The following is a 72,089-nucleotide window of genomic DNA, read 5'->3' on the forward strand; positions in this document are numbered from 1 at the left end:
TGAGTTCAAAACCATATGGCTGCCGGAACTTTTGATTTGTGATATCTATGTTTCTGTATGAGAAATCATGTGTTTAGGTGCTGCATTCAGGACTCATTAGGTGTACTAACTCGTTCGTGTCTCTGCATTAATTTCATTAGTAACTATGTGAAAAAGTGTAAATTACACGAGAGTAAGGAGACTTTGCCTGGATTTTCTTTTGAATCGCTGTCATTCTTGGTCCTGCACTAATGTGTGGGCTATGTATTGCATAAGTGTGTCCTCTTATTTTCCTAGGTGGAAGCAGAAAAATAATTAAGGGTTATAATATAGGGGTAAAATGACTTAATCACACAGAATCAAATTCTTGAGTAAAAAACTGTGACTTAGTAAGGATTTTTTTTTAGTATCTTCTCTTTGGTATTCCTTAATCAGCAACCATGCTGTCATGTGGTACATGTTTGGTGTTTGAAAACTAATGGATTAATTGCTTTCAGTGTGCAAACATCTGCTGCCACTGAAGTGTTGCTTGAAGTAAGTGTCTTGGCTCACATTTTGAACATGGTTGCCCTATGGACAGCTGGTACAAAGGTAAATACTGGTTAACAGTCTTTCATTTCTGCTAAATTATTAGCACTGATTTTCCATACAGCTGATTACTTTCCTCCAAATAATAAGAAAATGCATATGCATTTTGGACAGGGACTTGTATAGCAGAGCATTTTGAAAACCTTTGTGTTCCTCCCGGTGTCGCTGTTGGCCAGGCTAAGCCTGCCCAAGGGCAGCCTTTGCATTTGCTAGCCAGCTGTGCAGAACACAGACCTCTTTGTCTGAATGCTTGTTATGTTCCAGTACACCTGGGACTGCTGCCTCTGAGCTAGTAATTAAATACACTCTATTCTGCAAAAGCCTCAGTTGATTAGTGCAATTGTTATATAAAACATTAACTCCAAAAGCCAAAGGTTAAAAATAATAGTGTTTCAGCCAGGAAGAACAAATGGTTTAATGCCTCCTTTACTCAGTATGCTGGTGTTCTCTGGCATCACAGCTCTTTTCCTGCAGCCTGATTTCAAGATGGACTTACAAGAAACAATCAGCTCAAGTTAGATCTCTGAATTTCGGACAAAGGCACATCCTTTCATTACATTTGGGTCTGAAAAGCTGTCAGTGTGTGGCAATTGTGTTTCACGCTTCCCTGACACCCTCCTTACAGGTGTCCCAAACCTCCTTAGCTGTGACAGCGAAGCCAACTAACATCACCTGCCCGCTTGCTGAGCAGCCTCACAGAGGGAATGAAATGGCAGCGGGCGAGTTTAAAAATGGGAGATTCAGAAGGAACAGGATAAATATAAGCTCTCTTGCTTCTAAGGATTTTTGGTTAATCCACAAACTGTTACTAAGTGGTATTGCCTCCTGTCTTCTGTGGATTTGTAAGGCTACTCAGTCACTGGCCTGATTAAACTGACCTATAATAAAACAGCTCAGTCCAATGTGGCAGCTGGACAAGAAACAAGTCTAAAAAGTGTAGCACATGCCTCTCCTTGAGTTGTAGTTTGTCTAACTAAATTTTTTACCACAACTGCTGATATTTTGTTTAACACATGTACCACAAGAAGTGTTCAGGATTGCTGTAGAATCTGAGAATATAAACCTCTTCCTAGCTCCTATTTGTCTGTATTCATGTACAACTGTATGTGCTTGTGATAATGTGTGGGAGAGATGGGGGCTATCTGTTTGCCACATTCCTCTTCTCAGTTTGACCTAGACAACAGTTGATTTATGGTGTTGCTTTAAAGCAGAGCAAATAGCAGAATAAAGTTATGGTGATGTTCCATGAAACAGTGTAAGTCGAACTGTGCTCTGAAGATTTGCTGTTGTAGTGAGTCCTCGTAGGTTAAAAATCCAGCATGAGGACTTTAGTTTGGCTTAACCAACACTGGCTGCTGTGACTCTGTTTTGACGGCTTGTTTTCTTCCCATATGTTTTAGTTAGCTGTGTTACTGATTTATTTCTTTTTCCCTGCCTGATATGCTGAAATGACTCCCTGCAAAGTCAGAAAAGCACCTTAATTTTGCTGGAGAATATGTTGGAAGACACCAACTCATTGTCAGCTGCAGAAAATGAAAGGGCCTTTAAAGTGAGGATTAGGAATTCAAAATCACTAGAAAAGATTATGAGATGCTGGTAATGGGGAAGCCAATGAGAAAGGCACAAGCAGGATTCTAGGCTGGATTTGAACTGCTGGATAATGCATTTGGAATGCTGGGAAATATCAGACTATTTCAAGTGGGAGGTGGGGCAGAGTGCCCAAAATAGGATAAATTGGAAGAGTGTGGTTTTGAATATATGAAAGGATAAGAGGATTACTGTGTGAGGAAAATGCAGGGAAAGGAGCCAGATGTAGTTTAAGCTACCGCATATGGCAGATGAGACATAGATAGACACATTCACTGAGGTACAGTATCACCCCAAACCTCCAAATCTGTTCAGAATTCATTGACTGAAGCATGAATCTAACAGGCTATCAAAACTATCTCTTGCAATTAAGGAAAAAAACCCACCAAGAAGACAAAGAAAGCCATCTCAGAACAGAAGAAACATTATTTTGATGGTTGTATTCCTCTTAATATGTTCTTTGCTGTAAAAATTGTCCCATTGTCATGAAGCATGCTTTGTGGGGAAAAAACCCAAGCCAAAAAAACACATCAGTCTCTTTGTTCCTTGTTTTCAAAAGTCATTTCTGATGTTGCAAACCCTGCATTTCAAATCTCTGAGAGATTTATGACATCCATTGTTTGTCTAAGTACTCTGGCTTGCGTGCTGATCATATCATTTTCTCTTCCGGCTGTTCACTGCCTTCTTCTTCATGAACAAATACTGAAAGTTCACAGAAAGGGTAACTCTTCCTTGTACTTAGCCTGTGTTATTCCATGCTGTGTTATTCCTATGGGAAACAGTAAATTTGAAGAATACTTTGCACAATTCTTTTTTGAGTTCTTCACACCCCAAATTTCCTAATTAAGTGAGAAGATTGTAATTCCTCAGAGTCTTAGCTTGTTTCTTTGGGATTATTTTGAAACTGGGATAAGACATTGGTATTTTGGGGCCTGCTGAATATGCAAAAGATGAATGATTTTCTTGGTTTTCAATAACTTTCAGCTACTCAGAAGACATATTTTGTATTTAAGCTGCTAAGAAAGCTTCTGCAATGTGGGTTAAAACGTGGAAGCCATGGTCTTTCACCATTTGCCTGCTGTAAATGGCACCAAGTTCTGTTGCAGAAATATAACAGATATTATCCAAGTCAAAACAGTTAATTTTCCCTCTTAATACCTGTAGACTGACATAATAGTCTCTATAGCATCTCCACGAACTTGCTATTAAAAAAAAATGTATCTGTTTCATCATTCAGTAGCTTCTCATTCCTTGGTACTGAGGGATTAGTTAACTTTTGTTATGGTTTAGTAAATCATGAGAGCAGAGCCAAAATATTTGTGCTCTTTCTTCTTCTGAATTTGTACTGTTTCTGTTTGCATAATTCTGTCTAATTACTCTAGATTTGTATTTTCTGGGGATAGAGAATCTGGATCTACCAGGCCACTTAACTGAAACTCAACATATAAATTTTTTGTCTCTTCCACCCGGGCGAGATGAGTGCAAGCCAACACACAAAAATCTGGTTCTTCCCAATCTGTTCTGAACATTTTCTTTTCAGCTTTTTCCCAGGAGAGTGGCTGCAAAAAGCTGTATTTTTCTCCAATATACTTTTCTGCTGTCCTGCTTGTTCAAGAAAAAAGCTGTCTGTGCTTTCCTGCTGCCTTTCCCTGTGGACGCCTACATCCACCCAGCTGGGGTTCCCTCCCCATTTCTCATCAGCAGGGCTGACTGCCAGGGGTCAGAGTTACTGAAAAAGGCCTCGCACTGCATGAGCCTCAAATGTGATGGTTTGGCTGCAGCATATCCTGACTGCCGGGTGAGAGAAATCCAGGAGCATCTTGGGCTGAGTGGGGTCTGCTCCTGCCTACAAGATTTCCAGAGGAATCATTATTGCTCCACAGCCACACAGTGCAGTGACAGATTTCTGTATGAAGAGAGTTCCTTTACACAGATGTGGTCAGAGCATTGCAGAAGAAGGTTTTGGCTTGTGCGTTGAATCAGGGGCTGACCAGGATCTCGGTTACCCTGTTGCCTCATCCTGCTGTTTTCCACGCAGGGCATGTCCTCCCCTCTGAATCAATGCTGTTCTCTCTGTGGCCCACCAAAAAGTCGGCACCTTTTGCTGTCCCAAAGCATTTGTCAGCCTAATTTGGCAAGTTTTCTTTGTGCTAGGACAGGGAATCTAACAAAATTTTGCTGCAACTGTTTTCTTTTTAGTCTAGGGATGCGTATGATGGTTCTACTCAACCTTAGCCTAATCATAGGAAAGTGCTGCTGAAAGGGAAATAGACACCTAAAGCAGCATCTTCCCCATCTACCCATAAGATATGAAAGTATTATTCTCATAATTTCCAGTTCCACATTCCTCCACAAAACTGATTACTCAGATGTTCTAATTTGTTTAGCAAAGCTGATGCAGCAAAGGTGATGCAACATGCCCTTGCGATATGAACTTTGCACAAAATAACTCCAGCTGATTTTCCAGGAAGAAAATAAGGGACACTACACCACAGGTGTACCAGTAGGGATGGGAAGCAGCAGCACATGATCAGTAAGGTAGTGATGGTAGGGTGACAGCAATACTGGTTTGTAAGGAAAGCAGCCGCTGGTAGGTTGGACAAGAGTCACAACTGAATTAAGTGCTTAATGGCAGAGGGGAGAGACACGTGCAAGAATCTGAAGAGACTTAGGCAGATGAATGACTAAAACCTTAAGGACGAGACACTGCTGATTGTTTTACATTAATTTTTAATCTCAGGAAAGACACCAGAGTTGTGTAGAAGCCTAACTTATTGCTGCTGACAGATCTGGCCCTTTTTCTGTGGCTGTAGCCCTCTGGGGAAGCACCCAGGTAGAGGACAGGTCAGCAGAGAACTCACCTCAGAATATTGCCAATATTCTTGCCAAGTTTCCAGTGTTGCTTCATATTACATCGAATACAATTAGAGAAACAATAGAGGAAAAAAGTTGCAATGTCAGCAAAGCTCCTAAAGCACTATTTTAGACATCGCCCAAACAATGCCTGCATTTGACACTAGGCTCTTTTACAGACCCTTATCCATATCTCTGGTGGAAAATTAACTGGTTTTGGATGGGTTACTATTAAGAAGATCAGCTTTTGGATCCAGGCTACGTCTGGTAGAACAACATGGGGAATGGAGGCAGAGGATGGCCTATAAACAGAAGAAGGGAGCAGCTAAATACTACAACTCTCAGTATTCAGCTACAAGCAGTCTCATATCCTTAGCCCTACACCTAGCATAAATCTTGTACTTTCTTAGTTCAATTAGACCCCAACCCACAAACTGTTTTTGTGGTAGCATTTACTGTGATGGTCAAAGAGTGATTGCAGAATCAGAAATCCATAAAGAGACTTGGAAAAGAAGTGTGGAAGATGTGTTCATACAATCACAAACTTGGTCTTTCACACAGCATTCTTACAGTCATTACTATTGATCAGAGTCTTTAGAAGTGTGACCATTTTCAAGTCAGCTAATGTAGATTATATTGTTTTCTTCATGTGTGTTGTCAGTGGCATCGCTTAAACAGTTTTTGGAAAAAACATAGAAGGACATCTCTTATGTCAGTATCATAAGCCAGTGCTGAGGCATTTAAGTTTCATGATCCATTTGTGAGAGAAGGTCTGTGGATCTTTATATGTGTAGTGGAAACAGCCGTTAGTTCAAGCTGACTTTCCTCCCACATTGCCTTTGCCCTGGAATGAGCCCATGTGTGCACACTGCCAGGATAGCAAGGTTTAAGTGCAGGAAGAATTCAGAGCTGTTTTTTGTCCTGCATGCCAGATCCAGCATGTAAGGTTATAATTAAGTTACTCATTACCTTTTCTTCTTGGAGGGAGCCTTTATCCATCTACCTGTAGATAGTGTGAAGAGCTGATTTTTAATTTAGTACTTGACAGCACATTGCAATTACTTTCCTTTAATCTCCTGCTAAAATGCCTAGTCAGTGGAAAATTACCTTATCAATACCATTAAGTGAGAACGGGAGTTGAAGGAGCCTTTATTGTACAGTCCAAAGTACCTGCAGTGCCAAAGACTATAAAATCCTTTTTATAAAGCTTAATGTAGAACGTCACACCTCCAGAACATGATGTAGCTACTACATCATCATGACATGAGCTTGCTGTTTATGTAAAGCAATATGTAAAGCAAATTTTAAAAGATACCTTTCCCTAAAGGTATCTTTTAAAATTTAAGAACATAATGAACATTTAAGCAGTTTCCTAACGGACTTAGTACAGAAACTGGAAAAATAAAGAAGTCACACAGACAGTAAAATACATCAGTAGAAGCTCTACCCACAGTGGACAAATTTAAAAAACAATCAGGTGGAAGAGCTATCCAGACTGAACTCATGGAGGCTGGCAGGGCAGGGCAATCTTTTCTACAACAACTCTCTTCAAGACCGTGAACTAATTTCCAAGGTCATTAGCACAGGTATTTACTTAGTGAACAGACATCCAACTCAGGGTCAACTTTTTGGCACAAATACTGCCCATTGTGGGGAAAAAAGATAAAGTGATTCAAACAAAGCATTTGTCACTTCAGTAGGGGATAACTGGAATACTCTTGTCCATTTTGTATGTGAAACACAGTCTTGGGAAAGGCTTCACTGACATACCTTGAATTCCTGCTCAAAGTCTCTTTGCTGAGGGGCTGCATCCTGACCCCTTGTTTGTAAATTATAATAGATAAGAAACTAGGCACAGGAGACAAAAACCTGTTTCTGATTTTCATACTAACCCTGCTAGTATCCTCTCATAGCACACTTCTAATCAGTTCCTTCTTGGGATCATCCCTTTGAGGATACTACAAACAGCAAGTGTAATCACGGTCTTATAGACGCTAAATCTAGGCTTTGTCACCCAAATAATTTGAGATTTAATCGAGTTAATTTAAGACGAGTAGGCATAGTCTCACTGGCCAGTTTGACTAAATGGAAACCTGAGGGTAAGTAGGTGCCACCAGGAAGAAGACCAGAATGTCTGAAACAACAACAGTATAAGCCAAATGCCTGTATTTTGGACAGGATTAGTGACAACATTCCATGAAGCTCAGGGAATAAACTCTCACACGTAGAGAGTGTGAGAGATTCTGTAGATTCTGTATTGCTTTAAATTCTACTGTAGATTCTACATTGCTTTATTGTTTGCATTTGACTGATTTTTTGTTAAAATCCAGACTGGCTTGTGATAAACAGGGAGTAACTTTAGACGCATTTAAATGAAATTTACTGACATACATTTTTGTGGCTGTTCAGTGAAAAACAGGATATTATGAAGCTCTACATTCATAAAATGATACTACACCGATTTTAAAACCCAAGAAGGCAAGAAACCATCCCTTTTGTAAAGTCTCATTACATGCAACCATGTTTAGCAGAACGGTCCACTGGGTTCAAACCATAAACCTAGAAGCATCAAATGAGATGAGTCAATTTTCCCTCTTGAGCAAATTTGCCTGACAGACTCAGATAGTCTCACCAGGGAAACTGAAAAGCAGATGCTGGTAAAATCCTTTCAAATGACATTATTCCTCTGTTGTTTATAGAAGCTTACACACAGGCACTGAACACAAAAAGAAATGTTTGCTCAGTGTTACTGTTTGCTCAGTTTTCTGTCTCAACAGCCAGCTTTTTCTGATCATTACTGCATGTCACACCTGCTCTGTAAATGCAAAATCTCCTATGTATGTGGGAATAACACCTCACTTGCAATAGCCTGAACCAGCTGAGCAATAGCCTGCAAAGGCCTGGATATCAGCAACCTGGATATTTCTTTATCATTTGTCAACTGACTATGAGGTGGAAACATGGAAATGAAAGTGCAGATGTAGCAGGAAGCAGAAAGCATTACCACACACCTGTACAAGCAGTTAGTAATGCAACTTCACATGCAAGAAGTTAGTAATATTAAATTCAGACATACTCAGACAAAAACACAGGCAAAACTGTTTGTCTTTCCTGCAAATGCTAATGGGACCTACTACTGTTGAGAGGGGAGGCTTTCAGCTGATCATAGAGTGCCAGCTGCGTCCTTCACATCAACAGCACCATAAACTTCATACCTCGATACCTTGACAGAAAACTAATTCAACAACCCCTCAATCCAAATAGCCATTACAAATCCTCATTATGTTTTTCACTAACCAACTAGAGAAAACACAAGTGATGTGTCCCTCTTGCCTTCCACCTTCAACTCAAAGCATCTTCCCAGAACCTGGCACTAGCCCTCACTAGTCCTGCATGGCTGGTAGAACTCAGCTGTTTTTCTTGTTTGTTTGTCTTCTTTGTTTTCAGCCTCTGTGCTGTCAAGGACAAAAGGTAGACAAAGCTGGAGAAACAAACACACAAGAAATTTTAAAACCGTCTTTTAAAAGCAGATTTCTATGCAGTCTATGAAGCAAATTATGAATGATTGTTACTAAGAGAGTGTGCTAAGAATTTTGTCTGCATTTTTGACTTCCCTAAAGTCACACATCTTTCCCATCTACTCCTGCAACCTCGCACTTTTGCCAAAAGGCAAAGCCCCTCCTCGTTGCCTTTGTATGCACTGCCTGCCACAGATATTGGAATAAGTCTCCTTGCTCCTTAACAGGCTCCCAGCCTCGGGGGAAGCAGCTTTTCCTTGCTTATCCCTGCTGCTAGTACTTCCCTCCCAAACACTGGTGCAAACCCGCTCCATCCCAAGCCTAAAAGCCTAAATTGCAGGATTTAAATCACTCCACTCCCTTCTAAGCTTTCTCCACGTGGGGCCTTGCAGGGCTCCCTGGGGTACCTGAACACTGCATGCTGCCCACCCCTGCCCTGGTGCCCGAAGAGTGTGACATCCTGAGCCCTCCTCCTGCTCCCTCTGGGAAAACGGGGAGTGACGGCAGCACAGGAGGGCAGGGCAGGGGTCACACAGAACCGTGCCACTGCGCTCATGAGGCTGCTGTGACTCAACTGTCACAATCCAATCCTTTCTCTGGAGCACAGCTCACCTTCCTGCGTTAGAAGGACGCTGTTACACCTTTGTGCAGACTCGCCTCCCCTGGCATGCTGCTGCTGCAGGCTAAAGGGCACACACCCACCTCTGATTGCTGATTCCATACAGTAATTATTGTGTTCCATATGGCTAATGATAAGGCCTTAGCCTGCCTGATTCACTTAAGGCACCTATCAAATATTATCTCTCTCCCTGTTCTCCTGTAGAAAAGCACAGACTTCACAATGTAAGGTAAGTAAAAGGCTAACTCAGTTTAGCTGCTGGAAAAAACCAAGTCTTCTTGTAATTCCTTTGATAAAAGTGACTCATGGCATCAATTTTTCAACCACAGAGCTAGAGACTTCTGATACAGAATTAAAGGGAGGGAACAAGAGAAGGTAGAGGATGAGCTGAGAGTCCAAAACATTACATAAGCTGTGCAACTGTAGTGGAAAGTAAGGGGGAAAAATGGAAAAAAACGAAACTTTTTTCAACATTTTTCTTGTGAAGCTGAGTTTTCCAGTAAAGTCACAATAGCTAAGGAAGCAAAAGCAGGTATTTCAATAGGGAGAACAGTCAAATCTCAATAATTTCTTACATACTGTACTCATGAGGAATCTTGAGCCAGGCAGGCATGTTAGAGCCCTCAAAGCTGCCTCGGCATTCTGATACCCATCCAATATCCTCCAAGGAGGAAACCTGAGAAACCTGAGGAACTTGAGAAAACTATTAACATGTCCCCAAAACTCTGGGGGCCGAATTTGCTCTTCCCGTTGTCATTGAGATGCAGAAAGAAGTCACGCACAATGGAGTCAGAGGAAGGACTGAAGTAGGATGCAGTTCCTAACCCCTTGTGTTGAGTGCTGGGTTTTGCATAAACTGTACCACGAGATATAAGCCTCATGAACATCACATTTGACTAAAACTGATGGATGGACTTGGGTTCATCCAAATTATAGTACTGAGTCACTGGTTTTAAAAAAGTTTATTTAAACAAAGTAGGTACATTTCACAGAAATGGTTATAAAATGCATAGCATATTATAAACAATACTGTTACTTCACAGATAGTAGTTATTATCCTAAATATTGCTTTTTAAAAACTAATGAGCCTGCTTGGTGAATCAGAAAGCTAAAAATCCCCATCTTAGGCACTCTGGAAAAAACCAGTATGTGATACAATGAAGCAGGTGTCCACTTTTTCATTCACTCTACTGATTGTTTGTATTGCTGCACCATTAATTTGCCTGTTCTCACTACATGGAAATATCCAGTCCCTGGAGTCACATGCCAAGACCAGATTTCCATTTACTGGACTACAAATTGCACTTGCTCAGCCAACCAAAACCCCATGAACTCCAAGGAAAGCTGACTGAGGATCTTCCCACTGATTAACTTAAAGGACAGAGACCACACGAGTGGACAGAAAACAAGCAGTTTTTCCAAGTTGTGCAGGTGTGTCACACCCATATTGCTATTCATAAACAACTTGATTGCAAATTGGCAAGTCCATAGAGATTTCAGGCTTGACTTCAATGGAACCTGAATGCCCAGTAGAAACAGACTTTACCCTCAGTGGTGATACAGTGTCACAAAAAGCGGACTTGAGCCTTTTTACAGTGCTGGAGAACTGAGCAGACCTCAAACATTCATACCCAAACACAGAGGCATCTGTTTTCGTCAGGGTGCAGAGAAGTAAGTAAAAATTAAGAGCACAGCACCAATCCATAATCATAGCTAAAACAGATACCTGCTCATTCACACAACACTTCAGTACATGAATCATGACTGACATTCTTCACGTATATACTTGTAGGACAATAGGCATAAAGTGAATGTTGAGGTAAAAGGATATGCACAAGGTTTGCACTGGTGAAAGCAACTCTAAAATCAAGCAAGCTATAAAATCCATTAATTCACACACAACAGAGAAAGAAAAATCCCCACATTTTTAAAACATAGATACATGTAGACCAAACCATATGTTTGCAAAATATATAGATATATGCTGAAGAATCAAATGACTTTTTTGCATTATGACATGAGCTTTACAGTAGTTTAAGCTTGGCTTGGACTGAAAATAAAGAAGCTTGAACTCCGGCCAGCAGAGCTCCTTTGGAACAGTTTGTCAAAACAGAAGAATGAGGTCTGAAGCAGTCCAAGAACATTGATGTTTCATTCACCATCTTCAAGTAGTTTTTGTAAGTTGCTCTGTATCTTAGAAAAAGAGAGGAAAGAGCTGTGAGGCAAGAAGTGTTACACTGCATTTTAAATTAAAAAAAATATCAAGACATACTCTTCAATATACTCTGTCTGCATGTTAATTCTGTCACACCTTTTCATACCTCTGGTATTCCTGTTAAATGCTTCCCTTATTGTAAGTGTAATAAAAGTGCATCAAATGTAACACCTAGACAATCAACCAGCAAGTTTCATATAATGAATATCCTCTGAAATTTTCTCCTATAGATTGTCTCCATCATTAGTCATAAGACAGAAATAAAAATCAGAACTAGAAAGCAATGGGAGAAGAAAATGAATTATTTTCACCTTGATCAAAATCCAGTAAAAGCCTCAAACTTCCAAGTCATAGCTCTATGGCTAAATGGATAATTCAAATAGTTTTTTAACAGCTTCAGCCATGATACATGCACAGTAAAGTACAGTCTTGTAACCATTAGCAGACATGTCCCATTTACCAGATTCAGTGAACTGATTGTGGACTATCTTCCTTTAGCTGCAATGAAAGTATTGTCAGCCAGTTGCATCCTCCAGAATAATTTGAACAGATCTATTTTTACACAGCCTATTTACCTACTTTTCATCTCCTTGTCCTTAAAAGCAGAGAGGAGGGAATAGAGTGGGTCACATCCCCAGACACACACATTCTCAGTATCTCAGTATCTTAGTAACTCGCTGGCACCGGTTACAGATTTAGTCACAGCTACTTTCAGGCTTTAATTTGAGGAGCCACTGTACTTCCTGTTCAAAGATACCACTTTTCAGTCCTACATCATGATTTCCATCCCACATGCACACCTTTCTCAAGAAGGATGTTTTGAGGAAAGGGAAACACTAAGAAGCACCTAATTTTATGAGAGTTGCTTAAGACGTAAACAGGAATTTCCTTTTAGTTTGGTAAGTTAGTGTAAGGGAATGAGTAATATTAGGCCACATTTTCCCTCCCACAATTTAATGCTTTATCCGTTGACAGACACGCTGCATTTTAACAAGCTGCTAAATGCAATTAAAAGCCAAGTTAGCAGAATTCTGCTAAACAATGGCAGTTCCTTGACTCCAAGTATGAAGCAGAACTTGTAAAAATCACAAGGTCGCACAGAAAAAATCATTGCTACATATTCATGCATTAACCAATTTTTAACTGCAGAGTAATTTTTAGTTTTTAATCTAGATAATCTCAGTGCTCCAGTTTACAGTGCTGTGGTCACAGGGAAAGTAAGGGAAGACATGACAAGTTATACTAGAACATGTATGCTACCTTTGCTGCTGCAGCCACTTTTCACTAAGGCATATGAAACTGGTAAACAACTGCAGCAACTTTGCTCAGAGAACAAAAAGCTGTCAGATTTCTAACCACTGCTCATCTAGATTAGAACAGGATGTGGTAATATACAGCTACAGGCAATTCTGATTTAGCTTGTATGCAGAGCACTTCATCACCCTGAATATCTGGCAGATAAAGGTAAGTCTTTAAGGCTCCAATCCTGTAGACATGAAATAAAGAAAGCAAGACACTAAACAAAAAATGCACACCACTTAAGACTCTAGTTCAGGACAGAAGGTCACTTCTCTGTGAACAGCTGAATGACCTAACCATCCAGCTGTCCATTACTGTCTCCAAGCAGAGACTATATAAGGGAGTGGGGACAGTGCCTAGCCTTGTTGCAGAGGGCTGGCTGGCAGGCTTCCCACTGAAATCAGGTCTCCTATGAACCATCTTGCCAGCCTGTCCCAGACAGCCAGAAAGCAGTAACCTCTTAAATGACCTAATTTGGCAGAAGACTGTATCTGGTAACCATCTGGTAACCATCTGGTTACCAGAGCATTTCTCCTTTGTATTCACGCTGTTATTGTCCAGAAAATACAGAGGGGTTAAGCCAGCATTACTCAATATTTCCATAGCCAAGAGAGTGACAATGTGGGGAAGAAACCCATTTTTGGCACTATTTCGAAAACCTATGCCATACATGTAAACAGTGGTATTTTATATTCTTAGCTTTATGCTATTTGAAAAATTTGGTTTGGGGGAAAAAAGGCATTGAAAGACTTTGGCATAGACTCAGTTTTAGAAACAGAGGCAAAAATATCCCGTGTGACTTAAGCACAAAGGAATTCAAGTAACTTTTGGTTTTGTTCCACTAGTGCTTTTGTCATGTTCTGCCTGTGTATGTGTACCCAACACACAGCATTTCACCCACCTGTACTGGGTGCATTTGTCAAGGTTTGGGGGCAGGTGGGGCAAGGTCTGCAGGGGCAGCAGCAGTGTGCCAGGGCCAGGGGCTGCCCTGTGCTGGGCACAACCATTCCAACAGCATCCAGCAGACCCACGCAAGGGCACAGCCACGAGAGCAGTGGAGTCTCTGGTAAAGTGTTTTAGAAAGGGGAAAAACACCAAATAAGGAAATAAGGTCTGCACATCCACTTGCTTTGCATAGGCTTCCAATTTAAGTCACCAAATATGTTTAGTTTTCCAATTAGAGAATGGTAAAAAGCAAGGGTCAAGTATAGGGAACTGCACAACAGGTGCAGCAGCATTGGTGTTACTGGAATAAAACAAGCAGATCTCAGCCACTCTGTGTGAAGAAGCTGACTGCATATGTAAGCAAGCACCACTTTTCTTAATCAAAACTCCTAAAAAGCCCCAAACAGAAAAATTAATCAAATACCAATAAAGGTTAATTTTAAAATCCTTAGCCCTGATGGACTAAAAAAAAAAAAAAGAAAAAAACCAATTGAGATGACTACATAATGCAATAATCACCCTGCCTCAGGGACACTTGGCCTGGTTATAAGCTTCGGTTCAAGGCAAAGCTTTTACACATACCAATGTTTATATTAGGGTTAATTTATAGTCTGAAAACTAGTCCTTTGTCTAGGAAAACATGCCACCTTTTGGTATCAAATTTGGGGTAACTCAACACTTTTCAAGATACAAGATCATAGAAACACAGCAAGAACTTGATGGGTCTATCAGCATTTGCATTATATCATACAATGTTACCTTTTCCAATTTCCTAAGATTAGCAGTTAACTCATCACAAAGGGCATCAGCATTAATTTGCAGGTGAGATCCCAAATCTTGGTGCACTTGATGTCTGTCAAATAGAATGAAAAAGTTAAGTGTGACAGACTCAAAAAATGAGGAAAACAGAACTGGACACACATGTAGATGGCAACAGTGCCAAAATTGTAAACTGTACTAGTTTCCAGAAATCTCATTCTCAAGAAGTCTGGATAGAACACTTTTGAGCTATTTCCCCTGAAAAGTTCTGTAAGTTCCACATCCTGTGACCTGGAGGAAATTGGAAAGCCCAAGCCCTTGACACTGCAGAAGTGCACATTAGATCTTCCTTCCTGTATCTTGTACTGTTTGGGATCAGAGCAACAAAATCAGGACTGTCTTGTGTTAGTGTTTCTGAAGAGGGATACAGTATCCTGCTAATAAAAATATGCCAGAAGTGAGAAAAAAGGCTTTTGACATTGCTTAATATGTGGGACAGGTTTACCCCACTTCTTGGATTATAAAAAGGTAAAATCTAAATGCAAGGCTGCATCGATAGAGCATAATTTCCTTCTATCCCTTTTTTAATGAAGAACCTGGCTCTGTCTTCTGACACATGCATACAAATCCTACTGCTTTCCACAGATGACAGCTGAGACCAGTCGGATCATAAACAGCACAGTCATTGTTTGATATGACCACAAGTGCAATGTCAGAGTGACCTGTTTTGTCATGGATGGGTAATCAAAGAAAGCTGAATTTAAAAGCACACTTATGTAAGAGCTTGCTAAATTTGAACCACTTTATAAACAGTTCCACCATGCCTGAGTCAGCAGCTCTGTCTTGAATTTTGTTTTTCCCTTCTCTTTTCCACATGGTGCTTTTCCAGCAGTCATCATTTCCACTCATATTGCATGTGGCTGCAGGTTTTGCACTGAGTTTATAAATGACTTTCAAAGCCATATTTTTCAGAGCAGCTCAGGGAAAAAATCTCTTATAAGAAGGGGAGAAGAGTTAATGCAAAATCAATAAACTGATTAGTATTCTCAGCAGTATCCAGTTTAACTTCCAAAGACAAGAGCAGGGAGCCCATACAGCTTATAGAGGCAAACTACTCTGGAAAAAAACCACATACCTCTGCACTGCTGCTCCATTTAATGTTTGTATATTCCCATTTATGCAACATGGAGCCAAAAAAAAATCCAAAAAAACTAAGTGCAGGGGCAGATGACAGCCATGACTTCAGCTACAGAAAGAAATTATATATGCAACTATGGTCCCTTTCCCTGTTTCCTCTTCAAATATACAGACACCTGTCCCTTGGTGTGTTTGGATTTTGATTTGGTTTGTTTTTCTATTGTGGGGTTTTTTATTTCAGAAAGACAGGATATCAGTTTCTAAATGGTATATAGACAACACAAAGCTTTATACAAGCAAAACACATGTATTAGCTCAAAGAGCATGAAGTATGCTTCTAATATACTAATCAAATGACACTAAGACTGAAGACAGAAGTTACACCTTTTTCATGGAATCACTGCTCTGGAAAAAGATTTAAATCCCCAATATTTTTCCAGAGTTTATCTTACTCCTTAATATGTGAATCAAAGGCTGTCATGGACATAAGGCGTTCCTCCAGGACACTGATTTTATATCTCATGTAGAAGGTAGAAAGTATTAAAACACAAACACTGTAAGAGAGAAAAATAAAGTGTATCAGTTAAGGAAACTTTAGCAGCACCTGACAAATTCATTGTTAAAAGCCATTTAAATTATTACTTGCACATGTTCAATAATAAAGGTATTGTTCTTAGAAACATTTCAGGAATAGCATCAATGGCATTCAGACAGTTATGAAAATCTCATACCTGAGTATGTGTTTGCTAAATGACATGCAAAAGGAACCTCTGCAAGTACTTAAACACTTTTAAAATTTTCTGAATCGAAAGACTCTTTGCTTTTAAAAGTAAATGGCCAGTTAAGTATAAGCCGGATGCAGCAGGCTTATATAGATATAGGTACATATGTATGTATGTACATATGTATATACACATTTCTGGGAAGTATAAAAGCCACAATTCACAATAATTTCCTTTTCTCAAGTAAAGCTTAGATTATATCAATCACGCTTACATTATATCAATCCTGTAAACATAAGAAAATCCTAGTTTTTGACAATCTTGTTATTGCTAACTTACAGAATTGCATAAAATACAAGTACATGGTTCAGAGATAAGAGCTTCTGGGACTTCACTTTGTGGAGGAACCTGAAGGCTTCAGAGTGGCCTGCAAGGGAAAGAACCAAGTCTTACTTTGAGCAGAGCAGACCACAGAATATAAACAGTGTTTTGAAGACTGCAACAGATAATGTAGAGGGAGAAGCAAGAAAGAGCTCTTGCATATTATGTGAACTGATGTACTTTGCAAACTTATCTCAAGTTATTCCAGCTGCAGATCTGTCCTTGAATTCTTACCATTTCGAGGACTGTTTCGGGCTTTTCCATCAGGCCCACGTTTACTATGTGCATCTGAACGAATAGACTTGGCCTCAGGCTTGGAAACTTTCAAATGAGTCTCTGTTTCAACAACGCGATAATCTGTCAAAAGAAAGAATGTTAATAGAAGTGAAATTGTTGATAGTTTATTTTGGTCAAGAAATAGAGAAAGAGGAAAATTTTAAAAGGTGCATTTCTGTACTTTTGGGTAAAAAGTAGAAGTTGGTTTAGTATCCTTGAAACAGTTTACGTACTAGTTCCACATCAACACAAAATAAAAAGAAGCATTTGGGTTGAAAGAAGATAATGTAAATGTATGTTGCATTTCTATTCCAGATCTTTTAAAAGATGGCAACCCATGAAAATCTTGAAAGCTACTATTGAATTTCCAGGCAGAAGATTATAGTCACAAAAGTAATCTCTCAAAAGGCCTGAATTTGCTAGAGTAATGATTCCAAATTACTTTAATAGCAACACCAAATGAGGATAGTGCATTGTTACTTTAAAAAGGGCATTAAAACTTCCTGTCTGGACTGCGTTTAAAAATGCCAGTGGTATCTTGAAAGAAATGGAACAGAAAAATCTAATCACACTCAGTTCTATGCTCTACCTGTTTACCTGGGCTTGCTCTAATGATGCACAAAAAACAACCATGAGTGACAGACGTGCTACCTTTCACCCCTACTTTCAACTCCTTTTCCTAGGATGGCTCTTTGCTTGGATATTGGTTTTCATTTGTGGAAAAAGAAATGGCTTGAAGTAGTTACTAGCCATCACGAAGTAAGGCAGCAAGTTAAAAAATTATTTAGAAGCACTCTGTGGCATGTGATGATGCCACAATTTAATGAACAGCACCACACAATTAAATACAGATGCACTGTAAATGTAAAATACCAATGAAAGCAAGTAACTCCAAATTATTTGGCTGAACAAAAACACAGAGCAAAAAGGAGTTAATAAAAAATGACATGACAGAGAACTGCTAAAAAAATGACAGTATCTTTCAGCAGTTTCTTATACAAATTACAGTCAAGATGGAACCCAGAGTACTAGCAGCATAACAACATATTAGTATCTTAATATATATTAATTGTATAAGAGAATACTCTAGGTTTTCACAACAACATTCCGCATGAGCTACACAAAACAAGTATTGCTGTACTCATGAAGTTATGAAGTATGAGTAATGAAGAACAGCTGCTAGTTAGGTGAAGAACTTGACACAAGAGATTACAAAGAGTGTGGTAAAGAAAGAACAACTTTGGATGGTATCTTCAAATATCTTAATAGCAGCAAAGAATAAAATGAGTGTTTAAAAAACACCACCAAAAAAAGCCAAAAATAACCTTGGTGACCAAAAGTGACCATAGCACAAAGTGTTATTTGTATAGATCAAAAGTTGCACTGTGACTTGAACTACTTTAAAATGGGTTTTGTTTATTTGTTTTTCCTTCGTGTTTTAAAGCATGAATGGCTCCTACATTCTATCTCTGTTCACATGGCTAAGCAACTGGAACAATCAGCAACAATTTAGATCTACTGATGACAAAGTCATTGCCTGAGTCTGGACTGCAGAGGGCCATAATAACAGAAATGCAGATACCAGGGCCTTGAGGAAGATCTGAAAATGCACATAATTCTCCAGGACCAAACAAATCTAGATTCCACATCAGAAGGGGATACAGAAGCAAAACTGAGAGCTAGTCCATTCTCCTTCTCTTGAAGCTCCATGATCCCACTCACCTTGGAAGCACTCCAGCTCTGGTGTCTGTGAGCCTGTGCTGCTGGACTCTTCCATCTCTTGTCTTCGCTGCTGCACTATTCCATCCAGATCAGAATAATCTTCAGTGAAATCCTGATGGGTAGAACAAATCACAAAAAGGCTTATCCCTATTCTAAATCAAAACAATCTAATTTCCTCTAGAATCTGAACCAAAGATCCAAGCTTTAGAACTGTTTAACCAGGAACAATTTCTGACATCAACATGCTGAGATCAAACTAAAAAATAAGCTCCATAAGAGCACCAGAATTCAAGCTTCATCTCCTGCCTTGTCTCTAAGAAAGACTGTTAAGTTAGACAAGCTGTGAAGTCTAGGGCAAGTCCATAGACTTAAGACTCTGGTTATCACATGCAGCTTCAGAGCTCTTGCAGATGAGTAACTGTTTTACAGAGGAAGGTTTGCTACTAGAAACACTGCAAAAACTGTCCATGGCAGACTTTATGTCAGTACAGTGAAATCTGACTGCTAGACAGAGATATGGAGAACATACAGACCTTGAATAAATCCAAAGCGTGCGCATGTATATAAACTGCACGTCACAGATAATTATGGTAATTGGTCCAACTGTTTTCCAGCTTAAAGACTCATGGAAATTTTAGAAATGTCATGAAATGTTTAGAAATTTTAGATGTCATGATTCTCTGCAGTTTGCTTTCTTCAGGCATTATAAATAGTACTTGCAATGAAAGATGCCATGCCACAAAAGAACTAACTTCTAAGCCATTTACCAGGGGCAGAGTTCTAGGGCGATCAGCCCTGAAGCTGTTTTCTGCAGAAGAGGGATTTGGACTGTTGCCCATGCTTGCATCCTGAAAAAAAGTGGCACTGTCAACAAGCAACACAAGCAGAAAGTACCATTTCACAGCAAGATAGCAGTAATAATGAACACAAACTACATACCATCTTCACTGCCACTACTACTTACGTCAAGATGTGTACAGATAGATTTTAATAGCTTGTAGGTGGTATCTCTGGAGAGTAGTGAGACAAACATGTACTGCAAAATAAAAGTTCCAAGACTGTTTGCAAAAGACATACAGTTTTCCTCTTATCTAAATAAAACTTGACAGGTGATTTTGCTGGTGATCAAGTAACAAAGTACGGCAGCAAAAACCTGTGGTCCTTTCTAAGGCTTCGACTTGATGTTTATCACACAAACACAGAACAGGCACATAAAAGTTATCATGTTCTGCTGCAGGAACAAGAGCATAATCCAGATCTGTTCTTTCTTTTAAAATGCTTTTCATGCTATGTTTTACCAAACCCTTAAAAAAACTCCAAACAAACAAAACCCCAAACTTGCTTTTATGTACAGTCTCCAGCACCCACAGAATATTTGTGCAATGAAAATGCATTGTTTCTGAAGCTGCTCTTAGGATAATTATATTTTTCTACTGATTGATGCAAGTACAATTCCTGAATACCACTGTAAACAACAGGTATTTGTGTGTCTAAAGTATGACTGGTTAGGTAAGAGATACAAGTAAACAGAACACTGACAGAGCTGCTAACAAAGAAGGTAACCCTCTGTGCATGCACCTCCTGAGTCAGCTTTTCCAGTTCCTCTGGTGCTATGAATTCTTGGAAAACAGGGAATGAATGATTACAGAGACCATGTGGCAAACAGAGATTCTATTCTTTATTTTCTCACTGAAATACCTTGTCCTCTACCAGTACTTACCCTATCTGTCACCGTTGCTATGATCAGAGCATTTGGCACAAGAAGGGCAGTTTTGGTTTTCTTCAGAAGTGTCACTGACAGCACAGGTATACTAATCTGAAACAAGGTAAATGTAGTGTTGGAATCGCAATACTCACATACAAATCTGCACCACACTCTCTCATGAGGGGCCAGCCCAGGTACCGGGATAAGCCAGACCTTCAACACTCACTATTTAAAGATGTCTCCACTGCCCTTCTGATTACTATTATTTCATGTAAAATAAGAAATAGTAATTATCTGAAATTACACCTAACTACTTTTACTTCTCCTTTTACAAAATGCTAATCCAGGCATTTGTTTGTGTCTTCCTTTCCTGATCCCTTCTGGCTCTCACAAGACTATGGGCTTAGTGCACTGCAGATCAGCAAAATGAACCAATCTTAACACTATGTTTCTTTGTTTAGAAACCAAATATTTCAGAACATATCAGAAGAAAAGCTTGTTGAATAATGAGCATAAAAGTCTTCTTACCACTTACAGATCTGCAACAAGCAGGCGAGTAAACAGCTCGTCCTTCAGCAAGGTTGAAAGACCCAATATTGATAAACCTGCTGACTTCAGCTGATTCCTGTGTGTGCCAAGGAGGCAGTCTACATTTACACTGAAAAGTTCCCAATTTTCCTTCCTCCCTTATGTTTACATCCAACACCATTAGAGTAACGTCTGCTAATTTTCAGAGTATTTCGCTTCAGATATTCTGCATGGGTTCTTCCTGTAAATCCCAATTTACAATGGTAAAAAAATCTGTTTGAAGACAGTGAGTTGAAAAGCCTAGAGATTCAGTGAGTCAGGCAAATATAATAATCCTGGATATGTATATAATATAACAACACCCATGATTAAGAAACAGATCCTGTTAAAAATATTTTTGGCACAGGCTCTCAGATCTACCTGAGAAATTTAGAAGCAAGGTTAAAAGTGTTCATAATTTGTTCAGTTTGCAATCACAGCACTGATTTAAAATATGCCATGGGAGGAGAATGGATTTACTCTGTGCAGTTTCTTGTTAACTTTTGTTCAGAATAGTAACACAAAATCATGAAATGAAAAATTGTACCAGGTAAAAGAAAAATCTTTGCAAGTAACAGTTTGGTTGCAAGACTGCCAAATACTGCTTGAACACAAATCCTGCTACAAGAAAGCAGCTTACAATTTTTCTAGTTGGTTCAGTTCAGAATTCACCTTAAAGAACTTTAAATCACAGATGTAAACGGCATTCTACTGTGTGTAGTTTAGATGGACATCATCACTGTAATCAAAACTAATGTGTGCATTCAGCACTTGCTTACTGCACTGCTCCCACAGCATTACATTGGAAGGGTGGAATCACTGTTTGATCATAAATACTTTTATCTGGAACAGTAATTGTTTCAGAATAAAAGATTTACCTGCAGGCAACATTGAAAGTAATTTAAAAGGGTAAAACAATGTCTAAATCCAAGAAAGACTCAAGGCCAACATATACAGCCAAATGAGTGCTACCTGGAAAAAAAGTTTTTCTATGCCTATTCAATCCTGCAGAAGCAATCTTTTACTTTTGAATATACACACTGTTTTTACTGCATATTCAAAACTCCTGAATTGCATAGCTGTTCCTTGCATGAAAACTTTCAGAAAAAAACCCCCAAACCTGCAGGTAGAACTCCTATCAAAAATTAACTGGAATGTATAGATCTGCTGTTTCTCAGAATAAAACACTTTATCCCTAAGCTTGTATGGTTTTACAAGTTTTCATCAACAGAATCTTTGTGTCCTGAAAACTTTGTCAGTGTATCTGACTGCTAAGAATGTTCCTCTTCCTGTCCAGCTTGATTTCCTCCTTCCTTTCCCATGATATAATTTTTTACTGTATCCCTGATTCTTAAGCTTTTTTCTTGAAGGTATTCCTAAAAGCAGAATGAAGCTGTAAATAAATGATAAGGACTATCTCCTTCACTCTTAATTTTCCCCACAATATTTTCTGAAAATAAGACCCAAAACTGAGTAATTTGCAAAATTGCTATAATTACAATTCCAGTGTTTATTCCACCCTATCTTGTAAAATGTTTTCACTCTTCAGCATATGTGTAAGCATGTATATATTCCTGAATTTAAAACCTTGTTAACAAATAATTTCCTAGTACTACATCATCATCATCATTCTGCATATTTTACCAGTTTTTCTACTCAATAAAGTTCTACCATATTCTTGAATAGTTTTAGCTTAGTTGGCACTACAAAGTTGTTCCACAGTTTGAAGTAGCTGTAATTGTTCACAGTGAACCAAAGACTGCTAGTAGAGCAGCTTAAATGTTAAGAAATTGCAAAGACAGCTGTTACTAATATTGAATGACAGTAGTGAACCAGTTGTTTTTTATTTTGTGTCATACAAATTTCACTAACATACACACCATCCACATTAATGTACTGTCTATGACTAGTAGAATCCATTAACTAGAAATCAACAATAGTCCTGGGCCAAGTGCTGGTAGACAATAACCCATAAGGTCACTATGGACAATGCGCTGTCAATAATATTAAACAATCTTTAAACCTTTTATACTTTATAAAAAGCCCTTTAACAACAGATGGTACACCATCAAAACAGTTGACCCCAGAGAAATGAGATAATCTCAACCCCTAATCAACCCCTAGATCACTGGATCTAACCAGAAGCTTTGTTCAAGGATACACCTGAAAGGAAGAAGCCAAAGAAATCCTTGAAGCATTTTGATCTGTTTCCCCAGATGCAGTGAAAACTAAAGCAGTTTATGTAAACAAAGAGCACTCCAAAACCTCCAAATCAACGGACCCAAGTCTTTGATTTTTCTGTATGCACATCATTCACCTCAGGGGTACTAAGCTTTAGGTGGATCACCAAGAAAGACTAATTTATGATCTTCCCAACAGTTCACATATCAGTTCTGATCTGCACACTGGGCTCACAAATAAAAACCTTGCCAATTTGTTTTTCTTTTATCCTGTTCTTTGTTTATGCAAAACAGGACTGCTAGAAGAATCCTTCAGAGAGCTTTGCTACTCAAGTCAGAAACCAGTTTTAATTCTTGCTTTCTAAATCCCTTAATATGCTTAATCCTTCTCTCCAGTGCCCCAGCTACAGCCTTGAAGGCCTTAATATTTTTCAGCCTTCCTTAATCCAGCTCCTCCTCCTCTTTTATGTACTTAACCCAAGAGAAACATTTTTGCAAATTCTGTTACATGGTTTTGACAATGCTCTCACTGCTGCTTGTCAGATCCTTTCCTCTCATCTGTTTCTTTTGGACATGAAGTCCTTAAACAAAAGATTCAATCTCTAATAATAATAGTGTTCAGTTTTAGACTGTATTTCAAACATCACTTATAAATAGTGATTTTATTCAATAAAACTTGGAAGTATTACTATCCTAGCCTCGCACAGTAACTTGAACTCGTGGTGATGAACAAGTTTTTAAGAATAGCATTACTGTTCTATATATAAACATTTTACTAACCTTAGTGTCTTTACCAAAGACCTTGGAATGGAAGCAAATCCAGTTTTCAGAAAGGAATAACTTTCCTTGGTACAGAATTTCTTTCTGCAGAGCACATGTAAAGCCTGAAACAAATAGAATTCTATAATCTTGAATGTAAATCACAAGCCAAGCCCAAGCCAAGCCAACCTGGCTTCTGGTTGTTTTTTTTTTTTTTGGTTTTTTTTTTTTTGGTTTTTTTTTTGTTCTTTTTATAAAGCTATGATATGTTTAGGTTTATGCCTTTTGATTAACATTGCAAACCTTAAAATTTTCAGTAAGTTTAACTAATACTGACAAGCTCAGATGATGTCACAGGCCTAAGTTTAGACTCAAAGTATTTGAAGGACAACAACCAAAATGAATAAAATGAATGGCAACATGCAAGTAGCCTCCAAAGGTCAAAAATATTTTCTGAGAGAATGTGACCTATCTTCCTATGAACTTTTTACTAACTTGTAGGTAACTGTATTACTAAAATGGGAAGAATTTTAATGAAAGGTTTTGTCTTTAAACTTCCAGCTCCACAGCTGTTGTCTAAAATGGATGTCCAACAGAGATGCAACACATGTAAACTAATACTGCTTTTAATTCACAGACATTGAGCAAACCATTTCTTGCTCATGAACCACCTTCCCTGCACTCCTTTCAAGAAACATTTGCTATACATGTCTGTGTACAATTCTCTTCTTTTAAGAACTACATCATTAAAACATCATCAACAGCAAAAACTCAAGCTAATCACTTGATCAATGCTGTCTCAAGTAAAGTCTTTATTAAGAAAGATTGAGTACCAAAAAATACTGCATTAGATTAGGTTACTCTCCAGGAATGGCAAAGTGGGCTACAATTTCCAAATAGACCAAACATGTAGAGATTTAAGTTTTCCAAGACTATAATAAAATGCCCATTGCATGTGAATCAAGGCCCTCTAGCTCTAAGTAAGTGGAGTTGAAAGTTTTTAAAATTTAGATAGCTTCTCTTGTACATCACCACATTGCTTGGGTAACAACATTATCTAGGATCCACAGACAACAACAACAATACTTACTTTGTTTCAGCGGCTCATCAATGGGAACATCTAGAAACAGCTTATGAAAGTGTGCATTTGCCTTCAGCTAAAAAACAAAAAGCCCGACAACAAAACCACACACACTTTATTAGACAGTCTGACAACCAAGTGACCTGCTTCACTTCCTGTCCTCCACACACCTTCCCATTCTGCCCACTTGTTTTACAAAAATCCTTTTTGTTTTCTATGTGGTTATTAATACTATATTGTGCTTTATCCAGACTCAAATACACTGATGACAAAGGAACCTGTGTCCTTATACAACCATGAACTATACTGTTGCTAAACAAAAGCCCTGTCATAGTAGTTGTGTTTACTTTTACTCTATATAGGCAAACAAATAGAGTCTCTGTCTTACCTGATTTGAGGCACGTTTTTTCCTTTCAATCTTGGAGTCACTCTTGCTTGTCAGGACTGGACTATCTGTGGTGCTCTTGGTCCTGAAGATTTAAAGCCTTTGATGTAAGCCTGGCCCCAGTTCATTGGTCTTGGTAAGTTACCAACAGGATGTGCTTTTCCACGGAAAATAATAATCCTTTAGATAACTTATCTCAATCATCAAGGATTATGCAGAGATAAAGAGGAGTGTATCTTTTCTTAAACTGCTGACTATGACAGCCTGATGAAGGTCTCCATTTTATTTAGAAGAGGTATTCTAAATAACCGACTATGTGGTAAGGAAATACAGAAAGTTCAAAACATTTTTCCAGCTTAATGAATTATCACATTGCTTAGCTTCACCTTCATTTCTGGGCAACATATGAAATACTAATACTAAGCAAGCACACTCCTTACTAATTCAAGGTAAAATGATAAAAAGCTTAGTAGTTGAGGTGGAAGGCAGCACACAGAAAGCTATGACTTGTAACACAAGCTACGAGCTCATTTGAAAAGTGCAACAAAGAATAGGTCCACAAGTCAGAGGATGGCTATGAACGGTGTAGTGTAGCATAATGCAATGAAATCATTAAGATAACCAGCAACCCTACAGGAAATGAAATGGAATTCTGAGTGCCAGCTCTATAGGTAGCTGTACTTGTACAGCTCCAGCTATTTATACTGGGAACCCAGACAAAACCTCAAACAAAATCAAGTACAGATCAAGTTCTCTGTGGATGGCTGGGAAAATCAGTTTTGCTGTTTTATACAGGAGGAATTAATGGCATGGATTCTTCAGGAAAACAAACAGAGAAGGGGACAACTCTTTCACAAATCAGAAAGAGGAGAGCACTCTCTGAGAGCACTCTCTCTGAGATCTATGTGGCACAGAATAAATGCATATTAACATACTATAAAAATCAGGTAGCTCTTTTTCAGAGGTCCTCAGGATGCAAACCGAACAGCAGAAGAAAAAACACATCACATGACTCATACTGAATGAACTGAAAAATATGTTGTGCTAAAGATACAGTAGGGAAATAAAGATGCTACAAAAGTTTCCATTACTGCACCACATGAGTGAGAGGAAGAAAAACCTTAAGTGCTATGGAGACACAGTAGGAAAGAGATTTTACAGCAATCTGACTTACACACTGACTTAGCAGAGAAACCAGCTGCATAATTCAGGCAGTCTTCATAGAAGAAAACTCAAAAATATGTGAGTACATGTATTTGTGTGCTTATATAAAGTACAGATCAAATTGAAACAAATTGCGAACCTGACAAAAATCTTATATTTAGCCTTCACCAGAAGTACTCAATTATAGCATATGAGAGGTAAGACTGCAATGTTTGGAGGGAAAAAAAAGTGATAACATATTCCTTCAAATATGTTAACCTTTTTCTCAAAGATGCTTAATGAAATTAAATTATGTTTTTTAAAAATATTTGCCTTGTGACCAAAGGCTGACCACTGACTTTTGCACTGACTGTTCAGTTGACAGGGATGCAAAGGTTCAAGCCATCCACGAGGGATTTTAGCTTTTAAAGCACTTAAAATGCATTTCAGTTCTCCAACAAAAGAAGAATGAATATCTTTGTAGAGACATTAGAAAATCTGATGCAACATATGGCACAGACTCCAAAATTAAAACTTATGTCATAGTTTTACCATGGACAATCAATATTCCAGCATGAATGTGTTCTGGAAACAGGCCAGGACTAAAACTGCAGCTCTGTCTGACTGCCTGTCAAATTGATTACGAAAGGAACGTAACTAGCAGTGGCACCACACAGTGCAATATATTTTTTCCTAGAACAGGGGAACTAAGCCAGCTCAGAGTCTAAATTCTATTGTGACTGCTTGCAATGGGTAATACAGCAACTAAGGAAGGTGCCTGGATTCCAATTCACGTGCATAGCATATCCTAGGGCAAATTAACCCTAGGATATCTGATAAATATTGCTACCTAGTCTAGCTTTTGAAGTGGGTTGCAGCGATTTTAATTATCTTACTAGAAGAAAACTGACAGTATTTCTGGCATTACCTATCAAGATCAACTTTTTTCCGTTCATCAAAATACTCCATTTCACTGGTAGGGGTCTGAAGTGACACAGTGGGTGATTTTCCAGCCTTTCTTTTTTCATCGGTTCCATTTTCTCCATCTGAGCTGCAGGGGAAAAATAAATAAAAAAATAAACAAAGAACCAAAGAAATAAAAGGACTCACAGTAATGTTGAAAGCCACTGCAACATGTTGATAATACAGCATATATTAAAGAACAAAATTGTTCTTTATAATTGTAACTTATATTTCTTCTGATATCCTGAAAAAATCTGTATCTACTGACTCAACAGTACTATACACCTGAGCTCCAGTACTGGAATTTCAGCAATGAAAAACAGAAAACTGAAAGACTGCTATGGATATTTCAGCACTCATAAAATGTGTAGCTCTAGCTTCCATTCTGAAGAGAACGTCTCGTTTAGGAAAAATGCATTCCATATTCAGTACTCAGACTCAAATGACTAATGGAAATCAATCTGATTGGCAAACCATGAGAAAAACATCTTGCATGGCAGCACGTGGTGCTTAGCAGATTATTTGTGGCTCAATATTGCAAGAGGAAAATGGGTCCTATTTTGCCTCTCACTTCCCATCTTCTGTGTGAGTCCACAAGCAGGATCTTTGCAATAAAGGTTTCTCTCCAAGTACAAAAAGCATTGGTTTTATTTTAAAAAGCAGCCCTGCCACCACAGTGCACTGCTTTTTCACAGCACGTGCCACTGCTTCAGAAATGTGTATTGTGGACCCACAGTCTGAAGGCTAAGCAATGTACCATTAGAGCCTTCCCCTGGCTTCCCTTTTCATAACTTTCCAACAAGAAGACAACCCAGAAAACTTGGAGAAAAAGACCTGTTATTAATAACAGGTGTGAAGAATGATGATATTCTAAAATGACATGACAAATACATACACACACTTGCCTGCAGAAACCTGAAGCTTCACAAAAACTATAGAATGCTCTTAGGATTAAAGAGGAAAGCCAAAGGATGTCACCCACTAATTTAATACCTGGCCTGAATGATTCCATTTACAGAAGCTTCCCATTATAATATTTAATTTCTGCTATTTTACAGCATTTCTGCTATTTTACAGCAAGACTAGAGAGTGGCACTGTCTTTACTATGAACAGTTTTTTTTTCTTACTAAGGCAAAAGTTTTCTTAACAGAAGTTCTCAAACTAATTTAATCTTCTTTTAGGAAGGGCACAAAAAGATCTTTTGCTTTTATTACATTCTGATGAGTAAGATCAGAAGATATACCTCACTTTAATTGAGGTCTAATGAGGTGTTACCCTACCTCATAGATAAACTAGAACTTATGTCACAGGACAAATGCTGGATTCTCAAGGCATCTCATATTCACACAGAGCAGTTATTTCCATATGTAAGCCTTCCTCAGCACCCTTAGCACTCCCCACCACAGGGGCACTGAATTCCTACCCCCAAAGTCTCACGTTATTACTGTGATTTTCAATTCTTTCAATTATACACAAAGCTGATAAGGAAAAGACCCTATTATTTTCCCATAACTTCACTCTTGGATCAGCTCTCCCTTGACCACACATCATCAGCTTTTATTTTCAGTCAACATAAATGACAACTAAATAGGCAATTCATGAGACTCAAGTGGAACCCACTCTGCCTGAAAAAACTGAATAAGCAGCTTTATGCTGTTTGAGATTTTAAACAGACTGACAGATGGACTACCTACTCAAAGTTCTCCCTGCAAGCATAGGGGAGTTTGTATTCCAAATGTCTGCAAATCCTGAAAATGTCTTATTCACAGTCTTGCTGTATTTCTATTACCCAGATCCTTGAGCTCCAAGAGTGCCCAGAGAGTACCAGAAATGAGTAAGGGATAAGGAACAGGGTGAGGCAAAACTGCCAGGTTCAACAAAAGCAGCTTAGCATGGAAACTCCCAAGTGAACAGAACTACGTAGCACAGCATTGTTTTTAAGATTAATTGCTTGAGCCTGAAGCCTGACTGGTGTCCATCACGGCCTTGGCCAGCCTGCTATTGTCACACGGCAATGCTACCAACTGATCAAGGAGGCCAGTCTCAGGCCCCTATAGTACAAATATATTTTAAAAAAATTTATAACACAGGTTCTACCACTCACATCTGTCAGCATGGTAAGATGCTTTGCTGCTGGTTTTTTTACTTACAATTCATACTCCCTTTTCCTCATCCATTCTTTCTATCTTCTCTACTAACTTCTACTACTCCTGAATCTCTAGCGTCTGAACCCATTCCACCCAGCTGCTTTCTGTTGGCAGAGAGCTCAGGCATCCCAATATGCTAATCCTGCTGACAGCTGTGTGTGGGAATGCTGAGCTAACTTCACCTCTCCAGGATACCTCCAGAGAACAGCAGCACAGCTGCGAGGAGACTCGCCCATGTAACACATGACACTGACAGCAGCAATAGGGTGTTTTTCTACCAGCTGATACAGTTTCATCATGTCTATCCTTCACCCTATGTTCTTATGCCTCCTTCACATAATGAAAAGCTACAGATGGATTTCTCCTTTTATTTCTGAAAATTACAGCTCCACAAAGCAGGTGCTTTGAAGAACCTTCCCTTCCCTTCCCTTCATCACAAGGAAATTAAAGCACTCTTCACATTTTCATGAGTGAGTCAGTACTCATAAATGCTTTGTAAAAAGAGCACAAAAGTCAGGAACAACAACAACAAATTAGATAAAGAACACTTAGAATCACTGTTGTGATTCTCACTGCAACTGTTGGGAGTAGATGCACATAAAAAAAGAGCCTGGATTTGCCAACATCAGGGCAAAGCAGAATAACTTTGCAACATTGTGACCAATGAAATGGAAAAAAAAAACCCCACAAACCCCAAACTTCATATATTTGGTACTACCACCAAGCCTATTAAAATAATAGCTAAAAGAAAAGAAGTTGTCTCTAGTTTCCAAATAAAGAACAGTTGTCATAAGGATTATTTTCAAAGCCAAGTCCTGCATTTACAGTGCAATCACACATTGCATCTAAGCTACTTAACATAAACATTAGTTGTGTTTAAGGGAAAGTGCTATGAAATACATAAACCAAGGCAGTGGGCTAAGTCCCATTCTAATGTAGTTCAGAAACACATTAGTCATCAATAAATTTTAAAAGCTAGAGGAACTTCACCTCTTCTGATCTGAATGGTTTATGGGAAAACAAAAGTTTGTGGCAGGCATATGTCAAGTTCCTTGTATTGCATAAAATTCTTTGAACTTCAAAATTTCTTGTTTGGCATTAACCTTCACCAGGACCTGAAAAATTCAGACTCCCTGTGTAAGTTACCACATTGCTGTACCACATTAGTGGGAATTTTTCAAGAGAAAAAAGATTAAATACATTAATCTCAAATAGCAACTTTTCCTCTATTCCCCTCAAGTATAGTTTGAGTAAGAAGCATCAAACAAAAACAATGACAGAGAGAAGTGGTAATAGGCCAGAGTTTGGAACGTGAACCTCAAGGAACAACTGCTGTCTTTGACAACCCCAGTACTGAACCAGACACAAACACTTCTCAGGCATACACAAGAGAGACCAAAATTTCAGAACTATATGGTGGCTACTGTCTTCAATTCCCTGCAACCACACAAATCCTTCTACAAAGCTTCCTCAGGACACCCATGCTACTTGATCTGCCTGGTAACTGCTCTAGAAGTTCAGAAACCACAATCAGTTGGACAAACCAGTCTGCCAGTCCACAAATTGCAGATCAGTTATGTAGGAATAAAAAAGACTTGTTGAATAATCTAAGATGTTAGATCTTAATTTGTTTGCAAAACTGGAGTCAAAGCATATTTCCCAAGGGTTTAATGTAATTAATGGCGCAACATTCCTTCCGGGGATGGAGCATACATATTAGATCACCATGTTACCTTAGAAGCCTTGTTGGTCCAGTTTCACTTGTGTTGTATAAAAAGGATTAATTTTGCAACTGCAGTTAGATTGATGCATTACTGCAAATGATCAACCTAAGAAGTTGGGGAATAATTTCACCCTAAATGTTCACAACCATGCTTGGTACAACCCAAGAGAAAATATCCATCATAAATAAAATTACATTCTGTATCTTTTGGTTCTGTTTGATTAATTGGGTAGCTGTTGGCAGACTGACAGGATTTGACAAAGGAATCAGAATAGTGTGAACAGTCCTAATGCTAAGAGATAGTTATTTAAGCTGTTCTTACTCTCTTCCATGAGTCTATTCAGGTAAAGAACTGTGTCACTTTTACAGAAATTTAAAGTCAAAGGGAGAGACTCCAAACATTTAAGGATCCCAAATAAAGAGGACAGACTTTGGCAGGTTTTTAAAAGCAGAGAATATGGAGCAGGATGAAGAGATTTATCTAGGCATTAGCCAAAAGACATACCAGCAACATGCTTCAAGCAGAGATGACTACAAGAGGCAAGATGGAATGCACCAACGATTGGAAGGACATTGTTCAGCATGCTGCAGGTCACAGGTCTCCTCCTAAGCACATATTTCCTTGACATATCATGTGCTAGCAAAGCAATCATCTCCAACTACCTTTTACTAGGACTTAAGTCTTGAAGTTTTCTTTCAGAAGAGATTCCCATCATTCTACTAGGTATTTTTTCTATGCTACACCAGCCTGAACAAACCTTTTTGGCATGGGTAATCAGATTCTGGAGTGCTTTATCTGATGAGCTTGCATTCATACTGTACACAGTTCAATTACTTCACACCTGGACTGAAGCAAACACCTTTCCACTGTAAACTCTCCTGCTGTCCTCTCCATCCTGGAAAAACTAGCAATAGTGCTCAAGTTGAGGATTTAGGTGTTGTCTGTACAGTCTGGTCACTCAGATGCAAAATGCCTCCTGTAGCTCTACAGCCATGCTCATGTTATGTGGCACACAGCACTGTTTATGTAGGATAACACATCTCTCAGAAACAGTTTTTCAGAATGTTGTGATTTAATCTACTTGAAGACCACATACTGTTCTTACCATGCAAATGGACAACCAAACATTCACTATCACTAAGACTCCCAAACTATCAAAACAGGCAGAAAACAAGCTACAGCTACTCTAAACACAAAGGGGCAGAAAGCTGCTGAACAACTGCTGTAATAGATACTAGATTGACATAATGTATGGATTTGGTATTTGTACAATTCTATATACTTACTACACAGCTTGTACTTAAGGCTGAAATCGGAAGGTAAGCAAGCAGCTGATTGTGAAATGCACAATTTTGTACATCTTTTGTATAGTTTTGTATAGTTAACCTACAGCCAGCACACGTACTTATGCCAAATACAGAGAGCAGCAAAGCGTTAATGATGGCGCGGAGATGCGACACCCTGCACGACAGAGGTGGTCAGTTTGCCAATATGAATAGGTATGAACCAGACTGAGATTTAACTTCCTCTGGTTGTTCAGGGATCAGGCTAATTCTCTTCTCATGAGATCAGAGTCAAACACGGCATAATGGAGGCAGAGTTACACAGCTGCACATTAACTGTGTGAAACATGCATATGGATGGGCACAGTTGCACATATGCCACGTGCTTCTCTAGGCATTTCTAGGATGAAACACACATGTAGGCACAGCTGGAACCTTGATGTCATATGGCACCAAAGAGAAATGAAACCAATTGTTTAGGACTTCCTCAAAATCTGAAAATAATTTTATGTATCAAGCTAATTAATTGCAGAAATGCTTACTGTGTTCTATAACTCATCTATCTCTTAGAAAACAATTACTCGCCTGTGAATAGTTTCATATGTTTGTGGTGCAATGCTTTATTAAAAAATAAATGAAATTTTGGAGTTAGTACTGAACAGAAAGCGCTCCAACACTGTTAAGGACAGAGAAAGCCAGGTTTTTCTCCTCAACTGAATAGACATTTCACATAATAACTAGATCAAGTTTCACACTGCCTTACCACTTGCACATCAGCAAGATCACTGTGACACCGCAGACGTCATTAGCAAGTATGTAAATTCTCTGCTCTAAATACCATCTATTATTAACTGTCTGTATTCCCTGTCTAATCAAAACCAGACTGCTATCAAGTTCCATAGCAAAAAAAAAAAAAAAAAACAACCACAGAAGAATTCCCTGTGCTCTGAAACCAGAGACACTATAACAAGATATTTTACTAAGTTAACACTAGAACAGGAACCCAAGCCATTTAGCTCTCTTGTCTTCTCAAGAGTTTCTGTTTCATATATCCACTTCAAAAAGCAAAAGCCCTTTCATATGTATCTTCACTCAACTCCACAAGATTCCCATCAGGCAGCTTCCATGGGAGTTTCAGTAGGATGACCAACAACTATTTATCTGAACGTAGGCATAGTCAAATCTAGCACACAACAGAAATCTTGGACAAACACATTTCTGAGGGAGAAAAAAAAAGAAAATGAAGAAAAATACACTAATTTATCCCTACTTTAGATAGGAGCATGTGTTTTTCTTATTCTTCAACCTGCTTGCATCCTTTAGGAGAAAATGTTTTCATATCTCCTTAGTTCTAGCCTACCTAATCTTCTAATCCAAAGCAAGACAAAAATAGAATCACAATTCATACCGAAAAGGCAGGGTACAGTCTTAAGTCACATTTTTATCTTTAGCTTTCAGAAGTGGCAGGAGAAAGGGAAAAGAAAAAATTCCTGATGTATGACTTGTTCAGAGTGCAAAACAGATAAAAAAGGCACTTAAGTGCCAGGTCTACCAATTGTTCAATACCAAATTCAATGAGAAAGAAATTGTATATAGGTGCAATATTTATGGATGTTCAATGCTACCATATAAACATCTATCAATCAGAGCTTTTCCTTAACTCAGCCAGAAACAATATGTACCTATCTGAAAAAATAAAAGCATCTTTACAAATAAGGCCTGATCACCATAGAATAATCATAAAGGTTTGGCCTCATTGCCTGAAGCTGGTTTCTGGAAGAACTCCAGAGAAACATAGCTCAGCACAGTGCAAGAATTGGATGCTAGTTTTCCAGCATTAATTGTGCTTTTGAAAAAAATCTAAGTAGTTACATCAGACTCAAATACTTAAAACCAGAACAAAACAAAAAACCCCAAAACCGCTAAAAAAACCCAAAAACCAAAATGAAAAAAAGAAAATCAGACACCTGCAATTATATTAACAACTGTTATTAAGAATGTAGTTGGAAAGCAGAGGTTTGGGAAAAAACTTATCAACACTTTGATTCCATTCTCTGCCGTTTAAACGTGAAACTGCCATGAAACCCTTGACCAGCAGCTTCTCTTCTATGGTAGGTTTAGAAATAATGACTCACTATGCCGTAGAAAAAGTGTTTTAATCAATGTACATGAGAAAAAAAATAAATTATTCTTCTGACAGGTTATATACAAAGAGAAGGAGGATTGAATTTTCTAATAAAGCAGTGTCTTTGAAAACTGGCATTGATAAAAGATAATCCAAAATCATTGAAAAAATTTTGCTGTTTAAAGAGTGTTAGATTCTGCTCCTAAATATCTTATATACATTTTCTGTGAGGTTCCCCAGCAAGAATAGTGCACAACAAAGCCAAAGGAAAAACAATTAGATGAAAATGAAATTCTCATTTCTTCTATCTACTGTGCTTTACCAGGCTTTCCTAGTTTAAAACACATCTAATCAAGGAGACAAAATTAGAAGTTTCAAGAAACACCCGAGTACATTTTTGATGCTTTCCACCAAGGACACAAGTGAACCATTCACCAAGGATCTGGCAATGCTGAATTTCCCATTATTATCTTTTCAACCTATGACTACTCTTACAGACCCGCTCATGTGTTCATGGAAAAGACCAGAACAATGTGGATAATTGAATACAAAAGCTACTATTTCATACTAGGAAATACTAGCTCCCAACAATGGATCTAACCAACACCAGTCACAACAGTGCTTTTGACTGTGACACCAAATATAAGGAACCATTTTCCTTCCAGAGTCATGGAAAAAGGTAGTCTTATTAAGATCAGATGTGACACACAGTTGCCAGACATCTGCTAATGACAATTTTCTATTTTCACAATTTTTTTCTATTTTTCTATGTCACCATGACACTGAGTCTGAATGCTCTCAAAGCTTACTTCTTCAGTCTGAGCCTTTCCAGTGGCAACAAGTTGTCTTCCATGGCAAAACACGCCCACTCTTATGCCGGCCATAGCACGCTTACATGTATTTTAAAATTTCTCAAAACCAAATAGGAATATATATAATCCTGTTATTTACTGGACTTTTGTAAGATAAACTTCCTTCCTGTTGAGAAAAAGGCTGAGCAAATCTAAACAGCTCTTCTTGAACTAGCGTAGCATAGATGGCAGCTACAAAAGAACATCAACATCTTTTGTGCCCTGTCTTTCACAAACAGACTGAAACTACAGTCAAGGGGGCTAAACTGAGGCATGTGCAGGTCATGCCAGGGTATGGCTGGTTTTATGGGGCATGTACAGAACTACTGTTTCATAGTCAGATTACTAGGTTTGCCTCTTCTATCCACAGAGGGTGAAGGCTTCAGTCTGCCTCTATGTTCTCTGTTCCGCTGAAATTGTCTGCTGCCTATCTGCAGCCTACATATTATTTCCTGTCACTCTTTCTGGAGCTTATTAACCTCCCTAACCTTAGTGTGCTATTTTTCAAGGGCAGAGGCAAAGACAGTCAGGGCCAAGTAGAAGTTGAGTTAAAGTAACACAGGTCTGAAAAGATTCATTGGAAAGGATATACGTGGACTTGGCAGCAGCTATGTACAGAGCATTCAGATCATCAGTCTCAGCAGTGGCCTCATTAGATAAGCCCATAATTTCTAACCACATGACTGCAATAGTTATGGAGATGGAAGTAAGTAAGACAATACTGTGATGGGATGTTTATGCATCACCTGTTAAATACCAACAACAAATCCTGCTGCCTAAAGCTGTAGTTATTATGTTTTCTAACAAGCACTTCTCACAGATTGCATATAACTAGTAAATACATTAGCCACATGAGGCATCTGGATGGAAAGAAAAAACTCTTCAGATCCATACCATGCATTTACACACAGAAAAATTCTTTTTAAAAATCTGCTTTTATAACTTAAGTATGCACATAGAGTGAACACCATAGGAATGGCAGGGAGAAGGGAAAAAATGGAAGCGATCAAAAAACATAATGAACAAATGAAGGTTCAAACCTAGACTGGAAAACTTTTGTCACACACATAAATTTAAATGTTTCATTTACAAGCCTCTCCTTCTTTGGAGATCATGTGTTACAACTTTTGCTATAAAAGTAAGGAAGAACTAATAGGGAAGAATTAAAAAATACGATACTTAGTATGTGTTAGTAGTTTCATCCCCTGAAAATACATACTTACACTTTTCCTCTTTGCAAAAAAAAAAACCTAAAAAAACCCCCACTTTTGCTGGAAAGGAGTTAAAGTTTTATTTCAGCTTTGATCTAGATTAAGTTGGTAATAAATAATTTCCTCTTTTTTCTCTGCACTTTGTGTTTTTCTCAAGGAAGAGACTTTAAGAAAAAGAAGTGAATTTTGATTAAGCACAAGCCATTCAATTAATTCTGTTTTAATTTATCAACTGATAAACAGTTATTAAGAAACATCTGTTACGGCAGAATAATATGGTAGACAAACAAACCATAAAAATCACATTCTCTCTGCCCAGAAGTACCCAATTCGCTTGCAAGCATTTTCCACTGTTTGCAGTAGCATATTTTCCCCAGTACGCATTTTTGCTAAAAAGAAAAAAAAAAATTGAAAACCTTCCACATATTTCAGATTTTTAAGTCCCAGTCCCTTCATTTCTTTAAGTTACACTCAGTAATTGGACATTACCTGATTCTGTAAACCATAAGGGGGTAGAATGTCCCACTTAATGTTAGCAAAATCGTGCCATATGGTAACCCATCACATTACACTTATACAGACAGATTGAATCATATGAGAACAAATATTACCAGTGGCATCAGAATGTGCTACATGGACTTCGTCAGAAGCAAGCATGGGTAAAAGCAGAGGGATGCTAACAAAGCATGAGAACTACTTGCTATTACTCCTCTGCCATTCCTCCTTAATGTGCCACACTCTTATTTTCAGTTCTCAATTCTCAAACATCTGTTCCACCTACTGTCCCTGAAATAAGGCTGACAGCTTCTATGGGAGGCCCAGTGCCACCACAAAAAAACCACACCCCACTCAAAAAAGAAAAAAAAGAAAAAAATCTCTAAATACAGTGCAAGGGTTAACTCCTTTTTGGTCCAAGGCCACATCAGGAGGTAATGGTTAGGGAGCTCCACTCGGAAAGTTTTTTTCCATCCACAAATTTTTTATTTGCTTGGAAGCAACTCCACATAATGACAAACTTTTGGCACATCACTATTTTGGGTTTGCATAATAACAGTGCCCATCTTCCTCATAGTATTATCTTTGGGGTTACAACTCAGAGCTCTATTAGAAACTTTGCAAATGTGTAAGTATCACTAAATATGCCAGAGTAGGCTATTTTCTGAATCAGTATGAAAGTACTTAACTCTTCTGAATCACTGTTGGATAAATATGAACTCTGAAGCTTCTAATCTTGAAACATTTAAGAAAAATTAATCCAAGAAAACCCTGACAAAAACACAAAAAACCAAAACAACCCAAAATACTTTTACAGCTTCAGTCCTTTGGATGCATCTATCCCCCAAGGAGCCTTTATGGCACCAGCAGCGTAGTAAGCTATGAAGTTCATCTCTAAATTGAACAACATTGTAAGCATACCTCCAGGAAGTACAGGTACATAAATCTCTTTACACATATGAATCTCTCTTCCCACTGAGCTTTGGAAAACACTAAAGACTCCCTAAACCTCTATAATCCCGCTAATATTTTTTGCAAATAGAGGTCATCATGAGCTCTGTTAGCTGCATATTGTTCCTTGGAAGTACATGAGGGGAATGAAACTCCACCAAATCCACATACACTTATGTACAACATCTTCTAATACCAAATCTTCAACAATTCAACTTCTAGCAATCTCACTTCTAGCTGAATTAAAGCCATGCTTCTGTTCTTGATCTGAACAATCTCCCCTGTAACTTCACGTTAGTCAAACCAAAGATACATGGTTTGTGAGGTTAACTCCCAATCAAATGAACACAAGAGTTTCTCAGACAAGCTTCTCAGTAAAATGGGGCTGGAAAAGAAATTCCAACTTTGTTTCCAAAGAGGAAATGCTTCAACAATTTTCTAGTTTAAGACAATCTTTTCAATTTTTTTTTTTCTCTCCCAGTCTTTTCACCCTCCTGCTGTCAGGCTACTATTGCTGAACACTGTATCTTAAAGTGTAACAGACCGCCTAGCTCTTCCCTGCACGACATCTACTGAACAGCAAAAATTGATAGCTAAAAAAAGCTAGAGAGTCATAGTGAGTAAGACTTCTCTGTTTATCACACTGGCTAAGACTGACCTTGCTTCTAAAACTGTTAACTGATGAAGGACTGAAAGACTAAACACCTGGGGGCAAAACAGATGGTCAGTTACCTGTGCATGTTCAATACCTCCCAGATCGAGCTCCCCATATACTACCTAGGACTCCTAGTTCTGTTTTCAAGAGAAAAATCAGATACACATCTTGCATACCTGAAAAATTTCATTAGGTTCACTGGCATAATTCTATGCAGGGACCAGGATCCAAGGCTTGAAGTCAGAAGACTGTAGTGAAGGTCTGGGACTTATGTTTCATTTGTAGTGTGAAGTCACTGATGTGATTACACCACACAGGATAAAGGACACTTAGAAGACACTCTGATTCCCAGCAAGCAAGTTATTTCTGGCAACAGATTTCACTACATTACATACTTGAGGAATACACCTGCTTAGACATCATGCATACAACAGCTGGGGGGAAAACCCAAAAACCAACACAGACTTTCCTCAGGATTTGTTTCTAGAGAAAGAGCTAGCTGGTGGTAACTTGTTTGCCTTTCTCCTGGAAACTGTTTAAGATTAAATATTTGTGAAGAAAAGTTCTTCAGGAAGAGGAATCATCCCAGTATAGGAGAAAGTTAACTCTTATTAATTTCTTTTGAGGAGAGAGCTCCATATGTTTTAGTTTCTTGTTTCACAGATGCTTAACTTCTCAAAAACTGTCCTTGGGACTGCCAAGACCCATGTGAATTGGGAGCCTGGTATGGAAACAGACAGCTGCTTGATTTCAGCAACATTTTCACGTGATGGTCATTGCCATGGCTCACAAGCACCTAAACAGCTTGGGACCTCTGCAGGAAGCAAGAGACCAATGCAGGAGTGAACCTTTAACTCTGGACGTTCTCAGTCATCATCAGAGGCTGGGAAGGTCAGCAGCGCCAGGGGAGTTCTCCCACCCCTCTGAGCACTCTGACTTCCCTACTTTCCATCAGTTAGTCCAAGCAGACTGCCTTTACCAGCCAGCAGGGCCTCCTCTTCCTCATGAAGAATATTTCCGACCTCTTCACTTGCTCAGTTTTTACGGTACTTCTCAGGTTAGAAAGCAGAAACGTGAGTAGGGGTATGGCCCCGCGGGGAACCATGCCAGGACCAGCAAGTGACCACCATCCTTCTCCTGAGAAGGGACATCCTCTGCTTTCTGGGACAACAGAATGAACTCCCATTTTAATGTCTCTTGCCTGTATCAGGCTTTGTCAACTTTCGATAAAGTTCTGGGTTTTCCTAGCACCCAGAGGAAAGGATCACAGCTTCCCACAGGAGCCCGTGCACTTTAACATAAGCGATAAAGCACAATTACTGTATTTAAGTCCCACAGCGCAGAAATATTTTCAGGCTGTTGGGTGAAACTACTACAAGCAGTATTTGTACTCTTTGCTCCTAAAACTGCAACTTCGGAGTTCAACGCTGAACTCGAGCGCGGGTCTTGCCCGAGCGGGGGTGGGCGTTCGCGCTCACTTCAGCCTGGAGGCGGAGCCCCCTCGGTGACTCTTCCCCGGGTACTTCCAGGCCGACGCCCCTGCAGCGCGGCCCCAGCGCTCGGGGCTCCCCCGCCGCCCCGCCCGCAGCTCCCGCGGCCCCGGCGCTGCCCGGCGGGCGGCCCGGGCACAGCCCCGCGCGGAGCCCCCCTTCCGGCGGGGCACTACTCACAGCCGCGGAGCGCCCCTGTTGTCCCGCCGCCCGGCGGCCCGCGCTGCCCTCGGCTCCTCCGCATCGCACCGCGGCTCGGTCATGAGCACCATCGGCACGGGCAGCAGGACTCACCCCGCCGCCACAAGGCACTCCGCCACCCGCGGGCCGGGCCCGCTCCGCCCCCGCCGCCCCGCCCCGGGGCGGACCCGCCGCCGCCCGCGCCGGCAGGAGCCGGAGCCGCCACAAACCGGTTGGGCCCGCCCGGCCGGGCCGGCGCCGCCCGCGCCGCGGAGCTTGTGAGGCATGCGACGCCTCGCTCCCCGTGAGGCCGATCCCTTACGAGCTTTAAATTATTCAGTCGGGACGCTGTCGCGTGAGACACCGGCTCCCGCCGGCTCCAACAAAAGCCATCCTTAATGTTTTATAGGGGGGGTACAGGAGATACGCCGTTTGACACGGACGCAGTCCCGGGGGAAGGTGGTGGTGGCCACGGCCCTGCTTTCTGTCAGCGCGCTTCCCCGGTGAGTCGTGGAAGTAGGCAGTAGTCCAAATACTGGCTTCAGGACTGTTCTACTAAGGTGAACTTATGAAATGATTAGCTGGTATTTCCATCTGCGGCTTTACATCTTGAACAGACAAGTAGGCAGTTATGCTTCCTTACTCAAGAGCAGCCCCCCATGCTGCTTTGCACAGAAAAATCACTAACCCACAGAATAGGTGATGTTGGAAGGGACCAGTGGGTCCAGCATTCTGGTTCAGGCAGGACTATATGAGAGTGTGTGGCACAGAATTGTGTCCACATAGTTCATGAATATGTCCAGCAAAGGTGACTCCACAACCTCTTTGGGCAACCTGTTCCAGTGTGTGGTCACCTGCAGAGTAAAAAAATTCTTCCTCATGTTCAGGTGCAATTTCCTTTGCATCGGTTTCTGGCCATTGCCTTTCCTATTGCTGGGCACCAGTGAAAAGAGCCTGGCTCTGTCCCCTTGGCATTGATGAGGTCCTCACTCAGTCGTACCTTCTTCAGGCTATGGTGCCTTTACTCAGGTGAGAGGACTGGAGCTAAGCTCCAGACTCTTGATCAATTTAGTCCTTCCTGCTGGACATCTTCAGGAGTTTCTAGTCTTGTATTCAGGAGCCTTGTACTGGACAGAGTACTCCAGGTGACACCTCACCAGGGCCAAATAGAGGAGGAGGAGGATGATCACATCCTCCAACCTGCTGGCACTGCTCCTCTTAATGCAGCCCAGGATTCCATCAGCCTGCTTGGCTGCAAGGACTCACTGCTGGCTCTGGAGAGCTTGTTGTCCACCAGGACTCCCAGGTCCTTCTCCTCAGAGCTGCTTCCCAGCAGGTCAGCCTCCAGCCTGTGCTGCTGCACAGAATTATTATTCCCCAGCTGCAGGACCCTGCATTTGCCTTGGCTGAATTTCAGAAGGTTCCTCTGTGCCCATCTCTCCAGGCTGCTGAGGTCCCTCTGAAGGGCTGCACAGCCCTCTGAGCTATCGGCCACTGCTCCCAGCTTTGTGTTGTCAGTGAAATTGCTGAGGAGGCCTCTGCCCCTTAGACCGGGCCCAGTATCAAACCTTGGAAGATACCACCACAGACAGGCCTCCAACTAGAGCCTGTGCCACTGATTGTGACTCTGGGATCTGCTGTTCAGCCAGTTCTCAATTCACCTCTCCGTCCTCCTCTTCAGTCCACTCTTCCTGGGTTTGCCTGTTAGAGACAGTGTCAAAAGCCTTGAAGATCCACTGCTCTCTCCTTGTCCATCCATGTAGCTGTTTCATCGTGGAAGGCAATGAGGTTGGTCAAGCATGATTTGCCTTTAATGAATCTGTGCTGACTACTCCTGATCACCTTCTTGTCCTCCCTGTGGATAGAAGTGGCCTCCAGAATGAGGTGCTCCATCACCTTTCCAGGGACTGAGGTGAGGCTGACTGACTGATAGTGCCCTGCATCCTCCTTTTTACTTTATTTGAAAACTGGGGGGACATTTGCTTTCTTCATTCCTCAGGCACTAGTCCTGATCACCATGACCTTTCAAAGATAAGGAAGCATAGCTACAATGACCATCAGCTGTCTCAGCACTCCTGTGTGCATCCTGCTGGGGCCCATGGACTTGTAGATGGCAAGTTTCCTTGGGCCTGTGCTGGCAGAGCTGTGGGACAAGTTGAGTGCCCTCAGGAAGGTTAGATTTAAGGCAGCACTTGCCGCAAGTTATCTTGCATGGCAGGCACTAACTGTGAAAAATGTCTTTACTACTTGGTTAACTAAGTTAGGTTTCAGTTTGATGAATTATGTTTTAATAAAGCTTAAATGGACTCTGTGGTTTAAAGTAAGCAATCAAAGGAGAGAAAATCCTGGGATGAGAGTTGAAAGTAACTTGTCTAGGCAAAGGTCTATTTTCATGTTTTAATAAAATTATGAATACAATAACTTCCTAAGAACTGACTATTCACATGAGCTAAAGGGAGAATATGTACACTAGAGTGGTTTCTTTTAGTGAATATCTGTGTAGGAGATAGATACTAATGTACATTTCAGATTGAAAAGTGTACGAAGCAAATTAATCACCTTTGGATATTTAGTCTTTAGGGCACACAAGAAAAAAGTTTTAGGTATTGTTGCAATACTTTCAGAAAATCAGTGATAAAAAGGAGGTGTTAATGGTGAAATGCCTCAAGACTGCCATAGCTGCTTGGGCACACAGATCCTGCAAAAAATGTGAGATTGCTGTATGATTTTTTTGCGAGACCGTGGGTTTAATTGGCTCCAGTACAGGAAAATTTAAAGACTATATGCTAAGATGTATAGAATGGAAGACATTTAAAATGACTGTATTTCTGGGAGACACCATTAACTACTGTTCACATAGTATTTAATATAAATGTCAAGGCACATGTGGAAAAGAAATGAGATGTAATTTACAAGGGAGATTATTCAGCCTGTTAGGCCCTGTGAAACATTGATTGCTGCTATTATTCCTTGTGGAACCCCTGAGTGCACTTGGCACTGCTTTGCAGAGCCTCTCCCACCTCCTAACACCAGATAGAACCTGTGGCAATATAACAGCATTTTGTTTATCCAACCATAACAGAATAGGAGCCATTTCAGCTGCCTGGACTGTGAGTAAAGCTGGCACTGAAGGGGCTGGGGAAGGCATCATGTGTCTCTTCAGGCCCTTTTCTTGGGTGCAGAAACCTGTGTGAGGTTTTAGGTACCCTGGGGATTGTGTAAATGTGCACTAACAAGGCATACACAGGATGATTGGAATCAGTAGGAAAAGTGACTGCCTACCCCTGATCTTGTTTTTGGAGGCTTTTCATTGCACTAAAAATGTAATTGTTAATTTAGTCCTAATTTTGAGGCAGACTTGTGGTTGAATAATTCCTGTGTAACTATATGCAGTTCAGCAGAAGTGCTGTTTTTAGTAGGTGAGAATGTGACTTCTAGATATTTGAATAAAGAAAATTTGTTTTCTTTTGAGTGCTTAGATTTTCAGTCTGTCAGCTGTAACCACCTCTTTAGGAGATAAACACTGCCACTGACTGTTCTGTTCATTCATTGCCAGAGGTTCCTGTCTTCACCTCAGTGGTGCAAGAACTAGGAAGGAGTTGCTTGGTCCTGGAGCTCAGTCTCTCTTTTAGTTTCATCTGACTCCATTCTCAAGGTGTGCACAGCTCTCTGATTTAAATAAATCTGTCTTAGTCATTTAGTGCAGAAGAAACTTACATTAAAATAAATTGATGCCTAAAGCCTCGACAGTAAAAAAAGGAATCTTTGCTTAGTTATTTCTTCCATATAATGATATCTTAACTCTTGTCAGAGACTTGGTTCTGGCAGATTGGTGATAAATGTGTCCTTAGTCCAGTTTGCTCTTATCTGATAATGACAGTGGAAGTAATAAGCAATGAACCAGGACTATAGCTTGTGGGGTTTTTTTAGGATTTGAAAAAGAAACTCTGTGACCAAGCTCTGTCAAACTGTATATGGTGCAGCAACTTCAGAGTGAGAGGGGACTCTCCTGAGTGATAAAAGCTCTGAATACCAGGATTCTCAGGAATATTCAGGGAGCAGTGCCTTATATTAAACAAGTAAATGTGGGGCTGCTCATGTGAGTGGAATATACTTAAAACCATACATTTTTATTATGATCAAGTCTTACATAAAAAGGAAAAGCACAAAGGACCTTTTACTGTAATGTGATAATTGCTCATATATACAGATACAGTAAAGCAAGTATTTGAAGATCAAGCTGTCAAAAACAGACTCCTTGTGAGAAAATCTGGGCTGTATTTTTCTCTAACTGGTGAAGGGCAGATTGGGGAGAGAAACAGAAAGTAGTGTACTATAAAGTTACTAATTACTTTTTAATGCCTGCAGTACTGGTGATGCTGTATAGACTAAAATTCACATGTTCCTACTCTGAAGAGTATATTAAACCTTAGAGGGGATTCAGGGTTTTCAGTAATTAGAACCTTCAACATTATGTGTAACAGGACAAAAGATAAAAAATTAGGGATGGAACAATAGGGAAAACTTTCAATGCAAAATAAAAAAGATTTATGATACATATGAAATCAGAGAAAAGCAGAGACTCACTGAGTCATTGAGTTAATTTCCTGTCCTGAGTTAAGGCCGGCTATTCTTGTGTCACTCCTGGCAAGATTCCTGTCTCAGTTGTTCTTAAAAGTCCTAAGTGTGCCCAGGCCACCAATTCCAGTGTTTGCTGTCGTCCAGGGGATGTCCTCAATCCACAACATGGTCTTGAATCCTTGTTGGTGAAATCTAAATCTAAAGCCATTACTTCTTTATTCATTAAATATGAAGAACAGTGAAAACCTGTCTATTCTTTCTTAGAATTTTCATTTTATCTCTAGTGTCAGATAAAACATATAAATTGTGGCTTTGGACTTCCTTTTTTTTCTTTTTGTTTTTTCTTCTATGAACTGTCTCTTGTAGGTTTAGGTGTTTTCTGAAGCATGATCCCTCATACTCAACACCAGTAGTTTTATGAAGGTTATATAAAGAGGAGTTTAAAAGATCACTTCATCTTTCCTATACATGGTACCACTGGTCATATTTTGTGGTAAAGTCTTTGTGTTTCACAACAGGTGAGGCTGGCTCAGGTTTAGTATTCAAGCAGTATGACCTAATGAGGCTTTTATAAACGTTAGCTGAGATGCTCTCCTCTAGTACATCAGCAGCAAATTGTAAGACTTGATTAAGTATGGCCATCTTGACCATCTACATATCCTTTGTGCATTTTGCTCTTTTTTTTTTTTCCCAATCTGTTTTCTCAATTTATCAGAATAGTTATGAATCATATCTTGAAGGACATGAAGCAAGAAACAGTAAAAGTGCCTAATAAGACACACCGGAGAGGTCAGTATAAAAAGCAGTGGAACTGCTACCCATGCTTAGAGATTCATGGCTAGGATATTGCTGTTGAATGATGAAAAAGACAATCTAGTTGGAAATAGTGTTAGAGGCTGTCTTAATCCATAAGGTTTATTTCAGTGCATTCATTGTGGCTGTTCATACAGTATTTTTCAGTTTTTCTGGCAAGTGTCAGCATGCCTGAATGTGAGGAAACTTCCTTGGAAAGAAACAAAGCAGAAAACTAGTAAAGTGGTTACAAGCATTCTGTGTGCTTTGAGCACATTTCTCTTCAGTAAAAAGTTCTTCTGTATGTCTTTGCAGGTGTAAAAATGTATTAAGAGCTACAGCCTCAATAGTGCCTGAATACAAGTGCTTTTGCCTAATAGGTCATTGTATATGTCTTCAGTTTTCTTTATGATATTCTGCATTGGTAGGATTCTGTGAAAGCTATGCAAATGTTTTGGAAGCCTTTAAGTGTTGAAAGACCTGTTAAGTCCTTGTAGTTGAAGTGTGATAGTAAAGCAGCCTTATGTCGGATACTATAGAAATAGGAGCTCTGATAGTATGAGACACAAATGTTTGAAAAGATGTTGAAACAGGGAAAAAAAATTCTAATTTCTAGAATACACACAAGTCATCCACAAATCAGAGTGATGCCAGCATGTGAGATGCACACTACAAAAAACCACAAAACAACTGTACTAAAAAGGTGGTGCAGCATTGGAAGAAGTTGCCCAGAGTGGCTACAGACTGTCTTTGGAGGGCACAAGACTCAGCTAGACAAAGCCATACCTGATCTGAGCTGGTGTTGATGATACTCCTGACTCGATCAGGAATATTCAAAAACAGTGTTCAAGTTACTCAGCATACTTGAAGTATGCTCAAAATAAGTGGAGCCAAGGTCCAAAATAGTCTGTGGAAGATAACTAGGGCCAGAACACAGTGAATGGTGCGATTTTATAATGAGTGAAAAGCAGTTTTGGCCAGTTGAGTCTTGTTCCTTGCCTGGATTAAGAATTCAATAATTTATTTGCTTTTAGAAGTTTGAGATTACTTTATAGATATCCATATCAGGTAATATCTTTCTTCTGACCTGTTTACTGAAAGTCTTATCTGACTATCTCTTCCTGGTTTTTGTTTAAAGTAGCCTGGATTACTGTATTGGTTGAACCGCCCTTTAGACAGGGCAGTGCATGGGGCAAATGAGGTAAGCTGGGCTGAAAGCTAATTGGAGAGTTTATCACAAATGGAGGAGCATGCCAGGGCTGTTCCTTGTGGCTCCATCTTGAAACAGTTGGGTGAACGAGACCATGCTACACTTGTGCTGTAACACCCAGCAGGACAAAGGAGAGAGACTGCCACCAAAACTTCTGGGGTATCAGCAATATGGTATCAGCCCACCTCTCAGTGAGCATGTAACACATTGCACAGGTACTTGTCAGCACATTTACTGCCATTTTAGGACCAATTACCTTTAAAATAACCTGTGTAGAGTCACAGAAGACACCCTTCATGCTGTGAGCCTCACCACTCTGTCTTACTGTGCCATGGTGGTCAAAAGAACAGTATGGGATGAAGGGTTAATGGAAAAACCCTCCAGTACAACCGCTGAAATAAAGGAATCTTCAGCTCACTCCAAGTTGTTCATGGCAACTTTCTTACATATTGGAAAAAGCAACCTTGTGATGTGTTAACAGTTTGGTTTTGCCACCTATGAGAAAGCACTCAGCCAGCTGGCATTTTGCTGAAAAACACGTCACTGTCTCCTCTTAGCTCATGATAAAAAAAAAAGCAGTTATGGCATATTTGCATATTTTCATGCAATATATTGGCCTGGATACCTCGTGAATGTCAGTATTAACATACTAGAATGCTGTGTGATGCCTAGATCTTGTAATTTAAAATGATTGTATGAGATCTCATGGCAGCAAAATCCGTGTTTTCTCCATTTATAATTTAAAAAGAAATTTCCATTTTTAATAAAAGAGATATATATTCTCATTTAATATATTGTCCATCTGTGCTAAAAAAGATAAATGTAAGTATTGCTTGTTCTACTCTGATGGGTCACATTAGCTTGGTTTGTCATCCTTTGATTAAAAATGTCCAAGGAAATCCTGGACAATATCCAAGTGCGACATCTTTGTATAGAAATGACTTGGACAAAAATTTCAGTCCAGCTACAGCTGTATGTTGTTATTCATTAGATACACACAGATGATGTGTATCTAATAAATAAGGCGTGTGCATGTATATAATTACTCAATCTGTGTATCATAAATGAATACATGTGGGTCATTTTTGGAACCACATATGCCCAAGTGCATGCAAACATTCATGATATGTGTAAATATGGTGATCATTTTGTTGAGAAAAACCTTTAGTCATCTGGCAGTCTCTGAAGTGCAGCAGTATGGTACATTAAGTATGTAAAAAAATGAAAACAGACTTGTTTGAGGATAAATTGAATCTTCTACAAGAAAATAGAGTGCCCAGACTTTCCAGAAGATTAGGAAAGGTTTGTCCTTACCTTTAGAAGAGAAAGGTTAAAGTGAGGAACACAAGAGAATTAATCATACTCTCAGTTTTTTCACAGTCTTTACCTCAGATGGGGCTGAGAATAATAAGCTAGTTGACTGTGCTTATACAGTTACTGTTCTGTCTTATTTAGAACTAGGAGTTATATTACTCTGGGGAAAAAGAAACCAAAACAAGTGTAAATATGTCTTCATATTCAGGCCAGTAATGGTGAATGCCAGAGCCCAGATGCAATCCATTGAGCAGCAAGGTACTTGCCAGTGTTTCAGGTGCTCATAACTGAGCTATAAAAACAACACACCTTTTAGAAGGTGGTGTGTGCCTATCTTTTTAACATGACTTCCTAAATTAGTCTGAGATAAGCCTCAGTCTTACAGCAGTACACTGGAGGATTCTGAGGGATATAATTTCAATGCAGAATTTCCTTTAAAAAAGCTTTCCGTCAAAAAATCTTCATAGAGGAAATCTGGATGTAGGGTTCCTTTTTGTTCTGTCTGTAACAAAATACCTGTCTGTAACAAAACCATCTCTAAAGTTTCTGCTACTGGTTGTTACAGAGTTTTTCTGTTATTTTGTTGTAAGCAAAAGATAGGTTAATATTAATGCCAGATCACAGATGCAAAATGCGAGTGCTGTATTTACTGTATTTGTATATTGTAGTGCACCAAATGAGCTTCCATGTCAGGACTGGAGTTGACAACCCTTTTGATTTCCATTTTGATGAGATAGTGAGAAAACAAACCACTCCATGTTCTGTAATTTTAAAAACACTGTTCTGTAATTTAAAAATAATTGTTTTTAACTCTCACCTGATAGCAGTGTTACTGACCAATGCTGAATTTTTTTTAAAGTGTTGCACATATAACCTGCAATGTGATTATTTCTAAGATTGATGTAAACATACATAGCATTATGACATTTACAGAACTGCTGGTCTAAATTGCTGAAAAAGCTAATTTTCTTGTGTTCAATATGTTTGGTTTTTTTTTTCCTAGAGTCACTCAGGGGATTATTCAAAAACAAAAGCCTTAAGATTTTCCTAAATTTTAGGCGAATTGGATACAGGGTATTGACTCATATTATAGGGATGGGCTCCATATGGGAGCTTGAAGATCCCTGTTTTTTTAGCCCATATTTTGTTCTATGTCAGAACAACTTTATACATTCATGCTGATAAAATGCTGCAAAGATATGGGGCCAGTACTTTTATCAATACAAATTTTGAATCGATTATGTGTGGCTGACACCTCAGCTTTTATAGGGGCCTGAGCAAATATATGTATTGCAGTAAAAGAGCTCTGTATTGTATAAGTGACCCTGCCCCGATTCTGGTTATTGTAAATGGGCTGCAGCTGTGATGTCCTTAATTGGGCGGCAGCTGCAGCCCGTGGAGGTAGCTGGGATAAAAGGAGTGGGTTGGCTGGTCAGGGAGAGCCTTGGAGGAGCCCTGATGAAGAAGCAGCAGGAACAGCACTGCTGCAAAGAGCTGCGTGTGAGAAACCACCCAGAAGGTATGGGACTCCAGAAATAAGATAATAACAATATGAATACAGCAAGCTTTAGCACAATTTCCTTCTGAAATCAGTTCTGCTCTATGTCAGGAGCAGCATGCTGCCATGGCAATAAACTGTGAGCTCCCCTTTATGAAATGTTAATAACTCCCTGGTTTCATCCAAATTCATGCCAATTACAGTGAGGTGAAACCAGATGTATATAAAAACTTAGGCACATAGTCAGTTTTTCTCCTTGGGCATGAATAATTAGAATGAACAAGAAGGATCATTAAATTTTCTCTGTGGGTGAATCTTCATATATAGAAAATATGCTCCAAATAAATAAGACTGTGTGAAAGGAGTACCTAAAAATGTAGAGCCTGCATTTACTTTTTCCAAAATAATTTTCCATTATTTTTCATGTGGCTCATTTTCAATATCATGACTGTGACAAACACATGAAGAGCAAGTTTGGTGTGAGCTCAGTCCATCTAGCTCATTATGTGCTGTTGTGCATCCTCCTTATATGATTGCCTAGTATTTGCAGCCTGCTACTCTATCTTTGCTATTGATAGTGGTATGGTTTCACAGCAAGGTTTTATAATCATATTATACTTACTGAACCAGCAATTGAGTAAACTGGTTTTCTAGAAGGCCTGCTCCTACAACTCAATACCTGGCAGGCAGGTTGATTATTGAGAAATCTGGGGTAAAGGACCTGTTCTTTGTAAGGCCTGGTCACATTGCCCCAGAGCATATATGGCAGCGTTTTGTGTGCTGGTTATTTAATGGTAAATAAAAAAGAAGGTAGGTCTGTCTGCCCAGTGTTCTGGACAGGACACAGAAAGGAGGACAAAATTTATATTGTCCAAATTAGGAAGTGGGTAAAAATCACCAACTTGTATTGTCGCCCTCTGAATACTTCTGTATGTTACTTATGTCCCATGCAAAATGAGGTCAAGAGGCATGTGAAAAGTCATGGGAATTTTTTTTCTTAAAAACAAGCTCAAAGTTCTAGATAAGAGTCTTTGAAATCTCTAATTAAACTTTAAATTTCTGATTCTCTATTGTCTGTTCAAACCGTTGGACATTATCTCTCTGACATTTGAGTTGGAAGAAAGGATGATATGCAGATGTAATATTAGAAAGCCCTCATAATATTCCAAAAGAGAAAAATTAGGCCAACAGGCTCTTTTATAGTAGTGACCCAATTAGTGATAAGATCTGTCACCCCATATAAAGAATTTTTGCACAGCCACAAAGAAATGTAATTCATCCACACAAAGACTATGTAGAGGTTCCAAATCACTCTTCAGGTTTGTTTGGCACCATACAGGACCAGCCCTTGGCAAAAAATTTTCAAGCAGATTAAGAACCAATAAGTGTCTGATGATATTTTGAATAGTTTTTAAAGCTATTTTATTCGTGATGGGTTGACATAAGTACAGTGAGTATTTATTTGTGTTGCTCCTGCAGTAGCGGAGGAAGGATAAGCACTAAGTGCCAGTAGCCCTCTGACATTGCCTTCCTTCATTTTTTTGTGCTTCCTAAAATGTGCATGATTATCTAGAACTCCTCATTGCAATGAATTCCACCGTAGCGGGAATTTGCAATTCAACAAGTCTGCCCTTCCAAAGTAAGAAAACAGATTTTCCCCTAATTTTTTTTTTTTTTTGCAATGTTCTATCAGGAAACCCTTTACCAGAATTCACTTAGTAAGTTTTCTACTTCCTTGAATATTTCTTGTGAATAAGGTGGCATCATCTTGAAAATTAGTTTAATAAACATTATGAAGTCTCTTTAGGCCAAAACACACATGAAAACATTTTGCTAAACTCTCTGATCTAACAAAGTTTACATTTGTTTTGTACAGAGTTCAAATATTATAGATATTTGGGTGTCCTTATAGAGGTCACTTTAAAATTTGAGTTTTATTAGTATATAGTGTTATAGACATTCAAAGCCCTATTTCAGTGTCAATAAATAAGGAATGAGAAAAAAATACCCTTCTGTCCTCCATGACAAGTTTCTCCTTTACAGTAGTGCTCCCCTTCCCAGTGAAATCAGTAGCATACATGAAATTACCATCTCTGTGTGCATTTCCTTTTCGTATTAGGCTTCCTTGTCTAGGTATTTTCGTTAGTGTACTTGTCCCAGTGCCCTCTGTTGCTACCCTGTTCCCCCATCATTGAGCACATGCAAAATATTCAAATATATTGGGATTTACCTTATAAATACTGATCCAACGCTCTCTGTAGGACTGGCTGGGTCGTCATTACTTGATTTTTGGAAGCTTTTCTGACTTTCAGAAAGAAAAACTGAGTCCTCCAAGGAGCTTCCTTTTTTCAGCATTTTAATGGAGCTAACTGCAGACTTAGGTAAGTTCAATACTGGGACAATCTGTGAAACACACAGCCTTTCTCTGCTGTAGGAAGTGCTGTCTTGGTGTGACTCCAGCTCAAACTAAGTTTAAAAATCAGTTAATGAGTAACGTAGTGTTGTGATATCATATGGGAGTTTTCTTTTTTATCTGCAGCACTTCAGAAGTTTACCTGAGAACAAAAATTATCAAATCTAGGTGAACTATGTCTTTGAAATTTCATTATAAATAGCAATAACTTGTTTGGCTGAATTGAGGAGTGTAAAACATGAACTCTATTTCCAATTATGTTTTGTTTTCAGGTTTGTGCCTAAAACTGAAACATGTTCTGTCATAAATTCTACTTTGTGATCTATCTACCTATCTCTAAGTGTCCAAGTTTGAATAACAAATGTGTATATTTTTAAGAAATGACTACATCTACCTGTTGTGAAGATGCCAAAATTATTATATTGCACTTCTCCAGTGATGAGTTGGTCCACATGTGTGCAAGTGGCTGCTATAAAAGTCAAATCCTTGCAGTTTAATTTAAATACAGGTAGTCGTTTAATTCTCAATGCACAGGGACTCAACTGGACAAATCAGTTTGTCTAACCAGTTTTTCCATAAATTGGCAAACATTAACTACAAACATACGTGGTTTTCTGTTTGTTGAAGATTACTATAATGATTAGGTTAGGGAGTGAAATAATCAGAAATCTTTATATTGCAAATCCTGTTATAGTACTGATTTAACATCCAAAGCATTTAAAAATCCTTTTAAACTTCATCTTGGACCACCATGTAATGAAGATTTGTCTATGAGACTGACCAAAGATGTTTAATGTAATACACTCTCTCTGTTCTCAGCATCTATGAACAGCTTGTGAAACAGTACAAATCCATTTGGACTATCCACAGGTTTTATTGGTAGATGCAAAGACATCTAAACAAATGAATGTATTTTTCTCTTTTTAAATTTCTTTGTTTCTGGTTTCTTTGCATAACTAAATACCTAGACTTTTTAAAATATAAAATTTGCTTGTAATCAGTGTTAAGCAAATTGTAATGAAATCTATAAATGTGTGAAACAGTCACTTTTGAAATACAGCATTAGCATAATAGCTAAGAAAGGTAAAGATGAAACAGCTGCTTCCTTGGAAGCAAAAATTCCGAATAAATGTGAGAGGAATTTTAATAAAAAAGACAGAAAATAAATAAAGTATATGCTTTTCATCATCTTTAAGTATTCCCCATGAAACCTGTACTTAAGGAGCTGTGTTTAAGCTACTTGGATTCTGAACTAATGCCTCCTTGAGTCATTATGCTGTACATGTTTGGTTTCCTGCTATCTAAGCCTTTTTGTTAGTCTGTGCATGATCCTGTGTGATCACAGGCTACAAACATAGAGCTGCCTAACTAGGCAAAGTCTCTGTACTCTATTACTCTTCCATAAAACAAGGGATATAACCTTCAGCAAATACAGAAGCTTTTCCCTTCTCTAATCACAAGAAGAATTTGCTTTGGCTGTGTTGTATCCTATTCACTTAGGATAGAAAGTCTTTATCTTTTTCAAAGAAAGAAATATTCTTAGAACTACTTAGAAAACTTAAGTGACATAATGAGCTTGTAAATCATTAATATGACTTATTTATCTTTGAAAGCAATCTATTTGTACAGTAAAATGTAATGAAACTCCTTCATTAAGAGTCAGAATGGCAACTGTGTTCTTTTTCTATGTTAAAAAGCAAGTACAGTGAGAGGGCAATTGAATTTTTCCCTAAATGAGTAATTGCAGGAACATTCTTAGCAAGAAAAAACTATGACACAATTCCTTTCTTCCAATTTTATGCATCTTTGCTGTTCTACAAAACAGTCAGGTTTTGCAGTTTCGTACAGGGGACCGTGCCTGCTTCTAAACTACTGTTTTCCATCCTATACCACAATAGTAAGTGGTAAATGTGTGTTTTCCAGCCTGCAATTATATGGCTTCTTGCATATGCCTGTGCTGAAGTGCTTCTAGGTTTGCCATGCTAGTGCAGTGCTAACCAGGTCAGGGACTAGGCTGGGGAGTCAAATGCTCCTGCCTACACAGCTGGTGTTACTCAGCTAGTTTAGGTCAGCTCAGGCCTGACTGCACAGCATCACAGGCTCATGTAAATCAAGTCAATCCGTAGACCTAACACTGCCAGCTCCACCTCAGGAGCTTTGTTGTAGTGGCAATCAGTGTTATGTATGGCCATGTGAAGAAAAACAGGTTTGTGTGACAGTGCCCTGAGACTCTCATGGCTCTTGCTTATTAAGAGGTCTTATCTGCCTTGAATGTTGCAGCAATAACTCCCTGGATTGATGAAAAGGAGCCGGCCTATGAGATGCATTTCTAGTGGGAACAGGAAGGTACAGTGGTGGTACTGCTGTCACCAATGCTCAAGAGATGATTTTTCCTCATTATCAGGCCCATACAACCTGAGTTTACTATTGATTTGTAGTGTGTTGCACAGCTGTGATCTGGAGCTGTTTTGGAGATCATTTTAGGGCTGAAAATACTAGATGGTTAGTTGTAGTTGTAGTCAGAAGGGCTGACCTGATGGTGTCTGTATAAGTTGTAAGACTTGGATTCATGCAATTTTTATTTTGTGTGGATCTATGCTGTATTATAATCTTTGGAATTGCCCTATTTTAATGCAAGGATATGAAAACTGTGTAGTTTATAACCACTAGACAAATTTAAAAGCAGTTGATCACTCCATGTCTTTCTGATATTCATAAATATTTTCAGGGAAGGTCTAGATACCTACAGAAATGTCACCGATAGAGATGTGGGGCAGATACAGAACTTACTTTTTGTAGCTGCTCACTTCACATCCCTTAGCCGTAGTTAACAGACACCAGTATCTTTTCTCTTTCTGATGCGATGGATCAGGTGTGGGAAGAAGTTGATACTCCTGATGGTGTGGCTATCTGCTGTAGGTGGACTTCTCCCCAGAGAATTGTTCTTCATGTTCTGAAGAAACTGGTAGCTCAGTAGCTTGAGTAAATTTTTTTACTCTATCTCTTGCTGTCTCATACAATGAAAACAACTTTTCCCCTTTATTTCTTGAGTTCCTCTTCCTTTAATCTACTTTTGTTGAACTCCATATTCATATTTGGCCAAGTGTATCCTTATTTTTCTCAATTATCAAACTATGCCCTTTAATTCTGACCTTTGTCACTGACACTCTGTTATCGCTTATCTGCTAGACTATATCTTGTGGAGTCTAGGACTGTTGCAATTATTTCTGATAGGCAGGCAGGGAGGGAAAAATGTGGCTAGTGTCCTTGAACCTCATACAATTTTATTTTCAGTCTGCAGCAGTTGTCACTAAAAGGTTAGAAATTATCTGGGAAAAAGTACACTTTTTTTTTTCCCTTATGACTACTGTGGGTTTTTTTTTCCCCATCGAAATAAAGTGAATTACTTCAGAAAAAGAAAGTATGAGAAAAGGGATGACTTTGTGCCTTGTGATAGGTGACTGCTAAGAAACTGCCTAAATATTGCAAGTTGAAGTGATCATACAGGGAGATGCTGTTAAACAGTTTATAAAGAGATGTCAGGAACTATATTTTGAAAAAAACCATTCAGTTTTATTACCATCCAGGAATGAACCAAATGAGCAATAAACCAGCTGCTGAACTTGTGGCTGAAGGTCATACTAGTGACTTGAGATGGCAGTGAATGTTATTATGTACATTCTTATAAGAGCTTACATCTTGGCTAGAATGTGGCCACAAAAGCTTATAGATTTTTTTAGTAAGGAGTGGGGGAATCAATGAGTGGTCATTTTATCAGTTTGTTCTGAGTTTCAGAATTTACTGGCCTGTAAATTGGACTGCATAATTAGTCTGTTATGATCCCTAGAATAATGGGGTGGTGAGTTCTTGCTTTATGGGTTTAGCTCTCATAATGTTTGTTTTCTGTGGTATATACAGAAGCAACTGCTCTGATTCAGAGCCACCATTGTCTTTCATGATTAGGATTGTCTCATTTTTTTTCCTGCTTGTATCAAGTCTATTCAAAAAATAATATTTTTTTCCTCTCAACTGGACATATGAAAAGTGCACCTTTCCAAATAATTCCAGAAAGAAATATGGGTCACATGTTGGTCACTCTAAAATCAGCTTGGACATTTTTAGGTAAGTTTTATATCTAGTTTCCAATATTCCATTCCTTTTTCTGATCTTAGGTTTCTTGGTTTCCCTCTTGAACTGGGGTTTAATCTGTTCTAATCTGTGCTTTATTTGCAATAGTGAGAAACACTCAGTTTGTATATAGGGAGTTTTCAGTTCTGTCTGTTCCTGCTTGAACTTATGCAAATGCTGTGTTAAGTATATGGGATGCTGCAGGCAGATACGTAGAATTGCTGTGCCTCCTCCTGTGCTACTCTGAATGCTGCATGGGACCAGAACTTATGTGTAAAACCACAGACAAATTTGTGGAGAAAGGGGACAGAACACTGGTCTGGTGGAGTGAGAGCAATAGAAGAACACGTAGCATAGAAGAATTATGCCTAGAAGTACACAGGAATTAAAACAATGGTGCGGTGTCCATATTTATGGAAGCCAGTGACTTGTTGTTAGAACATACTCTTTAAACTATGTCTTTTCTGCTCCCTCTCTTGGTGGTCACCTTAGTAGATGCTGTTTCAGTTACACCAATGTATGAACATCCAATTCCCTTCCTCATCCTGGAACTCCCATATGCTCAACTTTTGGAGGGTCGTATGTGTGTTTAGAAGCTTCTCCTTCCACGCAGCAAAAGCTTTTTAAAGAAACATGCCCAGTGAATTTGGGAGAAAGCCATTGTGATGGAGAAGACAGTCAGATGTGGTGGGGTTATGAAAGGCAACTTTACCTTAGAAGATGAGACTTTGCACAATTTTCTTTTAACAAAAGGAAACACAGAAACCTAAAAATTCAAGCCTTAATTCTTGAGCACCTGAGACTGATAAGAAAAAGTAAGACAAAAAGTGTCTGAGACAAAAACCCCAAGTTTGTTGCCCTGGGTGAGAGACTTGGGTTTGTGATTAAGAAGAAAAAAACCCACTTCATCTGATTGACTGAAGTACCATTAATATTAATAAATACTGGCTCTTTGTAGCATATGCTTTAAAAAGTTAAATAAATTCAGCTTTGTAAATGGCTGTGTTCCCTATTCTCTAAATGATATATAGACTTTTGCTGTATTATCAGTCCACTAAAAAATTTGAATCGGTCTATTCTCTTCAGTACTGTAATACTAATGTTAATGTCTTTACTTGCACAGCTGAATCTGATGAGTTTGTTCAGGTCATGTATTCATATGTTCTGTGTTAATGATGAAGATTACTGAGAAACCTAGAGGAAAATGTTGCTAAGAGTGAGAAGTAACTATTTTACTAAGCTGGCGGCTGCTGACATGAAAGGAAGAAATTAATTCAGCGAATAGCATTGTGAAATGTTGGAAATTTCTGCTTATCCACACTATTGTAATCTTTGTGGTGAGCTAGCTGCCTCCTGGCTAGACCTCTGCTTTATTAAACACTTCATTTGGTAAATGAGGTATTGGTATGTCCCATGTAAAATATCATTGCTGACTGTACAGTGACACTTCCTCTCAAGAGATGCATTGGCAAAGACATTACTGAATAAAATAGCAAATTCCAGCAATGTTCAGCTAGAGTAGCAGGACCAAGAAGATGCATAAGACCATAATAACATTAAAGAGATACCACCTGATAATACAGCTGTCAGCAAAGCAACAACAACATGGTTATAGGAAGCCAACAAGGACAGCTTTATTAATATATCCATGTAGCAAATAATTAAAACAGGAATGGCATTTGAGGTATTATACAAAACCCCACTTAGGTGAATGGAAACTTCATCAGAATTTGGATCCAATCACTGTCAGACAACCCTGTGCTGCAACACTGAACTTAATTTGCAGGTAGGAAACATGGAAAACTCTCACTGGATAGAAACCTGCCTACAGTAATCATAAGGATGATCTGAACAACTCATGGATTTGGTTGCTTTGATTTTCTCAGGAAGTAATTAGACTACGCCAGGAAGAAAGTAAACAGGTCCATGAAATATAAGCACTTCAAACCTGTTTTTCTCTTCTCTATAAGAAAAGTGGTGGTTTACTGCCTTCATGTAGTCCCAAGCAGAATTTTCCCCCACTTGTTTATATTGTCCCTTTCTACCTCTTACCATATATTTTTATTTAACACAAACAGTAGGAGGAAAGGTTAGAGATATAAGATTAATCTTATGTGATTGTGGAATATAGTGCTTCCTGAAAGTGAAATAAAAAGACATATTCTATTTTAAAAGATACTTTTTCCTTTTGAATGCCTTTTCAGAGGTTAATTTCTATTCCTGTATACAAAGACATGGCTTTGTCTACTGTCTTTTTCTGTGTTAAAATCAAAAGACTTTTTTGCCCAGGAATTACAATTTGAAGGAGCCTTGCCGGTGCAAAAGAACTAAAGCTTAGGTGCATTTCTTTTCCCTTGGAGGTTTGGTATTTGTCATGATTTAAATTTACGTAGGCCCGACATCCTTCCTGCATGAAGAGGACAGAGGACCACAGAATTGACATTGTTCAGAAACAAAATTCATACTTGCAGCCTGCATATTGCTTTATTTGATTTTGCTTTTGTTTTTGCCTTGATTTGCTTAATTTATTTCATTCCAAATGATTAGCTGTATATACTTGTCCTATGTAGAGTATTTTTTGAGGCATTTGCAAGCTGAGTGACTTCATCTGTGCCTTTTATCACCACAAGCACAGTTCCAATGGCACAGTTTAGGTCCCATGAGAGAAAGACTATCCTGACCTCTGGGTGTGTATCTCTTCTAGTGTGAGAGAAGGCAGTGAATCAACTGAACTGAGGGTGATGATGAAGGCTGTTGCTGTCAAATACAGATGTGGTGAGCTGAAACCTGTCGTTCCTGGAGGTATTTAAAAGACTCATAGATTTGGCATTTGAGGACATGGTTTAGTGGTGGACTTGGCAGTGCTGGCCTCAGTGGTCTTTTCCAGTCTAAATGATTCCATGTTTCTATCTCACTGGTAGCTGTAGGGCCCATCTGGGGGTGCTGTGTAGGGCTGTAGAGAAGGAAGGAGTCTGCAGCACCCTTCTGCAAATGGGTGAGGTCCGTGGTTGGACACATGTATTTTTTGTTTTCTCTTTAAAAAATTTTTTTTATTCTCTGAGGCTAATAGGCATACAGCCTGCAGCCAAATGGGAAGATTTATTTTAATGTACACATCAGTTAAAATTTACCATTTAGGAGAATTTGCACCACATCATCTACTTATAAAGAAATTGCAATTAAGCAGGGATAGGTTATAACAATAGAGCCTCATTAGTCTAAAATACCTCTGTGCATGTTCTAATGAGGAACTTAACACATTGTACAAACAGCACCTAATGAAGTTAATGCCACCCTTGAGAGCTGAGTAACAGTAGACCTGTTTTTACAATTACATTAAGTGAAACTTGAAGATGTGAGGGTATTTGGGAAAGGTTAAAAGAACTCGACTGATTTCAATCTAGTCTCTGTTAACAATTAATGCCGAGTGTTTAAAAAGCCTATTCAAGCAGCCCATGTCATTCAAATAAGTGGGGTAGGGAGAGCCTTCAAAACTTCAGCTCTTCAATTTGACCAGCAATACAGGATTGTGTCCTTGGAAACCATTCCACTTTAGATGAATTACATAAAGCTATGCTTTGGATCAGTTTGCAGTAGATAGCATCACTTAATGGAGCTGAACCATGGTAATTTTAGTCTCTGTGTGCCTGCATGCATTCCTCAGATGATGGTAATTGGATTTAGGTTTTTACCAACCGTTTTTAAAAATCTGTTTTAATATTCTTACAGCAAATTTTTCTAACCCCTGAATGAGGATGAACAAATTTAAAACAGACTAGTGCAGCAAAGTTGACAACTTTGTATCAGTATTAGTACACCTAGAAATTTTTATCAGTAATTAGTACATTGAGATACATGTTTGAAAATATAAGGAAGCACTTTTAAAATTTTTACTAGATCTGGCATTATATAGCAACCTTTTTTACTTTTCAGTGCTAACATAGTTTATTATTAAAAATTAGAGGAATTGAAATTTTCATCAGCTCATTACTCTCTGTACTCACTGTATTCTACAGTGAACAATAAAATATGTGGTAAACTGCCTGGTAAGCTAATAGCATAAGAAGTTGTTGATTTGTGCAGAAAAATCTTTTATGTTGAAACCTATGTTTTGTAGGTCAGTTTGCTATGCCAAGCTATCAATTTGTTATTGGTAGTATAGCCGTGAACAAAGGCTGTTCATGCTTAAACAGCAAACATAGCCCAGTGTTCCTGTAAAACTGGAAACAATGCTTCAAGTCTTTTAACATCTTTAACTTCGCTGATGTTGTTTTTAATTACTGGCAATTAGAAATTATAATAAATATTGCCTATTAATTTGCTGAATAATCTACTCTGGTAGTAAGTTATTTGTGCTAATGAAAGACAGAAAATATCAGAAATACTTTATTCTCTTAGTTCTTAGTTTTCTGGTTTACCTTTAACCTTGTTGTCAGCTTTATATCTGAAAGACTAAATTAAACACCTGCAGTCATACTTTGAATCAATTTTGGTTTATAATCAGAATTATAAACCAAATGTTGTGTAGTTTAGGAAGTTTGTATTTTGTGCTCCCCATTCTAAGGCTATGTAAATCCTATGTGATAGAATCATGACAGTGGAAAAGACCTCCAAGATCATCAGGTCCAACCTGTGCCTGAATATCACCATGACAAACTGTGGCACTGAGTGTCACGTCCAGTCTCTTCTTGAACACCTCCAGGGACAGTGGTTCCACTGCCTTCCTGGCCAGTCCATTCCAATGCTTAAAACCTTTCAGTGAAAAACTTCTTCCTCATGTCCATCCTGAACCTCCCCTGGCACAGCTTGAGGCTGCATCCTCTTGTCTTGTCTCTAAAACAATGTCTTTAAAATGCTCTAAAAGTCACTGTTTTATACTAGGTTCTAGAGGCATGATGGTGATTTTTCATATATAAGCAGTTTTCACCAGCATACTTACTTCCTGTATATTGTTGCTCAGGCAAGCACTGGATTTGTTATTTATCTAAGATGTCGAAGCTAACTTTTGGGTTCAGCCTTGTTTCTGAGCTTTTCATAAGAAACCAGGAAAAGTAAATTGTAATGTGATCCTTGAATGCTTCTCTGTGACCTTTTAGGCCTTCAGCACTAAGCAGCATATTTTCTAAATTCTACTGAATCTGCTAGTGATTACACCTTCACTGTCTCCCATTATCACTCTTATTCTTGTTTTCCAGAGCAATAGTCTGTTTCCAGAGCAATAGTCTTAACAGAGCAATAGTCTGTTTCCAGTGTGCTGTACATTAATGGCTTAATGCTTTACATACTTTGTCCCTGCCTCCTTCAGTAAAATTTCCTTTTGGCTCAACATATTATTCTTGCCTCCTAATCCTACATGTATAACCTTTTTGTGTGTGTGTGTATAACTTTCTTTTTCCAAGAGAAAATTACCATCCTTTGTGAGTTAGCTGCCATTTTTTACACCAAAATTTCTTGTAGGTATTACATAATTCCCCCCTACCCTCTTCCTAGCATGCACTCAAGTTTTATGGAACTGTTAGGCTGTTATAGACTTTTATTCTGAAATGCAGACAAAGTGGAATAAGCCATTTGGAAAAACTAAACTTTGTCTTCTTTCTGTGCAGTGAACTTATGATATGTGTCAGTGAGTAAATTGGAAAAGGTTCAGGAAACAAAAGGTCATGTTCTGTTTCCTGCAATCTAGGTTTTGCTTTTTATTTAATCTGCAATGTAAATTTTTTTTCAAACCTAACTATTTCTTTGAATTAATAAAATGAGAGGTCTTTTCCAGGCTGTAATTTAATATATGGTTGAAGAACACACATTATCACTAGAACTGCCTAAGAATTGTAGAGCTGTAAAATTGTTGTTAAGCCTAACAACAGTTAAAAAAGAGAGAATATATCTCTAAGCCCACTAGGCCAAAGTTTAGTTTTCTGATTTAATGTTGCCTAAACAAAGAGATTTGATGGAGACCAGTACCATTCACATGAATGATGAGGACAAAGCTGATGGAAAAAAAATCCTTCTGAAACTTTATGCTATTTTGTTTTCCCCAAAAATTGCAGCTCTCAGTGGTTATTTTTTTGTATTTTTCAAAGACAAAGGTCCAAAATATGTGGTCAAACAGCACCATCTAGCGGCTTGTACCACCCCGCTGGCCGGTGCCGGGGGCCTTTGCTCCTTTCTTCCCGCGGAGCCGCAGGCGTGGGCCCGCACCCTCTCTGGCTGGTGCTGCAGCTGCCAGTTCCCATTTGCCTGGCATGGGGCCTGATGCCAGTGATAGTCAATTTGGAATGCATTGTGCAGAAACTTAGTGCGTGACTTTTCTACAGCATGGAGTGAGTTCAGGATCTTTGGGAATTCATTGATTAATTTAATTGTTCTAAAAACTATTCTGATAACATATCAGTTAAAAACATCCTTTTCAAGTGTTCCCCATTTGAGAATGCTCTTTATTATCTCTGCAGTGCATTTATGAGTATTAACAGGTCTCTTCACCAATAGCCTTTCTTTCAAAGAAAACTTTTTCCACTGTGAGTCATTCACCCTTCTGAGTCTCATAAAGTGCCTTAAATCTATATTATTCTAGCAAAAATTTAAGTTAAAGCTACTTTAAGGGGTTGAGCCAAGAATGATGAAACAAACAAGAAAGTTGATATCCAACAGCAGGCAGGTGTCAAAACAGGTGCTTAATAATTTGCTTTTTGCATGTCATTTGTTAGTTGTAGTGCAAAATCAAGAAAGTTATGTAAACAGAAGGAAGTTTCATAATTTTTTTCTTTCTAGAAAAAGCATGTTTATATGGCATTTTTACTCAATATTGCCTACATTATGTGTCAATATTGTATTTTCTACATTTGAAATTATTGGATAACAGATAATATATGTCCATCAGGTATGAGTATTTGTGAGATCCTGATACATAACCTGTATCTTATTTTGTGATTGGGATGTTTGTCGTTTGTCATTTATGAGAGAGGTTATAAAAGTTAAGATGAAGAGTTCATAGAATCAGAATCAGAGAAAAGTTGGAAGGGGCTTTAAAGACCATCTATTCCCAACCCTCACATCACAGGCGGGGGCATCTTCCAAAAGATCAGGTTGCTCAGGGCCCCATTTCAACCTGGTCTTGAACACTTCTGGGGATGGGGCAGTCACATCCTCTCTAGACACTCTGTTCCAGTGCCTCGAACCCACACAGTGAAGAATTTCTTACTTAAGGACTGATATACTTAGTAGTGTGAAGCTCTTAGTCTGTTTCCCATTGAATGTCTGTCTCAGATTTCTTCATATGCACAGATGCATTAGTTTTGATATTGCTTCCTTCTTTTTTAGCTCCCCTTAGTACTAGAGACAAAGGAGTATGGTAATGGAAGAACATGTTGACAGACTGAACCTCTGGATGTAAACCTGCATAAAAATCTTACGGCAATATTCAGCTGGAAACATAGAGCTTGCATAACTAAGTGAAACCTCACTTGAAGCTGGAGAAAGAGAAATATCACAGTGTTGTGGTTTCACCCCAGCCAGCCACATGCTCATCCCCCACTAGTGGAGAGAGAATCAGAAAGGCAAAGGTAGGAAAACTTTTGAGTTGAGATAAAAGTGGTTAAATAGGGAAAACAAAATCCATGTACACAAACAAAGCAAAAAAAAAAAGTTATTTCACTGCTTCCCATGGCAGGCAGGTGTTCAGCTATCTCTGGGAGAGCAGGGCCCCATCATATGTAACACTTATTTGGGAGGACATATGTGCCCCCCTTTGTTTCTTCCCTCCAGCCTTATGTACTGAGCATGAAGGCCTGGAGATCCCTTTGGTCCCTTTAGACAGGGATCACCTGTCCCAGCTGTGTCTCCTTCCTACCTCCCATGCACCCCCAACTTCCTTGTCAGTGGAAGTACAAACAGTAGAAACGGCCTTGGCTTTTTGTGTAAGCCCTGCTCAGCAATAACAAAAATATTTCTGTGTTATTAACCCTGTTTTCAGACCAAATTCAAAACACAGCCTCACACCAGTCACTGTGAAGGAAAGGAAATTAACTCAGCTGAAACCAGTGCACACATTCACAGAAGTAGCACAGACTGACACAGAAGTACATACAGTGCTGGTTGGTATTAGCAAGAAGTGTTACTCATTGGGTACTTGAAATTATAAAAATTCTGAAAATTCATTGCAAGAACTAATTAATTTATTCTTCATTAGAATTCTTTATGGAAGGGAAAAATGTTTGTTTGATTTTCTTTTGCATTTTCAAAAGGACTCCTCACCCCTTGGCTAAAAAGACCCCCAAACTCACTTTTAGATTCTTTAGGACCAAAAGTATCTGAAAAAAATTTATAAATTACACTTTCTTGAAGGAGATGGATAGAAGACGTAGAAGAGATAGAAATATCAATTTTTCCCTGAAATGTTCTACTTTACCTTCTTTTCACCTACATCTGTTTCTGCACTCATGACTTTTGAATGCTTCTGCAGTGCTTGACTTTATTTTCTAATCTGAAGATTGAATTTTTCTGCCCAATTTCTCTGCACAGTGAGTAGTTGTGCCTCTTCCCTTCAGACAGTCACAAAGTCCACATTCAGGGTTCTAGATAGCTAGAACAGCTGACTGGCTGTATTGACATCATATTTAAACTAGACATTTTGTGGTTTTGCTTGTATGAACAAACTTTGTGGTCATGAGAAACAGTATCACAGAAATTAAAACAAAGATTGAGTGTGCTTAAGCTCTGTTTCTTCATCTGCTAAATTTCATTGTTTAGTTACATAAATACAGGACTAAGTATCTTTTTAGTGGACATTATGTGTCCTGTCACAGCTCCTTTGACCTTCACGCCGCTAGAAGAAAAAAAAAGCTTTGCTTCAAATTTTCCAAATCTGACTATTAGTGTATTCTTTTCCTCTGTTAAATTGCATCTTGCAAGTTTTCTTCTTCAAGCAGCTTTTCAGCTTGTGAGAGATTGCATTTCTTTTGCCACTGAAGAAGAGAATATCTACTATCCTCTTGATTTTTTCGTGTGGAAAGTAGTTCTTCACATCTTTCAGTGTTAAAAGTAAAGTCTTATCCACTTTATCTTTCATTGTTGTTGTTATGGTAACAACTGGATGAGCTGGTGTGTGCTAAGAAGGACTTGAAGGTGTTTTGATTTCCTATTATGTTTGATTTTGTTGTATGAAGCCTTTGTGTGCAGGAAGGCAGAAGGGTGTCAGTACACTTCTTTCAGCAAGAGTACCATTGGCAAGATGGAACTATTAATTTTGGTAATGCTACCAATGTTACTTATTGAATGTACTTCATTGTAGTAAATACAAAACTCTTCCCTCATCTGCCAGTCAATCAAAATGCAGGCAATTGTATGCTGTTGGCAAATTGGCCTTTCAGCTCATCCCAAACCATGGAAATTAAATCCAAAGTGTGCAGATGGTAATGTGTAATCTCCAAGGCCTGTTATAAAGTTAGATAAAACTGCTAGCTGAACATGCCTATGTTCACTTATCCTCAGAGGAACTTCAGCTGGTATGTGAAATTCATGATGCCTTGCTGTTATTCCAGGATTCAGAACACCTTTAAAAGGTTAAAAAGTATGTTGGTGAAATATGCAAGGAGTGTAGTGAAGAAAGCAAAGCTGTCCTGGCCTGTGCTGCTTATATTGAAAGTACACAGCAAAGGCTGCACTGAGTCCTGTGTTGCTTTTTGGGCTATGCAGTATCAAAAATGCATGCCTACCCTCTGAGACTTCAGCTTTTATTTTTGATATCCCATTCCTTCTCTGTATAGTTGTTTTAGTTCTTTGCTCTTGCTGTACTTAACAGAGCAATAGTCTGTTCAATTTCACATATAGAGTTAGAAATGCCATTCTAAACTGAACTAATGACTGGCTAAACCTGTAAAATGTTTCTGTATCTGAAAATGCAGCTAATACTGACAAAGAAAAGTTAAAGCATTTAAAAGAAGGTTTTTCAACAGCCTACAAAAAATGTATGGATTGTGTAATTGAAATACATTTCTTTCCCCAATCAAGTAGTTCGATACCTTGGATGATCAGGAAAGGGATTTCATTTTATTAGAAATTAGGGGGCAAACAGCGGAGGCTAGCAAAGTACTGTTCTCATTCTTGAATTTTCATATTTCTAGGATACTATTTCAACAAAATAAAAGAAGACAGAAGGAGAACATATATAGCTACACACCTGTAGCATTGTGTGTTTTAAGATATTTATACAAGTTTTGTTGTAAAGTTGGTTTTTATAAGTTGAAATTATGGTTTGATCCTGGGTTCCCCCCACGTTCCTCCCTCACAATGGTTTGTCCCTGAGTTGTTTGTCCCTTGTTTTCCCGCCAGTGGCCTGTCCGTCAAGGTGACTGATCCCCTGGTCCTTCCCTTTATGTCCTTATACATTTATCTCCTCCCTCCTGGTGCCCAGTTTCCCTGTCCATCATTGTAACCACCCCCCCTTTATTTCGAGAACCTACTATGTCAGTTATCCCTTACTTAAGATATGATTTTCCTCCTGAGCCTTTTCCCTCCCTTATGCAGTACTTATTGGTTCAGTTGTGTCCCTCGCTCCTCCCCTGGAGCGTGTCTCCTTCTGTCATGCCGATCCCCTTTATCAGTGCCTCCCCGAATGGTCGTTTTCTGACGCCGTCACTGGTCCTGTTGGGGAAATAAAGTGGCTTGCCATTCCACACGAGTGTCCGCTCTCTCCTTCCTTTGCCTCAGAGCTTTGTACCCACACTCTCGACTGTGCCACCCATGCCACAGACGGCACCACTACCCGGGGTTCTTGCGAAGAACCTAGGAGTGGCAGAACCCGTGGTCTTCTCCGACCACACTCTGGGAGTGGCTAGCCAGCATTCGTCCAGCTCCTGTGGCTGCAGGGAAGGCTACACACACCCTAAACCGCAGGAACAATCTGAAAATTCCCAGATTGCCCTAATCAGATGCCTAAGTGCTGTAACTTGGAGCATGTTGCCTTAGGTAAGGTTACAGGGTGGGGGGCTGTGCTTGTAAACATGCAGAGGAAACCACTGTTGCAAGAAGATGCAGAGATCCTAAAAGTCTGTTAGGCTCCATGCCTTGGTGCACTGTTGGGAAAGTACGGGGGCAAGAGGTTGGGCCACCTTGTGCACCAGTTACAGGGCTGCGCTTGTGCCACATCTGAACTTCAACTTCCAGATGCTTCACCTTGTACCTCAAGTGATGCAGGATTGAAAGATGGCTGACATCCATGAAGGGACACTGGGAGGAGATCAGCTCATTTGGTCAGAACATGGTATTAATAACATGAAGATTTGTGGATGCAATCCCTGTGTATTTTATTACAAGCTGGACTTGATGATCCTTGCAGGGTCCCTTTCAACTTAGAATATTTTGAGTCTGTATGTGAGATAAGAAGGTCCATGCTAGTTCCTGGGGAACCCACAAATGTGTATATGCACATAAATCTAGGAAGGGGGGGCCTGTGTGTATGTATGTCTTTGTTTGGAAAGGTAAAATCATCAGCTTCACCAGAACACTCCTCTTTAATAAAGGGTATGTATTCTGTTAGTACTTTGGTTATCAGTGCATGTTTGGAAAAGCTCTTCTTCCTTCAAGGATGCTAGAGCAGCTTTCCAAGGTGCTTTCTTGTCTCATTCTGGAGGGACAGGAGAAGCTGAGTCTTTCAGCTGAAGGGACTCATCCTGGGCAGAAGCAGCTCATGTTTTTCCTGGAGATGGCTCCTGTTCAAACTCTCTTGTCAGGGTTAGAGGAGAGTGATTCCTAGCCATAGGCATTTCCCTGGGCAGCTGGGCTTGGTCCTGCCAGACAGCAAATGCCAAGGAACTGGCACTGGCTGGCTGCCGGTTCCAAGGGGGAGTTCTCAAATGTCACCATGCTGCTCCATGGTGGTGACATTGCAGCCTGGAGCTTGTGTCCTGGCATGCTGCAGCAGCAAGAGGGGAAGATGACAAATAGCAGTTATCACTTTTCATTTCCTGAGCTGCAGGTGTTTGGACTCAGGAGTCGAGCAGTAAATCCAACTGCTGTGAAATGCTGTAGGCTGTATCAGGGCAGTGCAGAGTCCTGTTGTCTGTTAGAGGTGTTGGCCAGGGATGAAGAGGGAAGACTGCAGCATTAGGTCTCAAGTGCTCCACTGTGAAAGTCAGCCAGTTGGGCACCTTTTCCCCATGCAGAAGTGTCCTTGTAATTTTTGCTGAAGTGGTGGCTTTGAAGGTCCTGCTTGAGAGCCTCCTGAGCCAGAGTTGTGATGGACAGGTCTTCAGCCAGTGCCCAGCCTCCTGGAGTGGTGGGGTGACTCTTGGCCTGGACTTTGGAGTTTATGCTGTATGGGCAAGTCAGGCTAGGAGGCGCATCTGGGATTTGGGCATACAGTGGCCCTGGCAGGGCCAGAGCAGAGGCTGCTGCCAGAATGGACAACCATGGGAAGCTATGTGTGCCTGAAGGAGACCCCCAGAGCCTTGCAGAGCTGCTGTGCAGGTGTAGGAAGGTGTGAAGACTCAGCTATGATGTGCAATGTCTCCAGTTCCTTCTCCTTTGAGCCTTACAAGAGTTGTGTGATTTCAGTAGCATTCCTTTAGTCCTGTAATGCTCCAAGATTTCAGCAGCCTCCCCATATCGGCTCTGTAGGAGCAACTGGAATTAAACCATAAGTGCAAACAATCCAAATGGGAGGAATGCAATGTCTGCCTCCAATTTCTTTGCATGGGATCAATCCTATGTTTTAATTTTATATTTAAATTCAGAAAGCAAGTTGACAAAATCTGTTATATCTTATAAACATTCTAAATTAAGCACTCCCTACAGGAGAGCTCAGTTTGTTGAAATAATTTTGGACCATTCGCACATGCAGAAACACACCTGTTCGCTCTTTGCCACAATCTTGAACTTTTTTTTCTGACAGCTGCTACTTCATGAACAAGTCCTAATGCTGTATTGAAACTTATTACTTCATAATGTTAATATAATTTCAATAACCATATTAAGCCTCAGTAGCTCTGAACTGATCTGCCAATGATATTGCATCTGTATTGTATTATTTAATAATTCTGTGCAGTGTCTGTTTTGCTGCAGAGAATTTTCAAATAGTTTTCCCAAATTAGTGTTGTAACAACAGACTCTTCATTCAATAAAGTGATTTTAAAACTTATTTTTTATGCTAGATTTTGGAATGAAGCTAAAGATACCACAGGAAAGTGAAGATGAAAAGTTGGGTTCCAAAACGGGAGAGCTGCAGTTTGTTGCAAAAATAGGAAGGAATCGTTCCCTTGCATTGATGAAGCACCAGTTGAATTAATCTTGATCATGATATTCAAGTGCTTTCAAAACTGCAGTTGCCAGAAAATCTGAGACAGAAAAAGGCCTGTCGTGTTCACAGCATGTCTTGTATCTCTTTATCGAGTGGCACAATACTCAATTAGCAGGTACTGAGAAACGAAAGACCTGAATAGTAGTAGCTTCACTGTCTTGCTTTCTGGGGAGGCAGTCTCTCCAGGAGTGGTTTCTATTCCTTCTTCAGTGTTTGCAGGCTGATTCCTTGACTGCTGCTTTGCTAGAGCTGCAAATCATAGACAACTGAGGTGTGAAAGCTTTCTTTTTGTACCTTAGAACTGTCTGAAATCAGAACTGCATAAACCATTCTATTTCTGAATAATTACTGCAAAATATAATAATAATAATAATTAATATTATTATTATTATTATTACTATTTTGACCCTGAAAATATAAGTAGTAAGTGGTATTGCAGGTTTTCAGGAAGCATTTACTGTGGTGACATGGTATATCTTCCTGTTCTGCAATGGCTTTCAGTTGCATGAAAGGATCTGTTCTGTGGAGTCAGCTTTATATGTAAACATAGGAACTTGAAGAATTTGGTGATCTTTTCAAAAATTAAACTTGGAGGATATAATTTTACTGATCAGATGGAGCTGCCATGAGACTTAAGTTGATTTCATTTGCAACATGTATTCAAGAAAAGAAAAGATACTGAATGAAAGCTCTGAAAAGCCGTGTATGCTTCACAAAAGAGCTACAACTTGGCAGATAGTGGGTTTGGTCCATTTCTGAAGGTAGATAGTGCCTGAAACTGTAGAGATGATTTGAGGATGTGGAATACTACAGTCCATGAAACTGAAGGGTATAAACACATCTAAGCTGTTGTCCAGAAAAAAAATTGTACAGGGCCTTACAATTATCCAAAGAGACATCTCTTTACTTAAAGGGTGGATAAAACTTACATCAGTACTTACATTTGCAAACCTTAGCAGGGTTTGTCTAGTATGGGAGAAGATCAGGGACTCCAACACAACTGTCATAAGGTTACTCTTAAATGTTACGAGACTTCCTCAGGCTTAAGGTAGCGTGCAATGTACTGAATTTTTAAAATTTTTGTTTGTTTGTTTTGGGTTTTAGTTGGTTGGTTTTTGTTTTAATATCAGATGTGCATTGTCCAGTGTCCTGACAGAACAGTAGTTTTAGTAATACTATGGGAATCCACTGACACAAAAGAAAAGTTTATTTGCTTTCAGAGAACAATTTTATAACCTGTGAGGCAAGCAGGACTTAACTCTTACGATCAGGTAGGGAATTGAGACAGATGTTACATGAAAAAACCCTAGGCAAGATAACACCTGTTACTAGATAAATATGTAAATGTGCCTGACAACTTTCAGAGAACACTTGTAAGACACAGCCTGAGAACACCTGCCTCTGGTAAAGAAGAACTCAGCCAGGGCAGTAACAGAAACCAAAGTACAAAAGCTAAAATCTAGGTGCCTTCTGTTCTTTAAAAAAAGCCCAAACAAAACGAAACCAAACTCCCCAAAAACAAATCAGCAGAAAATCCCAGTAACTGGAATGGATTCTCCAAGGAAAAAATACTGCAAGAGTATGGGAGAAGGCCATAGAATCCTCATTATGTGTGGAATAAAACTTGTCCAATTTCCATTTCCTTCAAAGGAGAAATAATTGTGAGAAGAGAGCCTAATTATGAATATTTTTTTGATTTAGGAAACTTCTTTCAACTTCCAGGACAAAGTGGGGGTAGAGGACAAAGGACAGAAACACACAACCATTTCTGTTGTGAAACATTTTTTCCAAAGGAGGTTGTTTTGTTTAAAAAACAGTTGGATCCTTAAAAGGTGCCACTTGATTTGACTTGAGCATAAACATAGAATCTGCAGGGTCTGGGGTCCCTTGCAATCATGCTACACTGAAATATTTTCCTCTGGCAGCAGTAGTGCTGTTCACTGTGATCTTGCCCTCAGTTGTTCAAGTATAATTAATGAATTTAGTCTGTTTGGATATATGCATTTGAAATAGTTTGAGGTTGGGATAAAAATGCAGGTTCATTGCATAGTTTCTAACATGCAACATAGAGGCTTATGCCATAAAGTAGCATAAGGGGGTAGGTGAATTATAACCTCTTAAAAGATTATTTGGGAATACTGCAGTTTCCAGCAAGATACAGCACAAGCACATCTTCATGTGTAAGTGGACAGTGTCTCAGAGTGCTTTTCCTACTGTATTTTGAACAGTCAGTATGCTTGCACAGTATACTGAACAGCAGTGAAGTTAACAAGAAAATTGTAATAAACGTTTGGAGTATGAGATCAAAGCTTTCAAAGGCTTGTGGAGACTGAATGATATGTAGACAGGAGTATTTGATGACTGAT

General features: G+C 39.1%; 1 protein-coding gene across 1 annotated transcript; it reads right to left on the reverse strand.

Moving 5' to 3' along the window:
• Window positions 1-11,210: 11,210 nt before the first annotated feature.
• GRAMD2B (GRAM domain containing 2B) lies at window positions 11,211-40,588 on the reverse strand. Its single transcript, XM_054285874.1, has 14 exons — window positions 40,497-40,588; window positions 27,349-27,471; window positions 25,281-25,362; window positions 24,902-24,968; window positions 23,833-23,936; window positions 20,321-20,416; window positions 19,565-19,636; window positions 19,368-19,448; window positions 18,601-18,712; window positions 16,837-16,959; window positions 16,561-16,648; window positions 15,952-16,053; window positions 14,363-14,456; window positions 11,211-11,337 (listed from the first exon to the last, which is right to left on the reverse strand). Exons 1-14 carry the CDS (start codon window positions 40,586-40,588, stop codon window positions 11,296-11,298), a joined length of 1,278 nt encoding a protein of 425 aa, XP_054141849.1. The 3' UTR covers window positions 11,211-11,295.
• Between the last annotated feature and the right edge of the window lie 31,501 nt (window positions 40,589-72,089).

Source organism: Melozone crissalis, unplaced genomic scaffold, assembly GCF_028551555.1.
Source record: "Melozone crissalis strain CALT ecotype California unplaced genomic scaffold, PUWL_Pcris_2 ptg000005l_1, whole genome shotgun sequence".
Lineage (NCBI taxonomy): Eukaryota > Metazoa > Chordata > Aves > Passeriformes > Passerellidae > Melozone > Melozone crissalis.

Coding starts and splice junctions, on each gene's coding strand:
- GRAMD2B (XM_054285874.1), bottom strand. CDS start 40,588: ATGGTGCTCATGACCGAGCCGCGGTGCGATGCGGAGGAGCCGAGGGCA. Junction 20,417..23,832: donor TCTTTGGTAAAGACACTAAG/GTTAGTAAAATG, acceptor ACCTTGTTTCAG/ATTAGTATACCTGTGCTGTC. Junction 16,649..16,836: donor CCGAAACAGTCCTCGAAATG/GTAAGAATTCAA, acceptor TTTCCCTTGCAG/GCCACTCTGAAGCCTTCAGG.